The 72089-nt window shown below is 34.1% G+C and overlaps 2 protein-coding genes and 1 pseudogene across 3 annotated transcripts; 2 read left to right on the top strand and 1 right to left on the bottom strand.

The window, feature by feature from the left end:
- Nucleotides 1-14313: 14313 nt before the first annotated feature.
- Nucleotides 14314-16768, bottom strand: LOC100819544 (probable WRKY transcription factor 21; annotated as a pseudogene).
- Nucleotides 16769-20158: 3390 nt separating this feature from the next.
- LOC102661461 (probable transcription factor At3g04930) lies at nucleotides 20159-25665 on the top strand. Its single transcript, XM_006584241.1, has 2 exons — nucleotides 20159-20256; nucleotides 24963-25665. Exons 1-2 carry the CDS (start codon nucleotides 20159-20161, stop codon nucleotides 25663-25665), a joined length of 801 nt encoding a protein of 266 aa, XP_006584304.1.
- Nucleotides 25666-42402: 16737 nt separating this feature from the next.
- Nucleotides 42403-49220, top strand: LOC100819004 (squamosa promoter-binding-like protein 14). 2 transcript variants are annotated; one of them, XM_006583634.4, is made up of 9 exons: nucleotides 42403-43676; nucleotides 44749-45485; nucleotides 45619-45693; nucleotides 45804-45911; nucleotides 45993-46110; nucleotides 46287-46422; nucleotides 46506-46650; nucleotides 46790-47392; nucleotides 47838-49220. In XM_006583634.4, the coding sequence occupies exons 1-9, from the start codon at nucleotides 43049-43051 to the stop codon at nucleotides 48264-48266; spliced, it is 2979 nt and encodes a 992-aa protein (XP_006583697.1). In that variant the 5' UTR covers nucleotides 42403-43048; the 3' UTR covers nucleotides 48267-49220. The 2 variants fall into 2 exon arrangements, with proteins under 2 accessions (XP_006583697.1, XP_003530322.1); XM_003530274.5 differs by having other exon boundaries at nucleotides 44668-45485.
- Nucleotides 49221-72089: the final 22869 nt, after the last annotated feature.

Raw genomic sequence — 72089 nt, 5'->3', positions numbered from 1 at the left:
AAGCAATTGCCTTACATGTATCATAATAACTTTCTAGTGAGTAAAAAAAAAACAAGGTTGATAGATGCACATAACAAAAATATAGCACAAGTTTAACACACTTAACGAGAGTTTATTATTTATTTATGATTATTGAATCACAAATTATTATTTAAATTACTTAAAATAATTATTCTAACTAAATGTTAATAAATTTATTATATATAACAAGTTTGATTAAATAATTGTGTAAAAAAATTTAAAAACATATGCATATAACTTGAACTTGTTTTTGCGTTACTGATTAATTGGCTTTTTTGTGTAATTTAATATTTTTTTCATTTTCGTTCTTGTAAAAATTTTGTTTATAATAATTCTTATAAAATATGTTTTTTATTTTTTGTCGTTAAAGCACCTTAGATAAAAAAATTTTGTTCAAAGCGCTTTTTCTATTATTTAAAGTGTTATCTAGCATACTTTATGGAAGAGAAAAAAACTCATTTTATACAAAATAAAAAAGAAAATTTATAAAAACAAAAATAAAAAAACACTAAATTACATAAAATATATATATATATATATATATATATATATATATATATATATATATATATATATATATATATATATATATATATATATCTCTAAGAAGTCTTAATTAAATTCTCTATCCCGCTTTTCACGTCTCAATGTAGCGGCCTGCTGGATGTGGAAGGGGCAAGTCAAAATAATACTTTATTGGTCCCATTGTTGGTGAGTTTTTAAAATATATACAGTGTCAACTTTATTGTAAAGAATTTTTGGTAGTAGGATGATGAAATGACATTCTTTTAGAAAACTATAACATGTTTATCTCTATATAAATTTATTCCTCAAGCGTTATTTTTGAGGAAATGGTTCTAGAACAGCCTTTTGGAAGAGAAAGGGAAGAAGTTAAAAAAAAAAAAAAAAAAAAAAAAAAAAAAAAAAACAGGTTGAGTGTTGGTATTATCCGAAGTAGGTTCCATGATTGTGGCTGAGTATCTCTTACTTGCCTCATAATATTACTATCATATTAATCTTCTCTTTGAATCTTGAGAGACTCTGAAACCATATCCGAACGATGTACGCGTATGTTATACTATAAATTTGACAATTTTTTTAAAAAAAATTATATAAATGTCAAGAAATTTTCGAAATATGAAAAAAAAAACAAAGTAAAAATGTACAATAAGTTGTTACACATTAAATATTGTAGTTTAAATAATAAAAATATAAATAACTATATATATATATATATATATATATATATATATATATATATATATATATACATATTATTAAACAATATATACACGTACTTACTAAATCTTAACATCATAAATTTATAAATAAATATCATTAAAATAACATGCTATAAAATTAAAATTTTCTTAAACAAGTATAGGCTAAAATAACATACTAAGCTAGATACAAAATGCATACATACTTAATGTTTTACATAAAAAAATAAATATAATTAATAAATATAAAATTTAATGCAAGCATACATTACATAAAATATTTTAAAATGATAAATATAAAAATAATAATCATAATAAAAAGCTACTAGTACTTATAGACTTCTTGTTATAAGCTGAGTGTCGTCACTAAATCATGATTAATATTTAATATTACACTAATTAACGTTCATATAAAATAAAAAGATTATAAAAATAGAAAATAATAAGTAATATTAAAAATATAAATTACATAATTAAATTTAAAAAAAAAACTATAAGATTTAAATGCTTTACTTGACAAATTTCGAACACAGCCCACTCCAAAATTTAAAACAAAAAAACATGATATTCTAGAAAATTAAGAGAAGTTTTAAGGGATATACAAATAGTAAAAAATAGTGGCATTAAGTGTATATATAAGTCATTTTTGAAAATTAAGTCGTTGATAGTTTATATATATATATATATATATATATATATATATATATGAAAATTGTTTCCACCGGCTGAACTCTAAAATAGAAGCCCAAAAATAATTTAGTTTGGAAAATGTTGGCTCCAAAATCATCTGGCCTATTTGGCTCAATATTATTCTTATTATTTTTTCTTTTTACTTTTAAAATTCATATAAATAAATATATAAATAATAGATCAATTTGACCCTGCCTATTCAACCAACTTGTTTAGAGATTCAGGCTAACTAGACTAACTTGTTTAGAGAAACAAAACATCAAAAGAAAATAATCCTACGCTTGAGACAAAACACATATTTTACGTAAAATAATTTGATTTTGAAGTCTATTCAAGATAACTTGTCAAGAAAACACAAGCACTTTCAAGGTTACAAAACTTCTAAAAAAAATTAAAATAAAAAGAATTAAAAGGATGTGAAGTCCTTTACGACAACTAAGAATTGAATGTGATAAAACATGATGTGGAAGCAAAGCTTCATGATGAATCAACAATGATTCAAAGGTGTTTTGATGATAACAATGATGACAACAAAAGATGATGACAAAAGTGATGAACAAAAAGCTCAAGTGAATCAAAGAACATCTCAAGAGAATCAAGAACAAGTCAAGAGTTCAAGAATCAAGAAGAATTCAAGACTCAAGAAGAAAGTCTACAAACAAGAATCAAGATTCAAGATTCAAGATTTCAAGAATCAAGAAGAATTCAAGACTCAAGAAGAAAGCCTACAAACAAGAATCAAGATTCAAGATTCAAGATCTCAAGAATCAAGATCAAGATTCAAGACTCAAGATTCAAGAATAAAGAAAGGACTCAATCAAGATAAGTATTAAAAAGTTTTTCAAAACTTTGAATAGCACATGAGTTTTTGACAAAACCTTTATCAAAGAGTTTTTACACTCTGGTAATCGATTACCATATTGTTGTAATCGATTATCAGTAGCAAAATGAGTTTGAAAATGTTTTCAAACTGAATTTACAACGTTCCAAATATTTTCAAAAGGCTGTAATTGATTACAATGTTTTGGTAATCGATTACCAGTGTCCTTGAACGTTGAAATTCAAATTTAAATGTGAAGAGTCACATTGTTTTACTCAAAAGCTTTGTGTAATCGATTACACTTATTTGGTAATCGATTACCAGTGACTGTTTCTGAAAAATCAAAAGATGTAACTCTTCAAAAAGGTTTTGACTTTTTCAAATGGGTTTTAAGTTTTTCTAAAAGTTATAATTCTTCTGAATGGCCTTCTTGACCAGACATGAAGAGTCTATAAAAGCAAGGCTTTGTTTTGCATTTTCAATTAATCTCTTACAATCCTTTACAAGCCTTGAATCTCTTTGAACTTCTTCTTCTTCTTTGTACCAAAAGTTTTGTGAAGTTTTCTGGTTTTCTAAACCTTGAAAACTTGTGTTATTCATCCTTTTTCATTCTCTTCTCCCTTTGCCAAAAAGAATTCGCCAAGGACTAACCGCCTGAATTCTTTTTGTGTCTCTCTTCTCTCTTTTCCAAAAGAACAAGGGACTAACCGCCTGAATTCTTTTGTATCTCCCTTCTCCCTTTTCAAAGAATTCAAAACGACACAGTCTGAGAATTCTTTTGATTCTTCCCATTCCCTAATACAAAAGCGTTCAAAGGTTTAACCGCCTGAGAATTCTTTTGTATCCCCATTCACAATGTATCAAAGGTGTAACAGCCTGAGATCTTTGTCTTAACACATTGGAGGGTACATCCTTTGTGGCACAAGTAGAGGGTACATCTACTTGGGTTTGACTGAGAACAAGAGAGGGTACATCTCTTGTGGATCAGTTCTAGTGGAGGGTACATCCACTAGGTTCAAAGAGAACAAGGGAGGGTACATCCCTTGCGGATCTTTGCTTGTAAAAGGTTTTTTACAAGGTTGAAAGAAATCTCAAGGACCGCAGGTCGCTTGGGGACTGGAGGTAGGCATGGGTTGTTGCCGAACCAGTATAAAAACTCTTGTGTGTTTGTTTCCTTCTTCCCTACTCTTTTACTTTCCACTGTGCATTTAATTTTCGCTTTTACTTTCTGTTAAGTTTCTCTTCTACTCCATATTCTCTTAACAACAAAAGTAAAAGCCTTAAAAAAGTAATTTTTAATTGGTAAAGTTTTAGGAATAATTAATTCAACCCCCCCCCCCCCTTCTTAATTATTCTGAGGCCACTCGATCCAACACATGATAAGTTGATTTAACTTAAAGATGACGGTTGAGAAATGGAGGGGGACAAAATGGAGAGATTTTTTACCAATGAATTATAAACATATTACAGAAGTGAACTTAACACTATTTTTAATCCAAAATCCAAAACCTTATATGTTGTTGAACTTATTTATTTTTATTTCATCTTTACATTTGAATTCCCATAAAGCCAAAAGATTTCTCCAATTACCAAATCTGCCAACAACCTCTCTTCCCACCCAAAAGACCCCTCCACCTGCCAAAAGATTTCTCCAATTATTATCAGACGGCCATTCTCTCATTTCTGCCGCATAGACATCATCCTTATCGTGATATTTGAAATAACCAAGGAAAAGAATATTTTAGATTATCATTTTCAATCCAAACATCATGCAAAAAGCAAACTTGTTCTCCGTTACTAATTAACCTTTCTTATACACTTTGAGAAAACAAAAGACACGACACTTTGTTTTGTTATAGTACTCTTTATCTAGCATATATAGATTCCTACACCATATAGAAGTAGAGGAAGTTGATCAATAAAAATTCAAAACCCTCAATCCAATTGCATTTCCTACTCCATTGTCCCCTTGCATCAACGAGCATAGTAGTCAATCTTCTGCATATCAATCTTCCTGAATTTTGCATAATTATCAAAGAACATATCGTGCAGCCATTGTCGCAACTTCAGCTTAATAAGATTCATCATGTTTTCAACCTTCAAAGTAGCACCATTAAACAAGATAACATTCCTTTGCATCCATATAACCCAAACAACTCTCAAGCCTACATGTTTTCCCCGTCAATCCTCTGGCGCCGATGATGTTGACAGCGAAAAAGGAGTAGAGGCTGAAGTCAACGGCGACGAAGTCAAATAATGATGAGGCCTTCATGACGGAGGATCAAAGAAGGAGGCCTCACAGTACAAGAAAATTGAATTGATCAGTGAAACCCCCACCCTCACAGTGGAACGAGACCTTCCCTCTTTATTATTTATCTCTTGAATGTGAAAACTCTAACACACACCACCAGCATTGTCGTCGCACTCATCCCCTCCAACAAACTCCCCCCACCCACCCACCCACACACACACCGCGTTCACGGCATCGGCATGAGCGATTGCAATGAGAAGTATCACGCGTTCCAAACCTTAATAATTTCATCACACAACACAACCTACGCTTCTCGTCGAGGTTTAGACTCAAAGGTTGATGACGGATCATTTTTTGGTTTTGAAGGAATCAAAGAGAGAAAAGGGGTTTGGGTTTATGGAATCGTTTGCTCGGAGGATAGAGATCCGTCGTCAGAAAAAACTTTAATTTACAGAATGATATTTTCTTAGGACACGCAAACTTGCCAGATTTGGACGCCAGTGAGAAGATTCCAAAGGCAGAGGTAGTGGGTGGTTGAAACTGTGAAAGGTGGGTAGGGTCTCCGGAAATATCCATGGATTAACGTGGCATGTACATCTGAAAATAGGTGGCATTGTTTTTTAAAATCACTTACTCACTTACAAGTTATTCTCACTGTGGACTATAAAAGGTTCGAGTCACCCATTAACAAACTCATATATCGTACCACCTAAAAAAAACTTTCGCACATTGAAAGATCTATGCAACTTTCCCACTGTAGAACTTGATCAGTTCTATTTCTGATGATTTAGATAATGCCTTTCTAAATCGATTCTATAATTGGTCCAGATAATACTTAATTTCTATATTAAGATTGGTCGATTCTACATCTCTCCTAGACTAATCTAAATGTAAAAAACAAGTAATCTTAAAAGTCTTTTTAGTTTGCACCAATGACGCATGCAGTCATAAAAGAAATTGATACACAACTTATTCGCTAGTTAATTAGGTTACTTTTTCACAAATCCCCACTATTAGAAAATACACTATCAACATCGGTTATTTATGGCATTCTACATTGGTTTTCAAACCGATGTTGAAAGTACCGATGTTGAATGTATTATTGTTAACATCGGTTTTGAAAAACCGATATTAACATAAAAATGCTAACATCAGTTTTCTAAATAACCAATGTTATATAGAAAGAACTACAGCAAAATAAATGTATGCATGATGAACGTTGATATCGATTTTCTAGAAAAATCGATGTTAATGTAATATATTAACATCGGTTTTCTATAAAAAAATAGATGTTAACTAATATATTAACATCGATTTTTCATGTATAACCGATGTGAATGTCCATCATTTATACACATATTTTGTTGTAGTTAGTTATATATAACATCGGTTATTTATAAATAACTGATGTTAACGTTTGTATATTAACATCAGTTATTTATAAATAACCGATGTTAACGTTTGTACATTAACATCGGTTATGTATATATAACTGATGTTATTAGAAATAACCAACATCAGTTTTTTGAAAAACCGATGTTAAGGTGCATGTTGACATCGATTTTTCAAAATAACCGATGTTGTTTACTATATTAACATCGGTTTTTGTTAATAACCGATGTTGTTTTCAAGTTTTTTATATATAAACTTTTTGTTTTTACAATAAACCCAAAATTGTACCTGTAAAATGCAATTTCAGACCCAATTCACAGCTAATAAACATTTTATTATGCTTTCAAGCAGTTTTAATCACAATAAACATTGACTAATTGATTTATTATGAACAACTATCAACAAATGAATTCAATGTTCAAATTACATAGGAAATGTCTAAAATGTTAAACCAAAGTAAACTAAGCTAAACTTAATGTCCTTAAATCCTAGCTCTGAGCTATAACTCAGAGATAATATTGTGCCCACTGGATCCGCAGCGCCTTTAATCTCTCTGGCTCCAATGGTCTAGGATCGTTAAAATACTGCATCATGAAATAAATGATAATAAGTTAATAATGTAATACAAATTATAAAAAAATCGAATTTGTTTGAAATAAACGTACCGCTTCCTAGTTATTCCTGAAACTTCCTAAAATAATGGTGGACATCCAGTGCATGACATAATAGCCGCACTCAGTACTTCCTTTTTGTCTATTACACTAAATACACAATGAAATTTGGATATTAATTAAACAATTAGTGTACAGACACATAAGAAGTATATATAAGTGAAAGTTTTATGTAAATGGCGTACCTTGACGACAATCCACCTAGCAGGAGCCTTTGATTTAGGCTGTGGAGCATCATCAAGACCTTTTAAAGCACTGTTCCAGGCGAGTAACAATTAAAAAGTGGTATTGTTGAGGTATTTGAATGCAAATGCTTTGAAAAGAACATTGACCTATTAATGATCCCCTTAAGGTAGTTGTATGACCTGTTATGCAATGAACAAAACCAGACAACTAGGTGTTCCTTGGGCACGATGACCACCATCTGCCAGTGTCCGCTGTAGTAGGGACGAATATGGGTTGGTATATTAGTAAACATTAATTAAATTCAGTTATTTTGTGTGACTTACCCATTCAGGTAGGCTCCAAGGTAGACATCGTGTTTTGAACTCTGCATCCAACTCTTTATGTAACTTTTAGTCTCAAACTGCGATTGTCCAGACCTCTAAATGGACTATGGCTCAAGGAATCCATAGATATCAGAATTCGCAACTCACATACTTGTTTCAGTCATATGCCTGTTTATGTTAATTCAAAGTTAAATATTTGAATAGAAAGCAACAACTTAGGTAATTAAAAGTAATCTAAAATGACTTACAGAATCCAAAACTATAACACGGATATACTGAGACATTGACCACCGTGTGCGATTTCAGAGAGGTCTTTGTGCTTTATGTAGAGCGGGAAGTCTGGATTAAAGACCCCAAACACGGTGGCATCCCATGTAACCTGGTAACGCCTCAAGAAAAGCTCTGGGACGGTCAATGTCATCAGATAAAGCGGATCATCGACCTCCAGATCCAGCTTTTGAGGTGGTTTTGCCAGAGACACAGCTGCATGTTCATGAAACAAAGTTAAATGGCCTAAATTGAGGCACGCTGGATGAATTAATTCAAAAAGAAGAAACATATAGTAAGAGTAAAGTACCTGTTGTGATAAAGATTTGACCAAATGTGTCGGCCAAGCAAGGAAGGTGTGAATTGCCTACCCCACTAAGGAAACCTCATTAGTGGGTATAGGAACTAGAGCATCTGGATTTTTAACCTCCTCCACACCCACCTTTACTTGGCCAGGCAACAAAGGAGTGTTATGAACAACAGTGGATCCCACATAAACTCTCCCCAGGGCAACCGAGAGGGCAGGATTTTCTTCGATGTACAAGCCGCACCAATCTAAGTCACCCGTCTCAGGATCGTTTCCTGAGGGATCAACACAACTCCCATTTGTGCTTACTTTAGGACCTGAGGGACCAACCAGAGGCTCCGGAGGCAGTGCAAGTCCCTGAGATTGCATCTGGGACTGAAATTGGGACTGCATCTGGCTGAACGATGCCATGAGTTGCTGAGTCACTTTTTCTGTGATCGACTCCTCTAGTTGGTCCCTGATATGTTGGGTCAGCTACTGCAATTCTTCAAGAGCCAGTGAGGAAGAGCTGCGGGACGTCCGTGGAGTCGATCCGAAGTATTGTTTGATGGTGACACCGGCTCCAGCAGCATGGACACGTCCAGGGTGCTCTGGACGTCTAATAGTAGCGGTGAGAATATCCTAACGTCCATGGGGGACAAAGGATCCCTATGTCGCCTGCTCCTCAAAGGAATCCTGCACAGAAAAGAATCATTGCATTTCGAATTGGTCTTCAAGTACACGACATGGCATTTGTGAAATTAATTTCCCAATAATCAAGTATGCACTCAGAGAACAACTTGAAATGCATTGTACCAAAATTTCATCAAATTAATCAAAATAATAATAACCTTAACGAATGAATCTAACATAAAAATACCAGTCTCCCCAAACTATCCAAACGGACAATTCAAGACTCAATACAATGACTAATGCAAACTGTCCGCAAGAATCATTGCATTCAGTCTCAAACGGGAATCTAAGGTTCACTCAGCATGAACAACAATTGTTTATATAGCAAATTACATTAATGACATACAAGAACATACACAATCTAAATTTCAATTACAAACTAAGTGTGTGTGTGTGTGTGTCATGAGGGTGTGTGATGAGGGTGTGTGTGTGTGTGTGTGTGTGATGAGGGTGATGAGGATGTGTGTGTGTGATTAGGGATTGATCACTCTCTTACTAGTAGCAAGCAAAGCATATGGGGGAGAGAAAATGAATGAGAGAAAGCTAAGGGGTATTGGTTTAATATAGGACAAAGTGAGGTTAACTAGGTCGGAAGTGAGGTTGACTAAGTGTGTGTGTGATTAGGGTTTGTGTGTATGTGTCATGAGGGTGTGTGTCTGTGTGCGTGTGTGGGGGGTCATTCGAGGGTAGCAAAGGATCATCATATTCTAAACATCATCAGCCACACCATGCACTCCTATATTGTTGGCATACAGAGATTCCCAGAGAAAGAAACAGCCGCTACAATCGCTAAAATTAGGCCTTACAATCCCTATGCACAAACAACATATTCATCCCCTAAGGTCTTCACGACAACAGCAGATTCATAAAAGGAATTCTTTTATCAACATTTCCCAAGAGGCTGATGTAGATAAAATTGTTACTGCTCATTTCATTCAGAAATTTTAATGTATTTTAGTTTTGATTGTTTTGGGCAGGGAAAACAGCTGAAGAAGGCAATTGGTAATATCGTGTACATAGAAGGCAATTGTTTTGAAGCTGTTGTTACTACTGTTGCTTCATATTTTAAATTATGAGAGTAATTTTTGTTGTTCTATAAGTTGTATTTGGTTTGGACAAACTAGTGTCTATTGTCTTTTTCTCTGCAGGATTCAAGATATGAAGCAGGTTATTAGTAGCTATTATTAAAAGCAGGCTTTAGTTTTTTATGTGCTCTCTATTAGGTTGCTGGTATAAATCATAGACTTCTACAACTATACAATTAATGCTTACAAAAACAATTTCAAAGTATTTTTCGAATCAAATATATAAATACCTGAGTTGGAGGCTTCAACACACTTGACTTTCTAGCAATGAGCGCAGAAGCACGTTTGGAAACAACAATGAGCGCAGGATCAACAATGGCTAAAATCACTCCTAGTGGAATCCAAAAATTAAATGACAATAGGACTTATAATCAATTAACATAGGTAATAAGTGAGGTTGTTATGCATACAGGCACAAGACAATGAGGTTGTTAAGCATACTTGTAATATATGTTTTTAAAATCTACTCCTAGTTGTAAGGGACCTCCTAAGAATAAGAAGAAGGATATGAGGATAATAATTTTATGCTTATCAGTTAACCAACTTCACCATTAATTAAATTTAGCTACATTCTCAAACTTTTGGTAGAGGAGAATTTTCCCACAAGTTGAGACTGGTTTGACCTTTTAAGACAAGAAGCACAAAGCTGAAACTTGCACTTGACTAGGAATAACTCACTAGCGGGTTGGAGTGATTCGAGATTCTTGCCAATGGCTGAATAGAAGCCAGCCAACGCACGATCAAAACAATTTTCGATATCTGTTTGATCTCTTGATGATTGGGATGCCATAAAAGTGGATACAAATGTCTCTCCCCTTTACAGTTCTAGCCTTTAACCTATAGTAATGATAATAGCATTTCAACACAAGCCACTTTCCCCACCATCCATCCACCTATTGGCAAGTACCAACAAATGGTACCTCCATTTTGAGTAATTCCCGGATTTAGAAAATATTGTTATGTTTTCCTGAAGAATTAGAGTAACCATAACTAACTGTGATGAAACCAAACAAAATGGAAGAAGAAAGAGGTGCACAACCCAGTCCGTAATGAGGAAATTTGCATAACCAGAATGGAGAAAATTTTTTAAAATGTTGTAGCACAGAATTAAATTAGCGAGTTTTTCTTCTTTTATAAGAAAATAGCCATGAAACTGCAACAAAATAAGCCTACTTCCTAGCATTTAAAAGGGAAAAATTCAAATGCACCTGAGCTGTTATTGGTAGCCTATGTATGTAGATATTTAAAACAAATAAGAAGGAAATGAATAATTGAATTGAGAGAACAAGAGTGATGAGATGTTCAGATGGATGTGTTAACATGAATGAAAGTTGTTGGTCTTTAGCATAATTAATCAAATTAAGTGTGATGAGGTGTTCAGATGGATGTGTTGGGGGAGTGCCCGTCTTCTACCAATAATTGGATCTTATAAGACTTAGTTTATTTCAGTTTAATTAAGGCACCAATGATGAAACTGAATCTAGTGGAAACCTATCTTTACACGTATGAAAATGAAGGGCATGGGTTCTGAGGCTTGGAAGCATGTTTGGTGTCCCCATTAAGCATCCCAATGTCTTCTGCAAAATAAGCACTTTGAGTGGATTCCAACTCCTCCTCAACCATTTATAAGATTCACAAAGTAGTGGGTTTCCCTTTCACACACCTAACCCTTTGAAAACAACCCATTTAACTAAAAATCAGATCTCTTCCATTTTATAATATATTACTATTTTGAGATTCCACTTTGATGATATTTGATTAAGGTGGGACTCTAACAAATCTGGGTGCCCAGTGGTTTAGTACACCATCTCTTTGTGAGAAAATTAAAGGTTCTATTTTAGTTCAATATCCTAATTAAACAAAGGGTGGGGCTTCCAATTGTTAATAGTAAGGGATCAATGTTGGGAATTAGAGTCTATATCAGCCCTCTGCCGTAATAAGTGCTTCTTTTAATTAGTTTATTAATGTCCCAAATCTTCACTTTATAGCTTTAGGAACTGTCTTAAACATATAATCAACATATTTGGCAATTACTTGACTAAGTTCACAGGAACGAGCTAGTATACAAGTTGGGAGGAACAGGAACGAGCTGGTTTATCTATAGTGAGAATCTGAGACTATTATTGTCATGTACTATATCTATATGACTATATCCCGTTCAATTTTAATTCCCTATATTTGGTAATTACTTGACTAAGTTCACAGCACCTGGACCATGTAGTGGAATAGGGTTGAGGGCAATAATGGAACTTTGAGGGCTTTATGACTCAATGATGGATGTACGCCAGGGTTTGTGCGTGTGTGTATGATGAGTGAGTGTGTGTGTGTGTGTGTGTGTGTGTGTGTGGCATAATACAATAGTGCAATCAGGGTAGGGATTGGCCATGGTGAGCAGCATGATGACTTGTAGCCATGTCCTATACAAAAATTCAAAAGGAAAGATATGCAGTGGCACTTGACTCAAATGGATTTGTGAGTTTCATTAAACAAAATATATTTCAAATTCCAATTTTATTTGCTATCATTGGTTTGGCCTATTTAAGGGCTTGTGGGAATTACTCTTACGATTTTGTTATTGATGATCCAAGTATATACATGGGGCAAGGGATACTGTGGTGCTTTAGGCCATCGGGATGAGATTGAGAAGACAACTCCAGAGTTGTTGACTAGTCTCAAGAATCAATTGGTTGTTCAGGTATTATTATATTATTATATATCTACATCCATAAGCTTGGTCAATCTGTGTTGAGATCAAATGGTTTACAATAAGAAAATGTATTTGGTTTTCTATACCAAGTCTTTATTGTGATGAGACTACATACATAGTCCTATCATATTCATAGTGTAAGCAAGTGCTTTTGTTTCTTACCTGTAGGTCTGTGCAAGGAAGAGGAAAACATTTGTTCTAGTTAATTATGGTTCAGTCTATGGCTTTGGCTCCATGGGATTTGGCAGCCTTGGATTCTTGGATAGAAGGGTATCTGATTAAGTATTGAAACCTAGAATCTTAGATACCTTGAGAGCTCACCATGTTTCTCAAATTAGCACTGGCTTGTACCACACTGTGGTGATCACTAGCAGGGGACAAATATTTGGCTTTGGAGACAATGAAAGAGCACAACTTGGTCATGACACATTAAGAAGCTGCCTTGAGCCCACTCAAATTTTCATTAAAGATACATCTGAAGATGTAGAAAGCACCTGAGGCTCCAAAAGCAATCACCTCTTTTTATTTGTGGTTCTGGTACACCACATTGATCAATACTGTTAAAGTTTACTGTTCTATATTATAGTACATTATAATTATATTGTAGTTATTAAGAATAATAAATAACATGCAACATTGTCACCATTTTCCAATCTCTGGAGGAATCTTCCCAGAGAAAGTGTTTTGCCCTCACAGCACTTACAATTTAAGCTTGAGATTATGATTAAAGGTAGAAGAGGCATGATGGGCAAACAAATCCAGACTGACCCAATTAGGTCCTCTAACATATAGGGTCTGGACACCAAACCAATTATGGATTTTAGTTTGAAAATTCCTTTCTTCTCATAAAAAATAATTAATCTGGTTTAGGTTAGTTCAATTTCGTCAATTGTGAAACAAGAGTTTAAATCGAATATGGACAATCACAAAAAGCATTTGAATTGTGAAAGAAGTCTTATTCCACTTCCACGGGCAATTGCCTTTAGTGGAAAACTCCACCCCACCAATTCACAAAAGTCAAATGTTTACTTAAATTGGCGTATAGTCATATAGTTAATGGAGGGGTTGTTAGGTGATATAGGGTTTAAGTTTTTTTCTCTCTCGTATGGTATTTAATTATAAACTGTATAAAATACAAATTGAATGATAAAATGAAATCAATTATATGTTATTAACAAATTTTAACATAATTAATGAATAACTATATCTCCAAAAAAGATTAATAGATTTTCGTCACGCAACAATTTTGGGTTATTTTGCATTCAACATGGGCGATTGAGATTGCTCAATGCTCATGATAGAGGTTGGAAGAAGTTGTGGCTGAAATGAGTGTCCATGTGTGTGGTGTTTATTGGCAAATCAGAAATAGATAGAAGAACGCAATGGAGTTGACCAAATCTTTAAATTTCAATGTAGGCAAAGGCAGACGGGCGTTGAAGTGTAAGAGGGTGTTAGGCCCAAAGAAAAGAATGGGTCCAGTACAAACCAAAGACTCGTTAGAGAGAAGAAAGTTCCAGAACATTTTAAGGATTTTGTGTTTAAATAATTTATTTTTACTCCTATTTAGAGTCTGACATGAGCTGCATTGTTTCTAGAATCTTCCCAGAGGAATCTTCCCAATATCTCCAAGCTCTCACACTCACTGATTTCAGCAGGTATTGGCCCTGAAAGTGCATTAAAACCTGCCCTTATAACTCTAAGCTACTTCAACTTTCCTATTGATGATGGAATTCTTCCGGTTAAGTTATTGCTATAAATGACCAACTCCTCAAGTGATACTAAATTCCCAAGCTCCTCTGGCACTTCACCAAACATGTAATTTTGACACAAGTAAAGCTTTCTAAGTGTTGTAATTTTCCAAATAGGGGTCAGAAGGGGTCCATGAAGCCTATTTGTGCAAAGGTCCAAAACCTCCAAACCAAAACAGTCAACAAAACCATTAAGAATGGGGGCAGAGATGAAATATTTTGATAAATTCAACTCAAGAAGCTTTGGAAGATTACAGATGGAAGGAGCCAAAGCACCAGACAGATTGAGTTGGTAAATTTTCACTGAATTACCACTCAACCTGTGCAGTACACACCAGTCCACTTATAAGAAGTCAAATCAGAAGAAGAATTCTTGTTAACCCTCTTCATTAACCGAATTCACAAGGACCATAATACCAAGACAAAACAACAGCACCATGTAAACCCCATTTAGGAAGTGGAAACTATTACTACACTCCAATATTTCCATCATTTCTCAGACAAACCAAAACAACATAAGTTGGCTTAATTATTTTGAAGAAGAGACAATATAAGGAAAGGTTTCACATAATCAACAATGAACACGGGACAATTGAGAGAGGAGATTCAAGACAAAGCAGAAGATGACATAATAGGACAAAAAAAAATTAATAGTACCGTGTTGTGAAAGGAAGAGCGAAAAACCAAGCTACTCTTCTCACCAAGCTACTCTTTCTCATAACCAGGAATGACCACACATTTTAGTAGTCTTACTTGGGTTCGTTGGTTTTCTCTGTCTCTCTCTCCTAAGTTTGTATCATGTTTGTTGTGAAATGCTCTTACTCACAAAAATTTAATTGTCTGTTACAAGCTTAAACTTTTTTGACCATGTATTAACAAGGAAAAAGGCTTTGAGTTCAGCAAGTCATCGTAAAATTGATGACGATGATGATAACTTAGACAAGTTTCTTGAGGGGATGTTTTCATGATCTTGGCTAATTTGATTGTGGTAACAAAAGGATTCATCAAGAGTTAAGAAAAACTCCTATTGAGTTCTTGTATTAGAGATACTCTAAAATTGAACTAAGCTAAAATAAACATGTAGTATTTAACTTAAACTTATCATATTTTTTATATTAAATTATCAAATTAAGTAATGCCACATGATATCTTTTTTACATTTACAACAACAAGTTGATATGAGATCTATTTAGAACAAGTTGCAGAATTTCAAGAAAACATTTACAAACATATATATTTGATATGAGATCTTACTAACAAGAATAAAAGCAACAAATTAAAGTAAGATTTGCAACATGAAAATATTCCTCATGAATTTTAACGATAATCTTCTTCCTAGTCGTCTTCTTTCTTGACTACCCTATTGAAGTTGCACATGAAACGTCAAAAATTATGTGAAGGCTCTTGAATTCACTTAAGAAATGCCAATAAGTCAACTATACTTGTATGCTTAGGAGTAAATTATGTGAAGGCTCTTGCGGCACCTTTACTGATCATGGGGAGGGATATTCGCAAGTTTGTTGCTTGTAACAGGCACCTTAACTGATCTTTTCACTCTATGTTTCCTGCAAAGGACGCACAAAACAATTAATTGAATGTGAAAATGAACTTTAATCTTTGAGATAACAGCCATTAATCATCAATGGTTAATAGTGTATATGAGACAGTAACACCAGAACACAGAACGAGGGTGAAGTCAAATGGAATATTCACTTTCTCTTGTGTTGTTGTGAATTCTGATAAGAAAAGTGTGCAGCTCCTAGTAAATGGAATGCACTTCCATTTCCATCCATGTTAGCCACACTTCCGTCTATGCTCAAGGAAGAAATGAAAGACCTAGTAGACGACGACATTGATGGTGTTCAACTATAGTTGTCAAAATTCAAATTTACGACACTATTGTTCCTTCGAAACATTATTTATGCTTCATGTTTCATTTGTTGTTGCTGAAAGAAGTGGTAATGTGTTCATGAAGTTTTTCGGGTAAGGTTTAGAGGGCTTCTCTCATTGGAGCTCAATTCCAAACTAGGTTTTCCCATCATATAGATTGAATTTCTAACTGTTTGACCCAATCCCTGAATTGAATTCTCAGTAAAACTTGTATGAGGAAACTCCAAACATTTTGAATGATGATCGGTTTTGCAAATTTGGTTGTCCAAGAGAATACTTTCAGAAAAAGGGATTTGAAGTTTTTTGTGCTTCCTTACTCTTGCATGACCCAAACCACTATTTAGGAGTGAAACAACTTTCTTGAACCTCACTATAGCCCTTGTAGTTTCCACCATCAAATTCCTACAATGAACTTCATTCCTTGGCTGATACATCATACTCAGAACTCAATGACAGCTCTCAATAGCTGCTCTATTAGCTTCTTCAACATCCTCCATATTACCCTCTATCTAGGGTACAAAAAAAGATAAAAGGAACTAAAAAAAAACCCAACACACAAAGGGACACAAACCTAAGATAAGAACACCAGACTTCCTTCCTGTAAAGAAAATTCTCTTCTTTTTTTTCTACAAAACACAGTGCACATTTGGACCCATGTGGCGGATTAGGATAAAGAGACCCACATAGAGACAAACCCAATTTTCAACAAACAATATCTTATTTCTGGTTCAAGTTTCAAAATTTCAGGTCATGAAAGTGTTAATTATTGAAAATATCCAAAGACCTAGTAGATGTGAGAATTATTAACTGGGTGTTGAAGTGGCCTTCTAATTCTAATACTAATATTAGATAAAAGTGAGCAAAGAAAGCAAAGATTTTTGAAACAAATGTGGCTACTCATAAGAGAAATGGCACCCAGTTTTTCCAGTGAGAAAAAGTAATAGTAAAAGCATACAGGTATAGTCAACAAACTTGTGGATAGTCAATAAACTTCCAGTGAGAAAAAGTAATAGTAAAAGTGCAATATACGTCACAAAATAGCCATAACAAAACTAGACCAACATCATTGGTGAGAAGAGTAGCTTGGGTAGTTTATTGACAATGTGGAGCATCAAAGTGTAACTGAAATCAACAGTTTTGCTAGCTTGAGCATTGGGTTTATGTGGCCTTGTGCTGGGTATGGGATGCACACAGAAAAAAAAAAAAAAAAAGTAGAGACAAATTAATAGAAATAGCAACTTAGCATAAAAAACTATAAAACAAGAACACCCACTCAAACTTAGCATACTTCTACCATCATGCAATAACCACATCACTCCTTCCAAACTTAGCATACTTCTACCATTGTGCACACAGGTACAACAACCCACAAAGTTGACCTACGTACCTCGCGGAGAAAGCTTTGAGCTTTGAGCTTTGAGCACCCACGAGTGTTTCAGCACCCTAGTACCTCGCGGAAAAGTGACAAACACGAACTGTTTCAGCACCCTAGTACCTAGCGGAGGAGTGCATGTAGGGTTTTCTTCGAGCCACAGTTCCAAGAGTAGTGTAGGGTTTTCTTCGATAGGGGGTTCTGTGGGTTCGAACGAGCGATTTTCCGACAGTATTGAAAACAATATGGGACAATGTGGGTGTCAAGCGAGCGGTTTCCGACAGATTTCAGGCGGAGGAGAAAGAGAAGAGCGAGTGCAGGGTTTTTGAGCGCGCGGGTTGTGGAATTTCAACGTTTTAACTTATAAACATAACAACATCGATTTTTTAAGGATAACCAATGTTAACTGAATATAGTTAACATCGGTTTTTATAAAACCGATGTTAACATCAACTAGGTAACATCAGTTTTATAAAAGACCGATGTTAAGATCAACTCCTTAACATCGGTTTTGACAAAACCGATGTTAACTAACATATTCATCTTAACATCATGTTAACATCGGTTATTTAAATAACTGATGTTAACATGAAGTACTTAACATCGATTTTTCTAAAACCGATGTTAAGTATCTCCATTTATTTACAAAAATGCTACCGCACTTTCGTTAACATTGATTTTCGCAATAATCGATGTTAATTGAACGATGTAGAAAGCCTTTTTTTTTTTAGTAATGTCCCTTCTGTTTAACTGTGGTATCAGATATTCTTTAAGATGTTTAGAGCACTAATCATGAGAAAATGCTCAATGGTTGGAGCCAGGCATATGCATGACTTGGTACTTAAAGTTGCTTGGATCTAGTTAGGCATGCATGGGTTAGAAAGCTAGCTGTGAGACGCATTCTTCGCAAGTTTGTCGCTAGGTTAGCGCAAAGAAGTGGACGTATAGCTTAATCTTGATGCCCATCATTAAGGATCTCACCCCATGAATATATATATATATATATATATATATATATATATATATATATAACTTCTCATTAATTCAGACTTGGAGTTTTTGTTGTCACACCATAGAATTGGCATTATCAACCCTCCTGGCATGCAGTTAGGTCTTTTGTTTTGTTCCTTTTAAGTTAATTTCTTTTTTGTTTTTCCACTAAAAAAAACCATATATATTATTTTTTTTTCGTTTGTCCTGTTATTTCCTTTTATTGTAAATGTGAAACATTGATAAATTAAGAGTACTTTTAATTACATATGGTGTGTTTGTCGGTTGACGGGAGAAGTAGAGAAGGAAATCAAGGTCATAAGTTTGAATCTCTTTCAATAATAAAAACTAGTAAATACTATTGATTCATTGATCGATAAAAAAAATATCACTTTTAACATTAAAAAACATATTATAAAATAATTTAATAAAAGAGGTACTATATAAGCATAATATTTTACAGAAAACTATTTAAATTAAAGAAATAAGATTATTAATAATTTAATTTCAGATGAACTGAATCTGGTAGATTCAAAATTAATAATGATTACAAAGTCTATATGTTCTTTTATCTTTTTTCTTTTAAACTAGTATTAAAGATGGTGAAAGAGTACAATTGCTGTGAACTTTTTTGTTTTTTGGGATGTAATAATTTGAGTAGCTTTAAATTGTGACAAGTATTATTTTTTAGTTAAGGATTAATTTTCACTTCAGTTAATTAGACAATAAAAATTAACATTAAAGAAATATTATTTATCAAAGAGAAATTTTAATTTTAATTGAACACTAATATAAAAATAATTGATTAAGGTATTACACTTATTTTTTTCCCTACACTGTTATGATGTAGATTTGAGAAGTATACTTGAGAATGATTGAATGTCGCAATATATATTAATTATTAGAAAGAAAGTGGTCTAATTAAACGTGTGTTAATTATTTAAAATACAGTCCACGTGCCAAAATAAAATCACCCATGACAAATGAAACAAAACAACTATATTATAAAGAATAATAGATTAATCCCTTAAAAAAGAATAATATATTAATTGAAAGTTTTCTTTCTTTCGAATATTTTTTTATTGATTTATCTTATAGTTTCATTATCCTAGCTAGTAGATATTTTTTGGCTTCTCCCCCTGACTGTAATTAATATATTTGATTTTGTAAAGATAATATATATATATATATATATATATATATATATATATATATATATATATATATATAATATGATAATCAAATGAATCATTGTGACAGATATCCTTATTGTTTTCAAGCTTTGTAAATTCTAACATGCTTTTATTATGCTTTTGAACATCCATGCAGGATGCTGCTTCCCATTTCACTTGTCACACACATACCAAATAATTAAGATTAGAAATTATTTAATACTCATATTCTACAAATAATTATAGTCTGTTAATTATTTAAATATGATTTAAGGACTTATAGTTTTAATTTGATACTCTCTCTCTATATCTTTTAAATTGTTCCCAACTTTTTTCTAAATTACGTAAAGACATTTGGCAGTGGTTGGCTTATGATGCATGTACGTACGGAGTCTGAGGTGGTGATCAACAACTTTGCGTTTAGGTCAAAGCTACGACGTGCTTTCAAGAAAGTAGAGCAGAGACATATTGGGTTGGTAATAATGATACGGCGAGGGTTTCATTTAGGATTTGGATAAAAAAAAAATTAAATACTTATAAAAATAAAATAAAATAATTTTTTATAGATTAAAATTAGATTATGTATAAATTAAAAATAATTTTTAAAATAGTTTAATATAAGAAAATATCTACAAATTGATTTATACATAAATTATTTACTTTTAATTGATGAAGAAACTTATTCCATAATTATTTCTTTTCTTTTATATAAGGGCTTATGAAATAATTTATCTGTATAAAGCCTAGAAAGAAGAGGTGAGATGTAAAAAACTTGGATGATAGAGGTTATTCATTTGTCCCCGTTTGGAGGATTTTTTTTTCAGGGTCTTGAAAACTCCTGCTAAAATTTCTCTTGATTTTTAGAACCTTTTCTTTTGAGTAATACGCAAAATTAATTTTTAAAAGTATGGATATCGATCAACTTAATTTTCAAAAAGAACATCATTTATTTGATAACGCCAAATACCAAAATAATCGTTGCTAGGTAGTTTCAAGAATTAAAATTATTTAGAGATTATATCCTTTTCTTTTGAGTAATACGCAAAATTAATTTTTAAAAGTATGGATATCGATCAACTTAATTTTCAAAAAGAACATCATTTATTTGATAACCCCAAATACCAAAATAATCGTTGCTAGGTAGTTTCAAGAATTAAAATTATTTAGAGATTATATCTCCTATGCTTGAACCTTAAGTAAGCATTTACATTAAATATCTAAATTGTCTCCCGGATAATAATTTTTGGTATAAACAAATCACAGAATTTTGGTAAAAGATAACTATAATCGCTAAAAAAAAGAAAAGAAAAACTTAAAGGCACAATTTTACCGACTAATTTAGTGTATTATTCTTTTTTATTTTACGGTGTTTGATTCCTTTTCCCCTATATTCACAAGTCACGAGACCTTGCATCTTTACTTGTTTTGTGTTTGCAGATATTCAAAATTGCATTGCCAGGTGAATTCATGCAGCTATTGCTTTTTAATGTGATTTTTCTTTTTCAATAGTGGGGTTTCAAAGTTTATTCTCATGAAAACCCATCTGCTATAAAACTGATAGAATATAATATACTCAAAAGCTTAAACAAATAAAATTATTTTCAAAAAGGAAATTATATGGAACTGAAATTTCTATAACAAAATTGTTGTCATTCTAAATCATTATATAACAAACTCGTTTTCCAACAGAAAATCTTTCGAATGGATACATGGTACCTTAATAGTACAACTTGAAGCTTCTTGTTCATCAAGTGGGTAACCAAATTCAAAACACCCACCAGCAGTAGTACCCTACCACATCACTTTCATACATCTTTCTTTGTTTTCGAACACTCATGCTTATAGTGGTTTCACTCCAAGTTCCATCTCATGCTATGGAATCTTTCAAAATGGTATCGTATCAATGCTTATTTGATGCAGATTGAGAAGAAAAAAAAGTAAAACAATGAGTTGGAAATCTAACACGGAAGAGCAAATACAAGTTTGGTTACACGTCTCAAAGAATTTGATTTGAATCATATAAAAAGATATACTTTGTATAGTTTCTTTTTTTTTTTTTTTTTTGTTTACCGGTTGAAAAAATGTCACCCCAAATACATGCTAATTTTTTTATTTGGATTTAATGATCTTGCACTCTAGTTAACACTCAGTACTAGAAACCGGGTTTTCAACATCGGTCAAAAACGGGATTTAACAACGGTGGCTAACCGTTTTTGTACGTAACGTTGTTGAAACTACAAATTTTTAACAACGGTCCAAAATTGACCGTTGTAAAATTACATTCATTTCTACATGAGTGCATATGCCAGCATCGATGTAGTAACCTTCACTTTTAACATCATTTCTTGTCAGCACCGATCTAGTAACCTACGCTTTCAACATCATTTCTAGCCAGCACCGATGTAGTAACCGGCGCTTTCAACATCGTTTCTTGTCAGCATCGATGTAAGAAAATTAGCAACCTGCATAGTAATTAATCAATATGCTTGATGTAAAAATTGAGAATGAGAGGTAAAAATTATTTATATTTTTAATAATCAATAAATATAATAAAATAATAATTAATTAATTAAAACCTAACAATGAGTAATAAAAATTATCTATATTACTAATAATGAATAAATATACTTATATAATATTAAATTAAGTAAAAGCTAACAATGAGTAATAAAAATTATGTATATTGATGTTAAAAGAGGGTTAATTAATTTACCATTCATAAGTAGAAAAACTACATGTAGTCTTTCTACGACTACATGTAGAAAGTACTGCTCTGAGTAATAACACATCTAGCCTTCAAGTTCCGCTACACCAAGTAGTGAAGGGAAACTGATAATAGAACAGATTGCATACTCTAATACTCATGCTAATAAAAATTAATTTCTCCTTAAATAATTCAAAATTTATTCACAACAATTTATGGGAGCAATATTAGCCTGAGTTGTAACTAGGGTAATAAATATGATTGCAACAAAATATGCAACAAAAGAATTATGATGATTGTTGAGCAGCAATTCTAGTATTGTACCTCTTGCTTTAGAGTAATGTGGACTTCATTTGTAGGGGTTCGGTTTTTCCTAGCTTTATCACATTCCGTGAGGTATCCCATTTCATGGAACCAAATCAAATCCATACTTAGGCGTAAAAGTTAATGAATTTTCTTGTGCGTGGGGATTACAGAGAATAAAATCAAAATAGTCATCAATGTTCCAACAGTATGGAATGTGATTAATGAAATCAAACTACATTGTTGGAAATCTGGATATCCAACAGCTTCATTCGATCTGAGGCCTGAATGTGATTTGAGTATTAGAAAGAAAAAAAAGGATTGATGTAGATTGATGTTTAATAAGTCCTCGATTATAAATGCATGTGTGTTCTTAGTGCTGCAATATGTGAGATAGAGATTAATGCAAAAAGAAATGGATCGTGATAGAAATAGTTGAAAATATATAACATAAAAATACATAAAAAGAATAAGATAATTATAAAGATATCAACACTCAACATGTAGAGGTCAGCAGTGTAATGACTTCCATAAATTAGTTTCCTTAACTAGAAGATTGGCACCACATTTGCCATCAATGCACCATTCCATACAATGATGCAGCATGCAGAGTCATCTAATCTAAGTGGATCAGGTAGATTCTTTTATTTAAGGGGCGAGGATCGTTCATCCTAAGTGACAAAAATGCAATGTATACGTGTAGTATAGTCCCTTGATATATTAGTAATGGGAAGCATTGAAAATACAAGATGGAAATTTTCAAGAATGAATTATATACACCATCGGAATGAATGTTTTTCATGCATGTCAATGTTACAAAATTTCTTATTGGAAAATATCAATGGTGCAAAATTTCTTATCAATCCATAACAGTTTTGTCTCTAGTATCCTAAAATTAGTTACATTATATACTACGCCTTTTTTAACACTATTTGTGTGTGCCCGTGTGTCTAAAGTCATTTAATGGCATACTTATTTTTGTTTTTGAAATTTAATATTCAAGAATCAAGATCCTATCAGTTAAATTGTGTGCAACTAATAAAGCTAAGTATATATGATATAGCAGAAAAAATAAATAACTAGAAATAATTGCACTAGTAACTTTGTCTGATTAAAAACTTATTTGTAAATTGCACACCAACATATTGTCAAAAAAACATTTAAATGAAGTGTACCTCTGCTAACTTGCTGCTTGAGTATCCTTTTTCCAGATCTGAGATTCATATCTTCAATGTCTACAAAGCCGACATGATGCATCTACAAAAAAGAGGGGAAAAGAAAAGACAAAGCACTCTAAAAAATTTCTTATGGTCAGAGTGTGAAAGATTAAAAAACAAAAAATTAGTTTTTACTGCTCTAAAATATATTTTTTATTTTCTAGGATTAATTACTTTACCATGAAAACAACATTACCCATCAACCCTTCCCTTTCATAAAAATTACTTTACCTTCTTGAATGCACTGCTTACTCCTCAGTTTCAGTCTAATACTTTGGATCTCTTGCATTACCCATCAACCCTTCCCTTTCATATTCAATATGTCTCTCACCTCAGTTTGTATTTTCTTCATGTCTTGCAAAGTAATGATCAATGAGTTTTAGCTAAGGCGATGATATCCAAAGAGATGGTTATGGATTTGGCTTTTCTAATGTGACGAGTGTATTTTAGAGTATAATAAAGTGCATTGTTGATTAGAAGGTCAACTGTTTAGATTGTGATAAATTAAGTACGCATAACACATGTATAACAAACCATGAAATTGTTAAAATATACCAACAGATTTTCCCATTAGTTATAACTTGGCACTAATCCATTGAAGGACACCTCTCATTTTGAATGCGTCAAAATCAGAAAGCATCCAAAAAGACAACACGGAAATTATCACATACTGCATAATTTTGAAGGGTATTAAATTTTTTTGTAAGTTCTATAGAAATGAGTGATATTATATTCTTACCAAGAATTTGAGGAGAAGACGTTGCTCTGCTTGACCCTGGCCTTCTTTGGCTTTTTTACTCTGGCTCTCTGTGTTCACTGATAAAGGTCTTCTAGAGCATAACTAGGAAGTCATAGTCACAGGCTTAGTTTGCAAATACTCCTCTGGTACCTACCACTGGGCACAAACCTCGAGGTGCAACAGAGATAGTGAAGTCCGACAAAATGCAAGTCTAGGAAGTCTGACGACGAGTCTCAAGAGGACGAAGAGTACGAAGAAGACGACGACAAAGAAAACGTGCCCTCTCCCTCCACCGCTCTCGTTGTCACCATCATCGTCCCTAGTTCCTCCGTCTCCAATGGCGGTGGCAACACTCCAATTTTGAAGCCCACCGCCACCATCGTCCTCACCGACTCATCTGATCCGAAGTGGCGTTGCCTGGAGCTAATCGAGGAGAAAAAGCCGCCGCCATCGCTGGATGACTCGCAGCGGCTATTACAGCGGTTGTGGACCGACGAGGACGAGATCAAGCTCTTGCAAGGGTTCCTCGACTACACATTGCAGCGAGGATCCTCGCACCACAACGACACCACTTTGTTCTACGACCAAATTAAGTCGAAGCTCCAACTCAATTTCAACAAGAATCAGCTTGTGGAAAAGATCCGAAGGCTGAAGAAGAAGTATCGGAACGTCCTCAACAAGATTTGCTCCGACAAGGAATTCTCCTTCAAGAGCACTCACGATCAAGCCACCTTCGAAATCTCGCGTAAGATCTGGAGCAACGTGACTCCAGTCGTCGACAATTCATTGGACGACGATGAAATCAACCCTAACCGTAGCCCCAACCCTAACCTTAATTTTAGCCCTGTAATTCTTAAGAATGAAACGATTTTCAAGAATTCCACGGAGAAGAAAACACCGAAACACTCTCGGAGGTGAAAATCGAGCCAAATGAATTGAGTGCAAAATGAGTGAGGTAATGCGGGCCAGGGTAGAGTGCGAGTATGCGAGGGAAAAAGATGAAAATTTAGGCGAGATTCAAAGACGGTGTTTATAAAACCCGTCTTTGGATAATGCAATTCAACAACAGTTCACTAAACTCGTTTTTGTAACGTGCAGATGACGTTGTTTTTTACAAAAACGTTGTTAAAATAAATCTCTTATTTACTAAAATGTCATCGCCTCTAAAACAACATCATTTTTGGAACCACAAATGTTGAATGCGCATCGTAGAATACTATTATTTTAGTAGTGACTGTTTTACATTATATATAAATCAATCACAAATTATTATTAACATAACTTAATTATATTTAAAAACTTTGATCATACTAGTATTATGAAATTGTTTTTTTGTCAGAGCATGTTGTATTTATCATATATGATATATATATATATATATATATATATATATATATATATATATATATATATATATATATATATATATATATATATTTAATATGGATGGGGCCGAAGACCAAAAAAGAGAAATTACACCTTGACTAAGTGAGGAGTAGAAACTCCTCTAACATCATATAGAAGCACAAAAGCAAGCTTGAGGGAGCATGATCCAAAAAAGCAAAAGTCTCATCGCTAGAACAAGCCAAATTAAGAGCATCAGCAGCTGTATTAAGCTCCCTATAAACATGCAGCATCTTGACATGCCACTCCAAAGACAAACATCTTTCTAATCTCCTGGATAATGTTGGATCAAGTGGCCTCAGAATAATTAAGAAGGGGGGTTGAATTAATTATTAATGAACATTTACTAATTAAAACTTATCATTCTCAATCTTACTAGATTTAATTAGGCTTTTACTACTAAGTTAAGAAAATAAAGAATAGGAATTGAAACTTAACAAAACTAAAAGTGAAAATTAAAGTGCACAGCTGAAATTAAAGAGTGTAGGGAAGAAGAAGACAAACACAAGAATTTTATACTGGTTCGGCAACAACCCGAGCCTACATCTAGTCCCCAAGCAACCTACGGTTCTTGAGATTTCTTTCAACCTTGTAAAAACCTTTACAAGCAAAGATCCACAAGGGATGTACCCTCCCTTGTTCTCTTTGAACAACCAAGTGGATGTACCCACCACTTGAACTAATTCACAAGAGATGTACCATCTCTTGTTCTCAGTTACAACAACCTAAGTAGATGTACCCTCTACTTGTACCACAAAGGATGTACCCTCCAATGTGTTAAGATAAAGAATTCTCAGGCGGTTAGTCCTTTGAATCTTTGTAAGGGGAAACAAAAGATATCTCAGGCGGTTAGTCCTTTGAAATATTTTGTTTAAGGGAAAGGGAAGAATCAAAAGAATTCTCAGACTGTGTCTTTTTGAATTCTCTTGAAAAGGGAGAACGAAGACCCAAAAGAATTCAGGCGGTTAGTCCTTCGTTCTTTTGGAAAAGGGAGAAGAGAGACACAAAAAGAATTCAGGCGATTAGTCCTTGTTGAATTCTTTTTGGCAAAGAGAGAAGAGAATGAAAAGATATAGCAAACTTTTGTTTTCTGTAGAAGAACAAGGTTTGAAAAACAGAAAACTTAGAAAGCTTTTTGGCAAAGGAAGAAGAAGAAGAAAGATGAGTAGGAAAGGTTTCAAGATTTCTCAAAAGTTGTTCAAATAAGTTCAAAAGGTCTCAAAAGTATCTTTGAATGCAAGTCAAGGTCTTGCTTTTATAGACTCTTCATGTCTGGTCAAGAAAACCATTGGAAGAGTTATAACCTTGAGAAAATCTTTGAGAAAACCATTGGAAGAGTTACATCTCTTGACTTTTTATTCAGAACTTGTCACTGGTAATCGATTACCATAACCATGTAATCGATTACACAATGCATTTTATGAAAGATATGACTCTTCATAATTGAATTTGAATTTCAACGTTCAGATACACTGGTAATCGATTACCAATATATTATAATTGATTACACCATTTAAAAATCATTTGAAACGTTGCAAATTCAGTTAAAAGCTTTTGAAATCAAACTTTATCATTGGTAATCGATTACAGGAAACTGGTAATCGATTACCAGAGAGTAAGTACTCTGGTAACTTAGAAAATTTGAGAAAACTCTTTTGAAAAGCAAAATTGTGCTATGTTTGGTTTTTGAAAAATCCTTTTCAATACTTCCCTTGTGAAGTCTTCTTGATTTCTTCTCTTGAATCTTGAATTCATCTTCTCTTGAATCTTAAAATCAACCTCTCTTGAATTCTTGAATCTTCTTGATTTCTTCTCATGAATCTTGAAATTAATCTTGATCTTGAACTTGTTGACTCAATCTTGAAATCATTCTTTTGGGCTTTTTGTCATCATCAAAACTACTTGATTCATACTTGAATCATCATCATGAAACTTGCTTCTACAGATAAGCCTCTGTTGGATCAAGTGGCCTCAAAATAATTAAGAAGCGGGGTTGAATTAATTATTAATGAACCTTTACTAATTAAAAATCTATCCTTCTTAATATTACCAAAAGTAAAAGCAATAATTAAAGTGCACAACGAAAATTAAAATAGTAGGGAAGAAGAAGACAAACACAAGATATTTATACTGGTTCGACAACAACCCATGCCTACATCCAGTCCCTAAGCGACCTGCGGTCCTTGAGATATCTTTTCAACCTTGTAAAAATCCTTTTACAAGCAAAGATCCACAAGGGATGTACCCTCCCTTGTTCTCTTTGAACAACCTAGTGGATGTACCATCCACTAGAACTGATCCACAAGAGATGTACCATCTCTTGTTCTCAGTCACAACAATCCAAGTAGATATACCCTCTACTTGTACCACAAAGGATGTACCCTCCAATGTGTTAAGACAAAGTTCTCAGGCGGTTAGTCCTTTGAAACTTTGTGAATGGGGAAACAAAAGAATTCTCAAGCGGTTAGTCCTTTGAAATCTTTTGTTTATGGGAAAGGGAAGAATCAAAAGAATTCTCAGACTGTGTCGTTCTGAATTCTTTGACAAGGGAGAAGAGAAACACAAAAGAATTCAGGCGGTTAGTCCTTCGTTCTTTTGGAAAAGGGAGAAGAGAGACACAAAAAGAATTCAGACGGTTAGTCCTTGGCGAATTCATTTTGGCAAAGGGAGAAGGGAATGAAAAAGATGAATATCACAAGTTTTTGAACAAAGAACTTTTCTTGGAAGAGAAAGTTTTGAACAAAAACTTTTAGAAAGATGAAGAAAAGATGAAACCAGAAAGTTCTGAAAGTAATGAAAGAAGATGTTGAAAGATAGAATGATTGAAAGAGATGATTGATCTGATTTAATTGTTTCATGCCAAGGTCACATATTTATAGTTTCTTGATGACTCAAGTCAAAACTTGTAACTCTTGGCAATTCCTTTAAAACTAATTACTTAAAAAGTTATGACTTTTGAAAGAATCTTCAGAAACAAGTCACTTGAAGAAATGTGACTTTTGGAAATGAATTTTTTGAAAACAGTCACTAGTAATCGATTACCATAAAGGTGTAATCGATTACACATCAATAGATGTGACTCTTCTTTTTGAATTTTAAAAATCTTAACGTTTTAAAGCACTAGTAATCGATTACTACAATCTCGTAATTGATTACCAGAGAGTAAAACTCTTTGGTAATGATTTTGTGAAAACTTCTTGTGCTACTCAATGTTTTGAAAAACTTTTTAATACTTATCTCGATTAAGTCTTCTTTTGATTCTTGAATCTTTGAGTCTTGAATCTTGATCTTGATTATTCTTGAATCTTGAATCTTGAATCTTCTTGATGAAACTTTCTCTTGAATCTTTCTCTTGATTCTTGAATTGTTCTTGACTCAATCTTGAAATCATTCTCTTGGGTTTTTTGTCATCATCTTTGTTATCATCAAAACACCTTGAATCAATCTTGATTCATCATCATGAATCAATGAAGTTTGCTTCTACAGCCTCTAGCCAATGGCACCACCTTCAGACTACTCCTTAGAAATGTTGTTGACAACAACTTTTGAGTCAACCTGTAATTCCAGATATCTGATATGCTTGGAAGCAACCACCTTTAAGCTCTCCAAAACTCCCCAAAGCTCTGCTATAAACGCATAAGAATTTTCCAACTTCTTGGTGTACTCCCGCATAATCACCTTTCCCTATGATCACGTAACAAACCCCCACATCCAGCTAATTGGATATCACTTTTCATGGCTTCATCAGTATTAAGACAAGCCTTCCATAGGAAACATCAAATCTATATTCTTCATAGTAGAAGAGGAAGAAACCATATACTCATAAATATTCTTGCCAAGGGGAGAAGGATAACTTGCAAAATTACCTTTAATAACATCCCAGCAAAAAGTAAATCTTGCTCGGCCTTATTTCTCCAAAACCAAAGGAAATAGCAAGTGGTAGCCCACAAATCAGGCTAAGGGATACCATGAGAGGAGTGATTATTGGAGTTCAAATTCCAACTAATCCACTGAGAGAGATCATGCCCAAAGAAATCAGATATGCGCTTAAACTTCACTAGGTGAATCCAAATGGATCTGGCCAGGGAACAATCTCTTATAACATGGGAAATTGTCTCCTCAATATGAGAACATTGAGAACAATTAGGAGATCCCAACCCCCATGAAGCAATACACTTATGGTTGAAAGCCGACCATGAGACATTTGCCAAATAAAAACACAAATTCTCTAAGGAGTATTAAACTTCCAAATTACCTTTCCAGTCCCCATTATGAGGAAGGTTTTGAAAACCATTTATCCTCTTGTAGGCACTCGAAATAGAGAATTACCCCAAGTGATCACCCGACCACAATCTCTTATCAACTTCATCTAAACGTGAAGGGGGAACAATTGGCATAATTCTTTTAATCACATCCTCGGTAAGGAACTGTCTCAACCTACTCAAGTCCCATGACCACTAATAATGACCATATCCCCAACCTTAAGGTTATGCAGATGATCTGGAATAACATTAATAGTGTGTTTGGATGGAGCAATTTAGCAGGAGAATTCATTTTTTCAAGGAATTTAAAATGATTCATGATAAAATAGCTTGTTTGGATACAATATTTGAAATGAGATTTAAGTTTTGGTATTTTTATGAATCATTTTGATTGACTAAAATAGTGGGATTTCAAATTCTCTCAAAAAATAAAGAATTTGAAATTCTTTTTTCAAAGATGCTCACTCTAACTCATGTTCTTGCTTGCGACTCTTTCTCGCTCAACACTCGCAACTACGGGTGACCCAAGTTTTTACGGCTGACATCGACATAAGTTATTTTTTACTGACCTTGGCCGAGGTTTTTTCGGTCATAATTTTTTTGTATGATGTCAACCAAAGCTATTTTTTGCCAATATCAGCTAAAAAAAATTTTAGATGATGTTGGTTAGGGTTATTTTCTCACTAGCGTCAATCATGAGAATTTTTTGCTGATGTCCGCCAAGGATTTTTTTGGCTGTTGTAATCCAGGTTTTCTTAGTTGATGTTGACCAATGGTTTTTTTGGCCAACGTTGGCTAGATTTTTTCTACTGACATCAGTTATGACTAACTTTTGAGTAGGCACCTGCTAAGGTTTTTCAGCCGATGTCAACTAGGATTTTCCAGCCAACATCAATCAAAGCTATTTTTTATCCAATATCGGCTAGGGTTATTTTTCAGCCAATGTTAGCTTGGGTGTTTTGGCTGATGTCAACTAGATTTTCTTAGTCGACATCAGTTAGGAATTTTTTGGCTGACATCGACTAAGGTTTTTTGGCTGACATCAGCCAGAACTATTTCTTAACCACATTAGCTAGGCTTTTTGGTTGATGTTGGCTAGGGTTTCTTCTACTAACACTAGCTAGGTATTTTTGACCGACATCGGGTATGACTCTTTTTAGTCGACATCCCCTAGAGTTTTTTCGGTCGACATTGGTCAGAGCTATTTTTTAGCCAACATCAGTCAAGCCTATTTTATAGCCGATGTTGGGTAGGGTTTTCTGTCCGACATTCGTCAAGGCTATTTTTTAGCCAACTTTGACTAGGGATTTTTTTGTCAACGTTGACCAATGATGTTTTTCAGCTGACATCGGACAGGTTCTATTAGTCGGCATCGACCAAGCTATTTTTTAGCCGATATTGGTAGATTTTTTTGTCAATGCCTGCTAGGATTTTTTAGGCCAACATTGGCTAAAAATAACCTTGGTCAATATCGTTCGAAAAGACCATAGTCGGTGTCGTTCAAACAAACCCTAGCCGACGTTGGTAAAAAAACCTATCCAACATCGATTGAAAAATAGACTCAACCAACGTTAGCCGAAAAATAGCCTTGGCTGACGTCAGCTGACAAATATTTCCGGCATACTTTGACAAAAAAAACCCTATTTGATGTCGACCGAAAAATAGTCATGGTTGATGTCAGTTTAAAAACATCACTGGTTGTGGTCAGGCAAAACAACCTAGTTAAAATTATCAATATTTTGTATTTTTAAATTATTAAAAATTGAAAAAAAATTTAATTAATATTTCAAAATTAGATTGTGTTTGTTTTCTATAAAGTTTAGTATTAAAATTTCATCTATTTAAAATATAAAATTGAAATTTTGCATATGGAGGAAATTGAATTATCCTATCCAAACAAAAAAATTAAAATTGAAGAAATTTGAATTGATTTATCCAAACAAAGCAATTAAAAAATAAAAGCAATTCAAATCAAAGCAATTCAAACCGTAGGCATTTCAAATTTTCAGAAATTTTGAAATTCCTAATCCAAACACAAGGTAAAGGAATTCTTTAACCTAGTATTATCATCTATCCACTTGTCAGACCAAAGGTTAACTGACTGGCCATTACCAATAGCCCACCATTCCTCCTTAGACAAAAAGGGCCACACCTTAGCAACTCCTTTCCAAAGAGGGGAATCATTAACTTTGAATTCAAAGACCAATTGATTTGGATCTCTTATGGCATTTTTTTCCCTTAACACCTACTTCCAAATACTAGATTCCCCAGATCTTAGAGCCCATCCAAGTTTCATAATACAAGCCGTATTCATGTCAATCAAACGGGTCATGGCTACACCTTCATTAACTTTGGGAAGAGTTAAAACATTCCAATTAACATCATGGACTTTTCTCTTATCAAGTGCGTCCCCCTAAATAAAAGTTCTCTGCATTTTCTGAATTTCCTGAATAATATTTCTAGGAATGAACATGGACATCATAAGATAGATGGGAACAACTTCAATAACATATTCAGTCCGAGTCATTCGCCCACTTGAGTGAGCTGAGAAGTTTTCCACCCAGATAACTTAGAAGTCACTTTCTCCAGCAGATAATTGAAGTCCCCTTAGGTGATTTACCTAATAAAGGTGCCCCTGTATATCTACCCAAGGCTCCTACCTCTTTAAACCCAGACTGATTAGCAAGGTCTGCCCAAAGCTGAGAAAAAACATTTTTTGAGAAATAAATACTCGTTTTCTCTGCACTTATCACTTGGCCAGACATTTTACATAAAGTATCTAAAACTCCCAGCACCTGTTGTATGTTAGAATTTGAAGCTTGGCCAAAAAGGAGCAAATCATCATCAAACATCAAATATCATAGGCCCGTGTCTTCCAGCACACATAGGATTCGAAAGACCAACATCAACGTGATGTGATATCAAATGAGATATTTTATCCATACGCAAGAAAAAAAATTGTAACATCCCTAATTTTTACATTAGCGTTTTACTTATTATTTCAAAAATATGCAATGTAACACCTTAAAATAATGGTTACTTATACTCTTTAAAACCACCTTTCTAAACATCTTTAAAAGCAAAAGAAAAGCATAGAACAAAAACTTTTTATAACCTTGTAACCAAAACACTCCAAAGTAGGGTAAATTTTTTGCGGAATTAAAGCTTAAATATACTCCTTCACAACTTTCCGTTTAACAAATATGTCAAAGTTTAAAAAGAAGTAACTCATACATTCAAATTCGTATTCAACATAAATACGTACAAAACATGGTTCCATTTTAAACCACACTCAATATAAAAAAATAACATTGAAATTTAAGATATATATATATATATATATATATATATATATATATATATATATATATATATATATATATATATATATATATATATAAAGGTCCAAGATGAGCCTCCATGGTCACTTATAAGCAAATAAGTATCCAAGGTAACTAGTAAATAAATAAGATGACTGAACACAAGTTACTAAAACCTAGGTTTACTCATATCAATACACAAAAGTGGAAAAACCTAAGTCTTAGAGAAGTCATTTATCCAAGCTTTGTGGAATAATTGTGCTATCAAGAAGGTATATGTTAGACAAAAGTGAACCCACCAACAAGAACCTTGTCAATAACTCTCGGAGGGATCCTCCTACACTCAAAGATGTTAACCTACAATCAGAGATATGCCCTAATGCTCATCATTCGAACTTGAAAATGTTGGTTTAAGGGGTGAGTCATTTGCTCTCTTAGAAGCCATAAACAAAGAAATATCAAGCATCAACCCACACAACCACTACATGTGGTTTATTAACAAACAACTCTCGCGGTAGCCTAACCGTATATCTATCACACATTTTATATATCTTGGGCCTAGCCTGCCATTAAGCATCTCTCGCTTTAATGGTCTTACAAACTACTTTAGATGACAGTTGGAGTTCACATTTTGCCCAGTACAAGTGATACTCTTCTCTCAAGCATGGATATGACTCTATTTTAGTCAGGAATGTCAAATAAGGCCCGTGAGTCCCTCACGCTAATTGGATCTATTATCCTTACTCGGGTTATCACCGTTCTTCATTAGCCCAGGTTCCTTTGAACCATTAGGACCATCTCCCAATATAAATTGTGTTTGCATCTTTTTTGTAACCATTTAACTCTTATATTTTTCTTACTTAAGTTTTTTAACATTTTTGTGTCTATATTTTGTTTTGTATCATTGTGTAATTTTTTTAATTGTGATTAAAAAATAAAAGGGTATTTGCAACACACCTAAATCTCTTGTTTGAATTGGACTAAATGAATCTATTTGTGAAAAGTTTTAATTTGTGTCTAAAATCAATTTGAAACCAATCCCCCCTCTTCTTGGTTTGTATTTCCATACACCATTATTTCTAACATGTTGTAACCCTTCATCTCACAATTATTCCTTAATTATTCTATTTCTTTATTTTATAAAGAGTTTTAATCAATTTAATTTTCGTAATCATGTAAAGTTGAGAAAACCTTAATTAAAATTTTAGTGATTTTTTTTAAAAATTTTCATTAGTTATTTTCTAAATTAAAGTCAATACCGCTTAGAAGATAAAACCTTTTATATGTATTTTTGTAAAGAAAATGTAATGCAATTTTGATTAGAAGAATACTTCTTTTAAAAAATAAAAGCAGAATAAAATAAGTGAACTATATCATATTACAATATATATAAATATGCATAAGTGCGTATGCACATAAGGTACTAAGTTTTGGAAACGAAGAAATAAATCAGAGTACATATACAACCAAGTCACTAGAATACATGTGATAAAAATCTGATGACTGAAATGTACATGTAAAAGTCTGAAACCTAGGCCTACCTATACAAGTACATAAAAAGGGAAACACCTAGTCTTAGAGCAATCATCACTAAACCCAACCCTAGAAAGGCCATGTCGGATAAAGATGATGAGTATGCTGACTGAGGGACATACTTTGACACATCGGATGAAGATGATAAGTATGTCTACAGAGGAACATACTCCGGCTCTACCATCTGATCCTAAACAAAAGCATAAGAAGGAGTCTTCCCAGTTCATCAAACAAACATAGAAATACTTTAACAAGCCAAACACAAACTATTACCCACGGTGATCTATCGGATGTGGTTATCTATCGGATTTCATTTGAATCCTAGCGTTTCCTTTACTATCTTTACATATATTTCTCACTAGCCAGTTGTCATTGGAACTCCCAAAACTCAGTGGTTTTTTATGCGTAAAAATAGTACTCGCATAAGGACAAGTGTACCCTATGCAATAATAACAGTAGATTAAAAGTCCGAATATTGAATCCTAGACACCAGTTGTATTCCAAAAATAGTCAAAATTATTAAACTAAACAGTCAATATAATTGAAAGAAAATTGAAGTATTTTTATGGTTTTTATTGTAAGAAAACAAATTAACTATTACAAAAGAGAGATTTAAGTGATATTAAAAGCGATCATGGATTATGATTCGCTAGTACCAATTTTCCCTTAATTATCTATACCTAAAGTCAACCAAAGCCTATGATCAAGGTCTAAGGATGCTCTTTGTCTTAAATCAATACTCCAATGATTGTAGACATTAATTTAATTCAAAGGATATAATCAAAATCAAGGATGATCAATTATGGATTCATTAATTTATCGGAGATTACCCAAACAGTTTGATTATACAATTTGGTGTAAAACATTCTCTACTTAGGTTTACTAAACATACGCAGATAATCACCATAGTATATTCAATTAAGCATAAGAATGATCAATTCCTAAATAAACAATAAAAATAAGGAAGAGAGTTAATTAACATAAAATACTAAGGAATTCCATTAAGAACAGAGAAAGAAGTCCAATTGAATAATTACATCATAAACCCTGAACTAGGGTGACTAGTCGCTCATGATCAAAATACAATTAGAAAGCCTATATGAAATTAGCATAGACATACCAACAAGGGAAGAATGATGATCATAATTCATCCTTACAGTGTTGTCTACGCTTCACAACCCTCAAAACCCTCAAAAGTGCTCTATAATTCATAAAATAGGCAAAAAGATTCCCAAAATTCATAGATTTGGCCCTCTTTATAGGTTTCTAAGGATGATTACTCGAACTAGGCGTAGTATAGTTGTACTAAAATCCACTACAACCGTGATCAGAAATTGTGACCTTGAAGCTCTAGGATGTTGTGGAATGACTATTGTCATCATGGTGCGGACTACGAATGTAGTGAATTCACCACGGTTATTGTCGGAAGGTTGACATTGTTCAGAAAAGGAGTCATCATATTACCATGGTCGTATTGCTTACCACGGTCATGTTGAATGTACTATGGCTGTGGCTAAGTGACAAAATTTTCAAATCTTCATATAAAAATGCAAATTTCAATTCTTTTCACTCAATTGAGCAACTATGCTTTTGCAAGACAAAACTAGCATCCAAATGTGAGTTCTGACAAGAAAATGCATGAAAATGACACAAAATATTCCTTTAAAAGTGGTTTGTCAGTTTTACACATTTAAGTTAGGATGACTGTTGGGAGTACACATTTTCAACATGGTACAATGATAAGCTCTCGCCAATGAACGATTTCTCATATTTTTGTCAAGGTTGCCAAGACAGCTATGTGATCTACCATCACAACGCTAAGTCGTACCCTCCAAGGTCAAACAACCTTACGATCATCTCCCAAGTACCAATTATGGTCATCCACTACTCTAAGAATTGACTCCTCAACAACTCTCTTTACTAAAAAAAAGTGTATTTTCTTGGTCATGGTGGGGTTCTACTGTCTTTAGTACTGGACAACAACAAACTAGCATATGAGGTTAAGACATCGCTCGTAGCTCCATAATCACGTCTTTTTAAGGACCCACGTCCTCTTTAGCACTCTAGGTGAGCATTGTCATTCGACCTTCACTTCACAATCTCCGTTGTTTTCATAGCTAGAATGCCCCACATGATTTTCTTCGTCTTGCACTTTCCATGTCTCATCATGCACTTGCATTTTCATACATGTATCTCAAAATTATGCTAACATTACTAGACAAATTTTGTCGTCACAAGTACTTGAAAATCAATCGTATCACACAAACAATCACATGCATACACAAATTTTTTAGTGCTCGAGGTTCACACTCCCCTCGGTCTCCAATTTAGTTAAATTAAATTAAAGACATCATACACACAAACTAGCATTTTCCCATAATTCACACTTTCTGGGTTTTCCAATTTAACTTAAGACAGTAAACAACCATTTCATGATAATCCATACAACAATTTACACACCTAGCACAAAATAACAAGTCAATTTCATTAATAAATAATAAAGCTCAAAACCCAAGTCTATTAGAAAATATGACATAAACATGCTCCAATTAGAATTAGCAAATTATTTTTAACACAATTTTTTATACATAGAAATTAAGTATCCTTTGTATTTGGAGTTTTTCTAAAGAATTACAGAGCCAAAAATGTAAGGAAAAGGGTAAATGCATTCTCCAACTCAAATTCTACACAACCAAAATTTCATCAACACAAATTCCATACATCAAAATTAACTTCTAAAGAAACAAGCTATCAATAGAGGCAACAAGAATTGCTATGGTTTTCTCCTCCCAAAGACAATTGTGGGTTTGAGTTCACAAGGAAGAACTCCCCTTACCTAGGTTCCAAAGCACAAGAGAGAGAGAGCGAGAGGAGAGAGGGGGGGGGGGGAGTGAAGATGACCAAATGTGTGACTTGGGTGGCCTCCAAGCTTGCATGCAATGGAGAATTTCCAATTTCCATTCTTCCTCCTCAAGCATTCTTGTCTAGCACAAGGGAAGAGAGAAAATGGTGACTTCTCTTTGTGTGCGTGTTACGTTTGTCTAAGAGAATGAATGAGAAATGGTGAGATGGGGTGTGGTGGCGGTGAAAGAGATGTGGGTAGGGTAGTGGAAAACAATTGTCAACTTGGTTTAAGGAAATGAGACATGTGCCTAGCTAGGTGTTAAGCTTAGGAGACTTTAGGGTTTAGGTGTCATGTAGTTAGGGTTTAAGGTTTTAGGTACCTCGAGTTTAATTTACATAGTGTAATTTTACATTGTGATTATAGTACAATGCAATTAATTTTATAAACTTGTATAATAAAATATATACTTAATTGATCAATTAAAATTTCATCTGCAAAGAATTATTTATTGGCAAAATTTTATGAGAACCAAATTAATATGCAACTTTAGAATTTAAATAAATTCAACCAACATACAAAGAATTTAATTAGTTTAGAACATTGTAATAAATATTTAAATACAAAAGTACAAACAATTCAATTACAAACTAATTTAATTACAACCAAATAGTTCAAGAAATAATCATAGAGAAATTAACTACAGAGATATGTGTGTGTGTGTGTGTGATTTTGTAAACTTTTCAACTTAACCATTATTAAAAAATACCCATTCTATTTATTTTCCTTAATTACTTTGTGATTACTAACTATAATTAATTATTCAACCCACATCATTTTTCATTAAAAACAAATAAAGTTTAAATAAATCCTAACCAAATCACATATGTGTGTACTTATTGGGTTGTTACAAGTGTCATCTAACATCCTCTCGTACGTACCAAGAAAATTGTATGTTCTATGATCTTGAAAGGATGACCCTTAGTGAGGAGTTGTCTTAAGATGATTGGATGGCTATAGGCAGTAACAATGAGAAAGTTTGTCGGATTAAAGGCCTTGGGGAAATGGTGTGAAGTTGTGACAACTTGACTGAGGTTGTAAGTCTAGTTATGATTGATGGACTCATGTAAAACAACTTGGCATTCCTGACAAAAATGGGGCTTTATCTATGGTTGGTGAGAGCGTCATGTCAATTATACCAAACTAGGATGTGTACTCTGAATTGTTATCCCACTAATTTGCATAAAATCATTAGGACCTGAGAGGGGTAGTGGAAGTAGAGGCCCAAAATGTGTAAAATGTTGTGAGATAGATGTTCAGACTATGGTTAACTTGAGTGTTGTCCACTAGTATACCACACGTGGTGACTGTGTAGGTTGTATGGGAGTAATGAGTCCATTTTGTTTGTGGCTATCGAGAGGGACAGAAGATTCACTCCTATGTTTTCCATTTTTTAGAGAAAGAAGAATAATCTTGTGTGAGTGACGAAGATGGTGTGGATGAGCTACATTAAGTGTCTTAGGTGTAATGGACATGATAGAGAAAGAGAAGGATTTTCCTTAGGATGCCTCATGTTTTCAGTTGGGATGGGTTTTATATTGTTCTTATTGATTGAGTCACTACTTTGAGTTTTAACCTTTTCTTGTAATGAAAAAATGACCAATTAATTAGGGTTTCATTATCATGATGTATATTATTTTTATTATAAGTGACTCAAATGTATAATGTGTTAAATTTCAAGGAGGTAAATGCATAAGTAATTATGAGTATGAGATTTGTGTAATGATGGATAATATGATATTTTTAGTTAATGAAGTTCTATTAAGTTCTAATGGTGTGTCAGGGATATGATGTTTTGACAATTCAAGTTTAATTTATTAAGAGATCTATTTCACCAATGGGGGCTTTAAAATGGATGATAAGTTAATAAGGATGATTCCTTCTTGAAGTAAAGAATAATAATGCTTTAAAGTAAAAAGGAAACAATGAAAATAAAACCAGTGTAATGGAGGGTATTATAGAAACCGATTAAGAGTCAAACCAAAATTGATGAAAATGATATAAAATTGGTGTAGAGAATCGGTTTGAACTAATACTTTTTTTAAAATATATTTTTTAGTTTTCATATTTAAGCTAAAATATTTTGAAGATAGGTAAAATCACAATTAGTAAGGTTGGTATAAATTATTTTATCCATTATTATTAATTTTTTTTCTTATAAAACATATAATTTAGTCATTTATATTAATTTACATTTTACATATCTTAATTTCTTATAATTTTATATTATACTCATTTGCAATTTTGTTTTTTTATTCGATATGTAATATTATTATTGTTGATTGACATTGTTGTATTTTATTAAAATTTAAACCTAAGTATTAAGATATTGATGTACATTTTTATTTTTACTTTGAATGTTAAGAACCTACAAATTGATATTTTTATTTTTTGTTTTAGTGTTATCAAGGTATTATTATTATTATCATTATTATTATGATTATTATTATGATTATTATTATTCATACCAATTCGATTATGGTTGAACCATTAAACCTTAAATTAAGGCTTTGGCCGGTCCAGTTTTGAAAATATTATCCTATACTCCCTAATTATTGAGATAAATCCTAAATCTCTTGTGACGTGAAATCTTTTGATGAGATTCATTTTAATGAAGCGAGGAAACATAAAGTTATCACGTTTTCTTTGTTTTTGGTCTTTCTTTCAATTTTTTTGACACAAAGAATGTATACATATTGAGAGTTACTATTTTTTTTTATTAAATAGAGCTTAATATCTAGAATTATAAGGTCTAATAATTATTTATGATATAAAATTATATATTCATTTTTTTTACAACACTTTCTTTAGTTAGTTAAGAAGGCCAAGATGGTTATCTAGTATTTTTTTTCTATCCTCCTTCAAATGCAATTCAAATTGAAGTATTTTTGAACACTGAATAAGAACATGTGTTGTGTGCATTTGAGGGGATAAATACCTGAGAGATTTACATCAATGAATCATAAGCAATCATACAAGTGAACTTAACACCACACTTTAACTCAAAATATTAAGACTTAGTTTATAAGTCTTTCTTTCACTTATATGTTGCTCAACTTTTTTATTTTTATCCAATATAGAACTTCACCTTCATACTTGTACTCTAACAATAATATTTCTCTCAAGTGTGAGTTTCTTTCACATGACAGTTTTCCCCTCAAGTGGAAGTCATTTTCAATCTACGAGAACTCAATGACAGTCCTTAGAACTCAACCGTGGTTATCTCACTCTGTCTAACCATTGCTGTCAACATGCTCTAGTGGCTTGTGTAGCTACTTTCTCCCATTTCATGACTTCAAGACATGTCGTCTGATTTTTCATGCATGAACTCACCCGCTAAAAAGACTTTTGATATAAAAGATTTTCATGTTCAATGATCCACTATCAATTCCATTTTACTCATTTGAGCTAATCACCAAGTCAAGTCGTTAATTTTGATAGCAATTATTATACATTTGAAAGGATAAACACCAAAAAGATATACACCAATAGATCATAAACAACCACATAAATAAACTTGACACCACACTTTAAATCAAAACCTTAAAACTCAATATTTACGAGTCTTTCATTCACTTATATTTTTCTTAACTTTTTTATTTTTACTTAATATGAAACTTCATCCTTACAACATTACTCCAACAAAACATCTTTCCCGGTAGTGCAACTTTTTTTTTTTTGACCCAACCGCCTTTTTCTATATACAAACAAAATAAAGTTGAGCTAACGAAAGGATTAGATCCAAACCCATACTAATCCAGTCTATATACAATTTTATCTGTAAGCAGTGAGAATGTATTTAATTACCCAAAGAAATACAACAATTAAAAAAGGGATTTCCGTACCAAAGCCACAATTCTTCAACCATTAAACGCGTTAATTTCAATATTTTCAATCATACACACTAGCCACTTTACATGTACGGCGCCCATGCCTCAAGATAATTTGTTTTCCACGATAATTTTGATATATAATCGCTGGCCTACCCAAATCAAACCAAAGACAATACGCTACAACGAAAAAGGCTCAAGAGCGAACCGAACCCGTGAGCAGCGAGTATGGTATTATTATTATGGATGACATGACATGATGGGATAGCGATACGACAAAATAAAGCAATCAATAATCCAAAGACTAAATACATTGCTGTGAGGTTTCACTACATTATATATATATATATATATATATATATATATATATATATATATATATATATATATATATATTTGTATGTAATTTTTTAACATAATAAACATGTTTAATTTTTAAAGTATACAAAATTTCTTGAATTAATTACAATCATACATTAAATTAAATCTCTAATTCGGTAAATTACAAATAATGATCTTTAAGAAAAAAGAAAAAGCAAAGAAAACAATAAGAGCAGTGGAATTCCCATCACATCCCTCCATCTTAAAAGTGGTGCCACTGTTACGTTACAGACCCCTTTACCTGAAAAGCAAAACCCAAAGCACTCGTACGGAACCCTCTAGTGGGGACTGCCAAAACGAAACCTCTTGGATTCTTCTATAGTCGGCTCCTTCTATAATCCCAAACCCCCCTCAAAACTCACTCTATCTACCACTTCTGCCACTCCCACCCTCCAACAACAAAGACTTGACACGATTACACAAAGTTAACAAAGCACAACACATCCCTTGCAAGAAAGAAACCTAAAAGCCAAAAAAAAAAGGAAAAGAAAAGAAAAAAAACCTGAATCCTCTTGGACTCTCTCAGCTCTCAGATCTGAGTTCCAGAAATTAAGGATTCCCTTTACTTTCCCTTCTCCTCATGGATCTTTTTCTTTCAATTTTAGATAAATAAATCACAAAAAAAAATCAAAGATCCTTTTTTCCTATTTTTTTTTGCCGTTGAAAAAAATGGAAAAGGTGGCTCCGCCTCCGATTCTGATGCACCGGAAGCGCGATCTATCGTACGACATCGTTTCGGCGGGTCCGAACGAGAGCTGGAGGTGGGAGTGGGACAGCGTGCGTTTCGCAGGAAAACCACCGCCGCCGCCACCACTGTCCCCAAACAACGACGTCGTTTTCGAGGCGGAAAGTGTCGTTCCTCCTCTACAGTTAAAGCTCGGAGGAACAACAAGAGTGAATAACAATAACATCAATATCAACGTTAGCAACAAGAGAGTTAGGTCGGGGTCCCCCGGAACGGCGTCGTATCCGATGTGCCAGGTGGACAACTGCAGGGAGGATCTGTCGAAGGCGAAGGACTATCACCGGAGGCACAAGGTGTGCGAGGCTCATAGCAAAGCCTCGAAAGCGCTTCTCGCGAATCAAATGCAAAGATTCTGCCAGCAGTGTAGTAGGTTTCACCCGCTCTCGGAGTTCGATGAGGGGAAGCGGAGCTGCCGCCGGAGACTCGCCGGACACAACCGGCGCCGGCGGAAGACGCAGCCGGAGGATGTTACCTCGGCGACTCCCGCGCCTGCTGCCGCCGCGAATTTGGAAATCTTCAACTTGTTGACTGCTATAGCTGGAGCTTCGCAGGGTAAGACCAAGTCTTGTTCATTTGTTTTTTAGTTTAATAGAGTTCTATTATAGAAATATTTTTCTATTGTGAAATACAAGAAAATTGGATTCTAAATAATTGTTTTTTTATAATGTTTTTTTTTTTTGCTTTAAATAAGTTAATTCTAGTTCAATTCAATTGGAATAATAATGATAACATCACGTATTAAAGGAGTATTTATTTCATGAATAGTTAGATTTTTATCTTGAAGCTGTGAGAAGTAATTAGGGTAAACTGCTTAATTTTCAGTCAAAACTAATCTTTGTTTCTCTAATTTAAAAACACTGATTTTGGTCTTATTTACTATGATGGGTGGATTTCTGCCCTCACCCTACGATGTTTTTTTCTTTTGTTTGGTTGGATAGAAAATGAAAAAAAAAATGATTTTATAAGACAAAAATTTAAACTTTTTTTCCCTTTAATTTTCTCTTCAATTTAAATTTCAAAATTTTCTTTCCTCCCTACCAAACATAGGGGAAGTTTCATAAAGAGGATCTGAATTTAATCAAATTGATGATACGAAAACCAAATGATTGTTTGAGGCATATGGACTAAAGTCAATTTTGATTGAAAATTGAGGGACTTAAAACACAGTTTACTCAAATAAATAATTAATTTTTCGAATTAAAACCTGATTAATCTAAAACGTGCTGAATAGTTGTTTCATAGGGTTTTGGAGTGTTAATTATGAATAAAACAGTTGTTGTTTTTTTTTCTTTTTATGTTAGTTAAGAAAACATGTTTTTTTTTCCAGAATAAACTGATGTGAAAAATTAGATTAAATAATTAATTTTAAGTTTTTGAAAGAACTTGTGCAAAAAAGAAGCAATTAATTGTAGAAATAATGACTTGTTTATCAGGAAAATAAGCCAAAACCATCATACCCTTGTTAATTATGGTTTTTCCTTTCTAGTGTAAAACAAGCATGCACTAAGTTTGTTTGTGTTGGGATGATTATTGTCACGTGTAGGAAAATTTGAGGAAAAAAGGTCACAAGTTTCGGATAGAGAGCAGCTTGTTCAGATTCTCAATAAGATACCTTTGCCTGCAGATCTTGCAACCAAGTTGCTGGATGCTGGGAGTGGTAATGTTAATGGGAAAAAGGATCATGTGCAATTGCAGACACCATCATCCTCCTATCAATGTCACGAGTCTCATGACCTACTGAACCACACCCCGGCTGCCCCGTTAACTATGGACTTGCTTGCTGTTCTTTCCACCACTCTTTCTGGGGGTTCTGCCCCTGATTCCAGTGCGTCACCCTCTCAAAACCGCAGCTGCAGCAGTGATGGTGGCAGTGCTGACCAGACGAGACAACAGCAATTCTTTTCGGTTGGTGGAGAAAGAAGCAGTAGCAGTTCCCAGTCTCCAGTTGAAGATTCAGATTGTCAAGAAGTTCGAGTTAATTTACCACTGCAACTCTTTAGCTCCTCTCCGGAAGATGACAGCCTGCCTAAACTAGCATCTTCTAGAAAGTATTTCTCGTCTGACAGTAGTAACCCTGCTGAAGAGAGATCGCCATCGTCTTCTCCTCCTATTGTGGAGATGCAGTTTGATTTGCAGGATGGGGCTAGAGGTCTCAAGCCAGAGAGTATATCCTCTGGAAGAGGAGTTAATGCAAATAAGGAAGCCAGCCAAAGTCATAGTTCTAATATCTCTCTTGATCTATTTAAAGGGTCAAATAACTGGATCCAACAACCTAGTTCACTTCAGAGTGTTCCATTCCAAGCTGGGTATACATCTTCGGGCTCTGATCATTCACCTCCCAGTTTGAATTCAGATGCTCAGGTAGTTAGTTTGCGATTTACAGTCCCATGTTTTTTTTACTTAATTTGTATGTTGCTTTATCTGTATTGTATTTAAGCTTAGCTTAGGGTAATTAATCTTCTGAGATTGAATCTATTTTGTGCTTTTCCAACAGGATCGCACTGGGAGAATAATGTTTAAACTATTTGACAAGCATCCCAGCCATTTCCCAGGAACACTGCGAGCACAGGTGTTTGCACTTTCCTTTAAAATTTGATCTGGCAAAGTTATTTTTATTAATGAAATGTCCTTTTGTCAAATGTGAATATATCATGTGTTAATAACTTTTTATTTTTCTAGATTTACAATTGGCTATCCAATAGGCCATCAGACATGGAGAGCTACATACGGCCTGGTTGTGTGGTCCTATCAATTTATGCTTCAATGTCTTCTGCTGACTGGGAGAGAGTAAGTGAACTGCCGTGATGTATATTTTGCAGCTTTTACAATTCTATCTTGCTGATTGCTTGCACATTGTGTTTTGTGCAGTTAGAAGAAAACTTCCTTCAACATGTTCATTCTTTAATTCAAAATTCAGATTCTGATTTTTGGAGAAATGGAAGGTTTCTGGTTCATTCTGGCAGTCGGTTAGTTTCACACAAAGATGGTGAGTACCATAACTAGTCCTGATCTGTGACTGTGGTCTATCTCTTTTTATTTTAAATTGAATATTATTATGTTGAAAGCTTTGCTCTTTGGACTATTTTTCTTCTTCCATAAATTGGATATAGCTGGATTTCTCATATCAAGGGGTTGAATGATCCATTTCATCTGAAATTCCAGGGAAGATTCGCATATGCAAACCATGGAGAACATGGAAGTCTCCAGAGTTGATATCTGTGTCCCCTTTGGCAATTGTTAGTGGACAGGAAACCTCTATTTCATTGAAGGGTAGAAACTTGTCAACTCTTGGCACAAAGTCAGTATCGATTTCCCATTTTGGATGTTGTGACATGCTTATTTCTGGTCTGTTTTCCTAATATTTGTCCCTCATTTTTGCAGGATTCACTGTACAGGTACTGGCTCTTATGCATCAGCAGAAGTCATAGGTTCTGCACATTCTGGTGTGATGTATGATAAGATAAAGTTGAGTGGTTTTAAAGTTCAGGATGTATCGCCTGGTGTTCTGGGTCGCTGTTTTATTGAGGTAGATTTCTATATTGTATAATCTTGCATTTTATAACCATAGCTAACTGTGTGCTTGCAGACACATGTATGTCTAGAACAATTTTAATGTGTTAATGTGACATATGCTAATAAGATGTGTGACTTATTTTTATGATCAGGTTGAAAATGGTTTCAAGGGTAACAGTTTTCCAGTGATAATAGCTGATGAGACCATTTGCAAGGAATTGAGACCACTTGAGTCTGAATTTGATGAGGAGGAAAAAATATGTGATGCCATTTCAGAGGAGCATGAACATCATTTTGGAAGGCCGAGATCAAGGGAGGAGGCTTTGCACTTCTTGAATGAGCTTGGCTGGCTGTTCCAAAGAGAAAGATTCTCTTATGTGCATGAGGTTCCATGTTATTCACTTGACAGGTTCAAATTTGTACTCATATTTGCTGTGGAAAGAAACTGTTGCATGCTAATCAAAACCCTTCTGGATGTGCTGGTTGGTAAACACTTGCAAGGGGAATGGTTGTCAACGGGGTCAGTGGAGATGTTGAATGCAATCCAACTCTTAAATAGAGCAGTGAAAGGAAAATACGTAGGCATGGTTGATTTGCTCATCCACTATTCTATACCAAGCAAAAATGGTACATCCAGGAAATATGTATTTCCACCAAATCTTGAGGGTCCTGGTGGTATTACACCCTTGCACTTGGCGGCATGCACATCTGGTTCTGAGAGTGTAGTTGACTCTTTAACAAGTGACCCACAGGAGGTAAGTTTTTTCTCCCTATTCTAGTACTATATGCCTTATGGAAGAAATGACACGTCAGTTGTTGTCCTAAGTAACAGAAGGAAAAAAAAAAATTGGGTTACACAGACACAGGTTCCTGTGGTAGTTATTGTGGGTAAATATCACTTGTTCTTTTCCTTGATGGCAGTGGTACTGGGGATTTTCTATTTTGGACCTCAAGTAAATGCATATTTCTCTAGCTGTGATGTGTCTCTACTAGTCCTGGCCATGTATTTGTGTTGTTTTCTTGTTTTTAAGGAAAGGGGGCAAGGGGAGATGGCATATTGAAAACTAAAATATATAATAGTTGAATTACTGTGTTGTTTGCACTTTAGCATACTTTTTACCCTCAACTGTATGGTTATATTTCTCAACCTTCATTCCTTGTATTCAATTTTAACTTGTGTGTTCTTTGTGCTTGCTATAGATTGGTTTGAAGTGCTGGGAATCCCTTGTGGATGCAAACGGACAAAGTCCACATGCCTATGCCATGATGAGGAATAATGACTCTTATAATGCGCTGGTCGCCCGTAAACTTGCTGACAGACAAAGGGGTGAAATTTCGGTAACAATTGCAAATGCAATAGAGCAACAGTCACTGAGAGTGGAGCTTAAGCAAAAGCAAAGTTACTTAGTCAAACGAGGTCAGAGTTCTTGTGCCAAGTGTGCGAATGCAGAAATTCGCTACAACAGAAGAGTTCCAGGTTCACATGGTTTGCTTCACCGCCCCTTTATTTATTCAATGCTAGCTGTTGCAGCTGTTTGTGTATGTGTTTGTGTGTTCTTCCGTGGTCGCCCTTTCGTAGGCTCAGTTGCTCCCTTCAGTTGGGAAAATCTGGATTATGGCACAATGTAATGCTGCTGGTGGGATACCCAATTGTTCGTTTTTTTCCCCTCATATGGAAAAACTGCTTCTGTGGGAAAATGGGGAATTTTGTGTCAAGAGCCCAATGTAAACATATCATGTGGTGATGTAGAGTTGTGGAGAGATGTTAGGCAGATCCGGGAGAAACAACAAAGTATGGCTGCCTTGTGTATAGAGATTCTGACTTGAATGCTGCATATTTTCTTTAATGCCTGAGTTTAAGGATATAACAAGCTATGACCTGAATGTTTATCGATTGGTGTTGGAAGTTCTGAGTAGGGGAAATCTTCAGCTTTTTTGGCCTGATTAAACTTGACATTCCAAATTTAAGTTGGAATGGAATGTGGAATTGTGGCCACAAAGCACAAACAATTATGAAAGCAGTAAGCATTGGGAATAAAGAGAATTGTGGTGAGTAAATGTTGGTTATTGCTGGTGAAGGTCAATACCTGGGTTCGTTGCCTCCTTCCCAACACGATAAACCAATAAAAGTTCCATGCTTTATTTTTCCGGTTAATTGTTCTGTTATTTTAAGTCAAAGTTACAAGTCCAAGGTGTTCTGATGCATTAGTTTTCGACACTGTAAAGTTTGATTTGAGGTTACTGATCATAGGGTAGACCATATTATTATATGATTAAAAAGTGTAATATATTTCAAGTTATATCTGATTTAATTAACGTTTCAGATTCGTTTTCTGTTTGTTCCGAGATTCAGATTGTTATCCCGTCAGCCTACTACATCCTTCCAATGCAAGACGTTCAAGTTAGTGGGACACTAGGGGTGTGCAATGAGAAATGATGAATGCTTGACTAGTCAAGAGTTTTTTTTTTATTTCTATCAGTGTTTATTTTCTGTGACTCGTAGTTTGGTGTAACTGATAACAGAGTCCGAGGGAGTAACTGATGCATTTATGTATGTATAATAGATAATGAGATCTTCCGTTAGATTTCAGAAACTGTTAGAAGCAGGATTGAGGGTTTGCTACTAACAGGTCCAGCACATTTTGTAGATGGTTGAGAAGATTTTGTTGGAAAAGATAAAATAAACTTTTGTTATTTTTATATTTTGAGGGTTAGTCCTATAGCTTCTGACTGGAGGGATATTTTGCTTTAAAAAAAAAAAGAAGATTTAGGGTTTGCTTGAATAGTTATGCACCGTAGATTGCCAATGTCCCTTGACCATGAGAGTGAAATTGGCGAGATTTACGTTCTAACGTGTCTTGGAAAGTGAGAAACGCGTAAAACCATCGAACTATTGATATCTTGGATGGACATGGTCCATGTGATGGGTTCGGAACACTTTCTCCTCTTTACACTTCATCCTTTTTTAAATTGGGAGTGTCTTCGTTTGACTTGTTTTTAGAAAAAAAACGTGGCACATGGTGTGAGATTAAGGGCCGAATCGTTTATTACCAAAATTAATTTCAATTGACAAAAAAAAGTAAGAGACGTGATTTAAAGTAAAACTTATTATTGAGATTAATTTAAATATATAAATTAGTTTTCTTAAATCTAGAACCAACAGGCAATGAAATGGGCACACATTCCTAACTAATATGGTGAAAATGGGCTGTGACGGCAACTGCTTCCTGCACTCCATAAGGACTTTTCTTCCTATACGGTGGTTTTTTCTTCTACATATTTTTTTTTGAATTTTTCAAAATTATCCTGTTAATAAACATACAAATTGACAATATGTATCTCCTAATTTTTTTTAAAAAGATTAAAAAAATATTTTTAATATTTTTTAATAAATTTAATTATAATTTTTTATAATTATTACATTAAGGAGATTTCTGATTTTGGTCTTATCACTATTAATTTTTATCTAATAATATCTTTATATATATATATATATATAAATTTTAAATAAAAATCATAGGTTTAATAAAAATTTATGTCAAAAAATTAATTATTAGATCAATATTAATTGTCACAAAATTTATTATGTAAATTTATATGTGCATTAAATATACATTAAAAATTTTAGTTATATATAACAACATTAATTATTTTATAATATAATTGGTGTATTAGCTCAGTTGGTTACAGCGTCGTGCAATGATTTACTTCACAGGCGAGGTCTCTAGTTCAAAGAATAGAAAATTAACTTGACTCCTTCATGCATGCTTTACTCGGCTCGGGGGATATAGCTCAGTTGGTATCTCCCTTCAACAACCTTGCTAATAACATGAAAGTTGGTTAGAGGTATGGGCCCGGATTGCCATTACTGGATTGCCCGTAAGTTTATTAGCAGGGGTAATTTTGAAAAATTCAAAAAAGTGTTGGGTATAGAAGAAAAAGCCACGGTGCAGGAAAAAAAGTTCACTCAATAATTGTTTTCTACACCTTTTTAACATTTTGAAAAGTCTAATCTTAAATGTAATTTTATATTTTGGATTAACCTTTTCGGAATGAAATCAATTTAAATAGGTTTGGTAGTTTTCAGACTTGTATTTCACATGTTTGGTTTAGCCCGTCTATCACATTAGGTTCGACCAAATTTGACCCAATTCTTTATAGGCTTAAATGTATTTTTGGTTTTTATAAGTTAGTGTTTCTTTTTTCATTTTTGATCCCTACAAGTTCATTTTTCTAATTTTAGTCCCTATAAGTTGGCGCTATTTTAGTTTTGGTTCCTATAAGTGTTTTTGTTCTTTTTTAGTCCTTAAAATTTTGTGCTTTTTTTAATTTTAGTCCCTTTAATATTTGGATTTTTTTCATTCATAGTCCCCTAAGTTCGTGCTTATAGTGATCAAAATTGAAAAAAAAAATACAAACTTATAGGATTAAAAAAAAAGCAAAATATCTTACAAGAACAAAAATTGCAAAAGCGTCAACTTATAGGAACTAAAATTATAAGAATGAAAATACAGAGACAAAAAAAAAACACTAACTTACATGGACTAAAATCATATTTAAACCTTTCTAGGTCTCAAATTAAACAAGCTAGCCGATCTAGTCTATCAAGTTGAGCTTACTTTGACAACACTAAACCTCAACTTTATCTAACCCCCATTTTCATGCATTAGGGTCATAGGGTGAATGTAAAATGGAGGTTGCTATTGGTTCCAACAAAAATAAAAGTTCCTGAGAAAAGACCTTCTTACTCCTTACTAATTAAAAATTTACTCTTCTAAGGCTTTTACTATGTTGTTAAGAGAATAAGGAGTAGAATAAAAACTTAACCAAAAGTAAAAGCGAAAATTAAAATGCACAGCGGAAAGTAAAAGAGTAGGAAAGAAGGAGACAAACACACAAGAGTTTTTATACTGGTTCGGCAACAACCCGTACCTACATCCAGTCCCCAAGCGACCTGCGGTCCTTGAGATTTCTTTCAACCTTGTAAAAATCCTTTTACAAGCAAAGATCCACAAGGGATGTACCCTCCCTTGTTCTCTTTGAACCTAGTGGATGTACCCTCCACTAGAACTGATCCACAAGAGATGTACCCTCTCTTGTTCTCAGTCAACAACCCAAGTAGATGTACCCTCTACTTGTACCATAAAGAATGTACCCTCCAATGTGTTAAGACAAAGATCTCAGGCGGTTAAACCTTTGATACTTTGTGAATGGGGATACAAAAGATTTCTCAGGCGGTTAGTTCTTTGAAAACTTTTGTATAAGGGAAAGGGAAGAATCAAAAGAATTCTCAGACTGTGTCGTTTTGAATTCTTTGACAAGGGAGAAGGGAGACACAAAAGAATTCAGGCGGTTAGTCATTTGTTCTTTTGGAAAAGAGAGAAGAGAGACACAAAAAGAATTCAGGTGGTTAGTCCTTGGCGAATTCTCTTTGGCAAAGGGAGATGAGAATGAAAAAGATGAATAGCACAAGTTTTCAAGGTTTAGAAAAACCAGAAAACTTTGGAAAGCTTTTGGCAAAAGGAAGAAGAAGAAGAAGTTCAAAGAGACTCAGAAATCAATGTGGAAACTTGCTTGTGTAAAGAATGAATTGGACAAGATTGATTGATAGAATGAATTTAAAAGATGCAAAGATGTATTGAAAAGAAAATCAAAGCCTTGCTTTTATAGACTCTTCATATTTGGTCAAGAGAACCATTTAGAAGAGTTATAACCTTTAGAAAAACTTGAAAACCTTTGGAAGAGTTACAACTTTTGATTTTGTTCAGAAACTATCAGTGGTAATCGATTACCAAATCAGTGTAATCGATTACACAAAGCTTTTATGTGAAAGGATGTGACTCTTCACATTTGAATTTGAATTTCAACGTTCAAAGGCACTAGTAATCGATTACCAAAACATTGTAATCGATTACAACTTTTTTGAAATCAATTGGAACGTTGTAAATTCATTTGAAAACTTTTTCAAATTCATTTTGCTACTGGTAATCGATTACAACAATCTAGTAATCGATTACCAGAGAGTAAAAACTCTTTGGTAAATATGTTTTGAGAAAAATTCATGTGCTACTCAATTTTTGAAAAAAACCTTTTCATACTTATCTTGATTAAGCCTTCTCTTGATTCTTGAATCTTGATCTTGATTCTTGGAAGCTTGATCCTTGAAATCAACTTTCCTCTTGAATCTTGAAGTATTCTTGATTCTATCTTGAACATCTTGAACTCATTCTTTGATTGACCTTTGAGCTTTTTATCATCACCTTTGTCATCATCTTTGTTATCATCAAAACATCTTTGAATCAATATTGATTCATCATGAAGCTTTGCTTCTACACAAACCCACCACCCTTCCTCTTCCACTTCACCTTCCCTGCATCCCCAAACCTTCTTCTCACCCCCACAATGAAATCGTGTTTCCGTTGCGAAATTTTTCTAGGTTTGAAAAGCGCGCAACGAAAATACGATTTATTGTGCATCTAAAAAAAGATTACAACGAAATTGTGTTTTCATTGTGTGATGTCATACAACGAAAACACGATTTTATTGTGATCTTTCTTTAGATGCACAACAAAATCGTATTTCTGTTATTCTTTTTTCATATTTATTTTTAAAATAGTTAAAAATAATTAATATTTATTTTTTAAGTTAATAGTTATTTTTTTGTTAGTTTAGTTTATTAATAACACAAATTATTTACTTTAATTTTTTGATAAGTTAATGTTTATTGTTATGATAATTTAATTATTTTAAGATTTTAATTAATTTTATTTTGTTAATGTGGATTTTTTTTGTTGATGAATTTATTTTGAATGCATATTGTTAATTTATATTTTTGTAAAAGGGTTATTGAAAAACATCCTCTTCATATTATTTTGGTTTTTAAGTTTCATACAATTATATTCAATACAATTATCACCTACATATGCAAGTTGATAGTAAAAATCACTACACTAATATGATTGCCAATGTTTCTTTATCGTCAAGATTGCATCGAGATTTAAGAGGGTATTGTTTGCTTGTCAGTTCCCCATTAATATGGTTGGTCTACGTATCAAAACAAATAGTGTGATCAATCAATAATTATAATATAAAACACTAAATTTATTTATTTTTTAATTAAAATGCTTTTAAAATAAAAAAACAACAGAAAGATATTTCCATTTGCTATAACACAACAAAATCATGCTTTTGTTATATTGTTTGGGGTGAAAAAACCATATACAATAAAATTGTGTTTCCATTACATGTGTTGTGCATCTCAATAATGATCTCATGTGAAGGGTATTTTTAAAATAAATAAAAAATTATCCACATTATATGGACTAATAACAATGTCCATATAAAGATCACTCTAATTGCACGTGACTTTTCTAACCCCATTATAAATTTTCTTTCGCACCACTACAAATAGGTTGTTATGAATAAATGCTTAGATGCTACATTTTTTCTACATAGGTGATTTCAGAATTGTTCCATAATTTGTAAATTTTAATTGAATGGATCGTGACTGATTGCCCATAACTTGGACTTTATTTATGCAAAGATGTCAAATAGCGTGTTTGGATTTGCCTTTGGAGCCTATATATGGGGGTTAAGTCTTAAGTAACAGCCAATTGCGTTAAATTCTACATATATTCCATTTTCCAAACACGCTATGAGAGGGAACTAGTTTTCAATTTGGAGACTTGAACTATGCATGTTCATTAGTGGACAGCCACCACCATATGTTCCTCAACATAGTTGCGTCTTTAGACCGAAAAGCAGTGAATAAAATGATTAAAGACATTTGAAGTGTTTAAAAAAGGCAACCTGATAATTTTAGAAAGGGGCCAAATAAATGAATAAATATGTAAAACTCTTTAAAATATGTATTTTTTTTATTGTTATACTCTCACCTTTAAATAAAAAATATATACAAGGATTTATTTACAAAAGTAAACTAAAGATATTGTAATATCCTCACCTTTCTCTCGAATAATGTTGCTTTACTCAAAGATACTAGGTCCAGCGCTGTATTAGATACATCATGAATATTTATGATCATAATGGGTTCAATTTTCTGGTTAGAGAATGCTAAGACTTACTTTTAATACAAAAGATTTAGACATTATTATTGATAGAGACTTGGCATAAGCCTTTAAGTTAGGGTGCCAACAAATTGTGTCTAGTGTATACGCAAATAAATTATACTAGAGAGACAAAGTAGATTTATCATAGTCAGTTATTTATGCTAAGAAATTTTCTGATTTATGAGAAAACTTATTAAGCAAGCACGCCTGTTGTTAGAGCTTGAAAATCGTTAAGCATACATTCCATAATTATTAAGTATATATTTTTCTTATCTTTTTAAGGAAAAGTATATTTTTAGTTTCAATACTTTCATAAGTAATTTTATATCATACAACTTATTTCGTGTATTAAAAAAAACTTATTTTTAGTCATTTCTTGAAAATGGGGTTGACGTTGTTATATTCAAGAAACAAACAAAATCAGAACTAAATCTGCAGCAACTATCTAAGAATGACAATGAAAATTAAGATAAAAATAAAACCCCGAAAGTTTCACTGATGTATTTGGAGAGACATATTAATAATTTTTTTAAGTAAATAATTTTCACATCATTTTAATCAATTTTTCAAAAAAAAAACAAAATACATTATATTTACTATGTCAGATAAAAGTTAATGTTGTTTATGAGAATTCTTCAGCAAAATATATGAATTAAGTTAAATGATACGAAACTTTGAGCACTTAAAATAGATTTCACAATATTACAAAAACTAAAATCATAATTCTTTTCTTTTTGTTGTTAAACTTACTCAACTATTCTCATCCCTTGCACATGCCAAGAAGTTAAAACAATTACTTGAAACTAAAACACAACTGACATTGTCACTGTCAAAAGATTTTCGTTTATATATAACACAATTACTTGAAACTAAAACACAACTGACATTGTCACTGTCAAAAGATTTTCGTTTATATATAACAGTGTCAGAATCGAAACTTAGTTAATACCCATCCTACATTCAAATTCTATGTACAAGGAAAAAGAGATGTACAGTAATTTAACTGAATAGATAATGTCTAGGTACCGATGCATATAATTAATAAATATAATAAGTCTTCTCAAGGTTTTGTAATTAAAGCATAATAACAAAGAAGAACATTATGATCCTTTTTGGTTGAAAGGAAGAAAAATAAAGGAAGAAAGAACATTTTAAAATTTGAATTAAAAAGAAATTAAAAAAAAATTAAATTTTATTTCTATATGTCTATTTTTGTTTCTTATTTTCTTTTATTTTTTCTCCAATCAAACAAAAAAATGCTTTATTATTTTTGTTTTTTTCCTCCTTTCTATTTTCTTTTCTTAAGAACAAGGAGAAAAAAAATGTACACATGAGTAACTTTTTATTCAATGTACATTTACTCAAGCTTTTTGACGCTGAAGTAAGTATTTTTTTTGTGAGTTATGACTTTTCTTATTCAATGTACGATAGTGTAAGAATTAAGACTGATCAATAGTGATTATTTTTGTAAATCTGCATACGAAGGCTCCTTATTTGGGATGAATTTTTCACTGCGTTTATGAGAGAGAGGGGATAACCTTTTCAGCTTTTCTGACAACTGACATGATTTATTGACTTTCATTGGCTATTCTATTCTATCTCTTCTTCTTTTTTTTCTCTTTATTTCTCTACTAGAAAAGACTATTCTACGTCGGTTAAAAGACACTTTTTATGATGATTATTTACTTTCTACGACGGTTCTATAAAAATTGACCTAGAAAAAGATATCTTTCTAAGACGATTATTAGCTAAAAATCATTTTAAAAATGTGTCTTTCTAAAACCGTCTTAGAAGGGTAGACTTTCTAAGATGGTTTTTCAGAGAACCGTCTAAGAATATATTTTTTTTTAAAAAAATATTTGAGCATTCTAAGACGGTGTTTTGAGAACCGTCTTAGAATATATTTTTTCATAAAAAAAATTTAAATATATTTAAAGATTGCAAAAGCTGTCTTTCTCCTCACAAGGCAAAGAAGGGTGAGAGCCATGCATATTAAGTTTTGGAATTACCGAATTACTAATATAACATCGTTCTAGCTATCACTGCCTGAAAGGTAATTAGAATGTAAATGCTATAACCTTTTTTTCTTTTGAGGGAAAATGAATCGGAGTTATAGTAATTATATTCATCCATCTACTTCCTCTCCTATATCACTTCTAGGTTCCACCTTATTTTTTTTCATCTCTCTCATTTCTCATCACATATCTATCTTTCTTTATGTTCTCTCTCTATCTCCCTTTTCCTTCCACCCATATAATTCATCATTTTTCTATAAAATAATGGATTATTTATATGATGTCATGATATAATAACAGATGGATTTTAAAAGCATGTGGTGTGGTTGATACCCACAATTTCAATATCCCTATGCCTATCTTTTCTCTCCCCCAAAATTGGTATAAGTGCAAACACAAGAAGTGGTACAACTTAGTAGTATCATGCATATAGTTGATCAAGAACTAACCTAATGAGTATAAGAAGGCTGGTCATATATAGAAATGTAGCTTCCCAGAGATTGTTGTAAATCTTAAAGGTAAGCCAGACCATGAGATAAGATTCCAACAACAGCCCCAATGCCTTGAAAAGAAGCTATTACATGATACTGCCTAAAACAAACAAAGAGCAGACAAGAAAAATCTATCTTATATTTTGTAACATTAGTATTGTAACATTAAACAAAATGATTGATCAACTTCAAACAATTTGAAGTAAAATTTGAAATATATTGTATTTAGGGTCAGAAACATTACCTCATGCCTTAAAACTTGATTTGGTGCAAGTATTATTACCACCAATAAAACAAAAGGGTTGAAAATATTATTACAAAATAGAAAAGAATGAGTTGAACAATATTAAAGTAAGAAAATTTAAAAAAAGAAAAAAATTCTGAAAATACAATATTTTGATCACTTTAGTTCAAAATTCAAAAAAGTAGTATAACCTAACATGTGGGAGAAGAGAATTTTGGTGTATCCACAATGTGTAACACAAGTAGCAAGTAGTTTAATCCTTTTAAGTATATCTCAGAACTTCAATCTATGGTATGTGAATAAAGCAACATGTGGGAGAAGAGAAATGTATCATGATATTCTAGTTTTTCGAGAAATTAATCTCATAGTTTTTTATTGTGAAAATACCTTTTAAAAAAATATGATGCATGTAGTATCATTCATGGACCACAACCCAAAGCCTTCATCATGGCCAAGTTACTTTGAAGTTGTAACTGGGCCAGAATTGCTAAAGGTTATGCATCAAATTTGGGCCTGACCTATATTTAGTTTAGATTTCTTTTTATTTGGTCCAGAAATTTAGTTCATTTCTAAACTATATATTTATCTCTTTTTAATTTTCCTACAATGGTACGTAACAATTTCAAGTAGGGGTGGTCATAGTTTAGTTATTCTAATAACCATAGTCATAATTAATTAGTAACTAGATTATAAATAATTATTATAGCCATATGACCAATTTTGCATAACCAGTTATAATTTGGTATAGCTAGTTATTAATTTTAAAAATAAGTTATATAACCAGGTTATATAACCGGCTATGAATGTATGATTAGTTATATAACCAGTTACATCTTTAACTAGTTATATAACCAATTACATCTACAACTTAGAAGAGGGGATAAAAAGAGTGAGAAAAAAAAAACAAAATTAACATTTTAAATTGTAGAGGTTACTGTGATCTGTTAGAAGTTATAACTCAAGTTATAAAAACTAAATAACCAAATTTTAAATAACTAATAAAATGTTATAATTTTATAACTAGTTTTAACTATGAAAAACAACATTGGACGACAAGGAATTTATTTCCTTAAATTGTGATGTCCTCTGTAGTTCTTTATTATTTTCTTTTTGTTTCCACTAACTTTTTTGGCCCTCATCAAATTCAAAACATAGAGAGTTGGACTTTCCAAAATACTATAAACAAGATCTCTGAATTAATTTTATTTAGTGCCATCCATTTGCTAATAAATAAATTAGCAATATTCGCCCGTATGATACTATATCTATATATATATATATATATATATACATGGAGTAATATAGTTTAATTTAGTAGACAAGTCACAAGGTTAGATACATAGGATTGGATTTATTTATTTGTCGTATTTTCTTAAAAGAAGTTCTAGAGCCCCTATAATTAATGCATGAGATCGAGATTAATGGAAATCTAAAAATATTTCATGATATGCTTAAGTTAGCTAATTGTTACCCGTTTCCTGCTAGGCATAATTGGTCTTCCAACAAGCATCTCAGCCAACAGGCACTGATAGAAATGTGATTAATGAAGTGGGGCCTAGGCCAAGGGTGTGGAGAGTTTATACTAGGAAAAAGACAAAAGGAATGAAAGATGATGACGTGCCTGTGAACGCATGAGAGTGGCTATAGATAGCTATTGCTGGAAAGGAATAATTAGGAAGGAATTCAATTAGGATTTGGTGGGGTCGCCTCTGGGTGATTTGGGAGCACTGCGTGCTTGGGAATTGGTTGCTATTACCAGTTTGTTATTTTTCTTTTTTTCTGCTCTTTTCTTCCTGTAATTGTGGATCTCACAGCAATACCATTGCAATTTCATTACTCATATTACACTATTATATCCATTTTATCATTATTTTTGTGCATTAAGACCCATCAATTGGTCCGACCTGCGGGATCAATCTCACACAATGAAGAAGATTGTAGATGTCAAGGAAGCCTAAGATGGGTGACCGAGTTGACGCTTTGGAGACACAGATGGGGAATGTGACAACAACACTGCAAGAGCTCGCTCTCCAAGTGTAGCAACAAAGCTTGATTCTCGCAGAATTAAGCAAACAGATCGGAAAGAGAAGTGAGCCTTAAGAGGAGGAAGCCTCTGCTGGTGACTCTGCATAGAGTGAATCTCGCCTCGCCGGGAGGAAGGTGAAGTTGCCTCTGTTTGATGGTGATGATCCTGTGGCTTGGATTACATGGGCCGAAATTTATTTCGATGTTCAGAATACATTGGATGATATGCGTGTGAAGTTGGCTTGCTTGAGCATGGAAGGTTCAACTATTCACTGGTTCAACCTGTTGATGGAGACTGAAGATGAGTTGTCATGGGAGAAGCTAAAGCGAGCGTTAATTGCTCGTTATGGAGGACATCGTCTGGAGAATCCGTTCGAGGAACTTTTGACGTTGAGGCAGAAAGGAAGTATGGAGGAATTCGTCGAAGCTTTTCAGCTATTGTCATCACAAGTTGGAAGGCTTCCTGAAGAACAATACCTGGGATATTTTATGAGTGGACTGAAACCTCAAATTCGGAGGAGGGTGCATACTCTGAATCCTCGAAATAGGATGGAGATTATGAGAATTGCGAAAGATGTTGAAGAGGAATTGAAGGAGGAAGATGACGATGGTGAGCGTCGTGAGGTGAAAAAAGGGGGGTACGAGCGTGTGGACCAGAAGGATTGGGCCGGGTTATTAATGAGGAAAGGGGGGTCTCAACCCAGGGATGCAACTCGTTCGTTTCAGTCGGGTGGGTCAAACTCGAGTTAGAAAATGGGTTCGAGTGGATCCAACACAAATTCAACTTCGTCTTTGGTTTCCTCAGCTCGCAAAAATGATGGGGGTCTGCGTTCCGGCACGATGGAGAGGTGGAAGGGAATACGAAGTATCCACAATGATGAATTTGAAGAGAGGAGAGCGAAGGGTCTTTGTTTCAAATGTGGGGGAAAATACCACCCTACGTTGCATAAATGTCCAGAACGAGCTCTTAGGGTTCTAATCCTAGGAGAAGGTGAAACCATGACAGAGGAAGGGGAGATTCTAAGTATGGAGGATGTGACGGTGGAAAGTGAAGAAGAAGTGGAGGTGGAATGTAAATTGATGGGGGTATTGGGAAGCATGGGCGAGTCTCACACCATGAAGGTTGAAGGTAAGATACAGAATGTGGATTTATTGGTGTTGATTGATAGTGGTGCGAGCCACTATTTCATTTCTCCCAAAGTGACTACTGCTTTGGGTCTTGTCATCACACCTACAGCAGCTAAGAGTATCAAGCTTGGTGATGGTCATAAGGTGATAACAAATGGAGTGTGTAAAGGGGTCAATATGAAGATGGGGGGATTGAAGTGATTGTGGATGCGTTGGTGTTGGAGCTAGGGGGAATGGATATGGTGTTAGGAGTTGCCTGGTTAAGCACTCTTGGGAAGGTGATTATGGATTGGAAGGCCATGACTATGCAATTTTCTTATGAAAATGAGTTGGTGAAATTGCAAGGTCAAGGCAGTAAAGTGGTCAGACAATGTTATTTGAACTCCTATCTTGAGGATACTCATAGCAGAACTAAGCTGGGCTGGGGGTGGGTTCATCTACAGTCAATGGAAGCAACCAAGTCAATGGTTCCCAAAGGCTTAAAACCTATACTAGAAGAATTCCAGGAAGTGTTTGGAAACAACATTCAGCTACCTCCTGAGAGGAGTCAGGTGCATCGGATTAAGCTTTATCCTGATCATGGTGCCATTAATGTTAGACCCTACAGGTACCCTCATAACCAAAAAGAAGAAATTGAAAAGCAAGTGTCAGAACTATTGAAAGTTGGAGTCATACGGCCGAGTATGAGTTCATTTTCAAGTCCTGTGTTATTAGTCAAGAAGAAAGACAAGAGCTGGAGAATGTGTGTAGACTACAGGGCCTTAAATAAAGCTACAATACCGGATAAGTACCCAATCCCTATAGTTGATGAGTTGTTAGATGAATTATATGGAGCTACTGTGTTCTCTAAAATTAATCTAAAATCTGGATATCATCAAATTAGAGTGCATGAGGATGACATCCCTAAAACGACGGTTAGAACACATAACGACCACTATGAATATTTAGTAATGCCTTTTGGACTAATGAATGCCCCAGCTACCTTCCAAGCCACCATGAATAACATTTTTCGGCCTTATTTGAGAAAGTTTGTCTTGGTATTCTTTGATGATATTCTGATTTACAGTAGAGATATCGAGGAACACCAAATGCATTTGAGGATGATTTTGTCTGTTTTAGTTGAGCATTGTTTTGTGGCAAATCAAGCAAAGTGTAGGTTTGGGTGTGCTCAAATTGATTATCTTGGCCATATCATTTCTGGAGAAGGTGTGGCAATGGACCCTGAAAAGGTGAACTGTATTCTTGCATGGCCCACACCAAAGAATGTGAAGGGGGTACGTGGTTTTTTGGGCCTCACAGGGTATTATAGAAATTTTATCCAAGATTATGGTAAAATAGCAAAACCTCTCACCGAATTGACTAAGAAAGACAATTTTTCTTGGGGAATAGAAGCTGTCAAGGCCTTTGAGGAGATGAAGAGGATCATGACTTCTCCCCCTGTGCTAATTATTCCAAATTTTGATTTACCTTTTGAAGTTGAGTGTGATGCGGCTGGTAGAGGTATAGGTGCTGTTCTAATGCAGCAGAGACGACCTATTGCTTTCTTCAGTAAAGCTTTATCTGATGGGAATCTGGAAAAATCTGTCCATGAGAAGGAATTGATGGCCCTTGTGCTTTGTATTCAGCACTGGAGACATTATTTATTGGGCAGAGAATTTATTGTGCACACAGATCATAAAAGCTTGAAGCATTTTTTACAACAGAGAGTTTCATCTCCAGATCAGTAGTGTTGGTTGGCCAAACTGCTAGGCTATCAATTTGAAGTTAAGTACAAGCCTGGCTTAGAGAATAGAGCCACTGATGCTCTGTCCAGATGTCATGGTGAGGTAGAAATGAATTCTATTATTTCTTTTCCCTTGTGGGCTGATAGACAAAAACTTTTGGATGAAATAACTAATGACCTGTACATTCGAAAGTTACTGAAAGAAGTGCAGGAGTCTCCTGATGTTAGACCTGGGTTTCAGGTGAAACATGGAGTTTTACTTTATCATGGCAGGCTAGTGATTTCCCCCGAATCACCCTCTATTCCTTGGCTATTGGAAGAATTTCATAGTACTCCTGCTGGAGGGCACTCAGGTTTTCTGAGAGCATACCGAAGACTGGCAGATTCCTTATATTGGGTGGGGATGCACAGGAGTGTAAGGGATTATGTTAGATCTTGTGATGTTTGTCAGAGACAAAAATATAGTGCTACTACTCTTGGTGGTTTGTTACAGCCTCTACCTATTCCTAATGGTGTGTGGGAGGACTTGTCCTTAGACTTTATCATTGGGTTGCCTAAGTCTAAGGGTTATGCGGCTGTGTTAGTGGTTGTGGATAGACTATCTAAGTATAGTCATTTTGTTTTACTCAAACATCCATATACTGCTAAGTCAATTGCTGAGCTCTTTGTTAAAGAAGTGGTGAGACTTCATGGAATTCCAAGTTCTATAATCAGTGATAGAGATCCTTTATTTGTGAGTCATTTCTGGATGGAGCTGTTCAAGTTACAGGGTACTAAGTTGAAAATGAGTTCAGCATATCATCTAGAAACAGATGGTCAAACGGAGGTGGTTAACAGGTGTCTGGAAAGTTATCTACGGTGCTTTGCTTCTGATCATCCAAAGACTTGGTCATTGTGGGTCCCTTGGGATGAGTTTTGGTACAACACTACCTTTCATGTGTCTATTGGGAAGACTCCGTTCGAAGTGGTACATGGGAGGCAACCTCCTGCATTGTTGAGATTTTTGTCTAATGAGACTAAGGTGGCTGCTGTGGCATTAGAGTTGAGTGAAAGAGATGAGGCTTTGAATCAACTCAAACTCCAATGGCTCAAAGCTCAGGAACAAATGACAAGGTATGCTAACAAGAAGAGGAGGGACTTGTGTTTTGAAGTTGGAGAATGGGTCTTTATGAAACTTAGACCCCATAGACAACAATCAGTGGTAAAAAGAATTCATCAGAAACTCGCTGCAAGATTCTATGGACCTTTCCAGGTGGCAGAGAAGATGGGCGAAGTAGCTTACAGGTTGAAACTTCCATCAGCATCTAGAATTCATCCAGTTTTTCATGTGTCATTACTTAAGCGAGCTATTGGGAACTATCAGGTACAGGGAGAGTTACCTAAAGATTTGGAAGTGACTGAGGACACTGATGTGTACCCAGACAAGGTGTTTGGTTCAAGAGTCATAATACAGGGGGGTAATGAGGTTCAGCAGACCTTGATACAATGGAAAAATAAAGCTTTAGAGGATGTGACACGGGAGGATAATGAAGTCTTGCGTTGCCAGTTTCCAGAATTTTGCCTTGAGGACAAGGCATTGTCTAAAGAGGTGGGAGTTGATAGAAATGTGATTAGTGAAGTGGGGCCTAGGCCAAGGGTGTGGAGAGTTTATACTAGGAAAAAGACAAAAGGAATGAAAGATGATGACGTGCCTGTGAACGCATGAGAGTGGCTATAGATAGCTATTGCTGGAAGGGAATAATTAGGAAGGAATTCAGTTAGGATTTGGTGGGGTCGCCTCTGGGTGATTTGGGAGCACTGCGTGCTTGGGAATTGGTTGCTATTACCAGTTTGTTATTTTTCTTTTTTTCCTGCTCTTTTCTTCTTGTAATTGTGGATCTCACAGCAATACCATTGCAGTTTCATTACTCATATTACACTGTTATATCCATTTTATCACTATTTTTGTGCATTAAGACCCATCAGGCACCCTGCACTCCAGAGATCAATGATGAATCCATGATCGGTTGAACCCAAAAGAAGTTCTGGAGCCCTATACCAAAGTGTCACCACTCTATTTGTCAGTGGCCTTTCAACTTCGATGGAAGTTGCAAGTCCAAAATCTACAATTTTCAGCACCCCTCTTTTGTCTATTAATAAGTTACAAGCCTTGATATCTTAGTGCATGATTCCCATCTCATGACAATGCTGCAGACCAGTAAGGAGTTGTTGCATATAACACTTGATCTGGTACAAAATAAAATAAAATAAAATAAAAAATTGCATTATGTCACCATCACCATCACAAGAACATATGAGGTCATCTTTATTTGGATGAAAATCTACTAACATAACAGGTGTTGAATGTCCCGTGAAGGTGCCAAGTGAATAACCAGGCTGCATAGTATTTATATATTTAATTAAATCAGAATATTAAAACCATAAATGCACACAATTCATCAATTTCTAGACAATGGCAAACAAACTTACAGACCACCAAGACATCGATCATTAACATCCAAGAAAATAAATAGTCACAATGTTCAAGTCAAAATACATTAGGAGGAAAAAAAACCCATAGCCATATATAGCTCCATAGTAGAAATGTTAATCTAGGAGCCAAAAAAACTAAGCATAGATAACATGATCTTTAAAGTTAGAAGATTTAAATGATTAGAAATCATGGTGGCATTCAACATCCATATTGAACACAATACAAAATAAAGACAGAGCATGACAACATAAGAAGCCATAGATTTACTAAATTGTGTCCAATAACCTCACATTCAATTTTGAAAAGATATCCCACAACAACTAGAATCTCATTAGCAAACAAACTAAATATTTGCATCTTGTTAGTTGTATCATAGTTGGACAAGTGGAGTACACTAGTACAACAAGTTATCAAAGTATAATAAGTTTTCTTCAGGAAATCAAGACAAGCACCTCCAAATGTGTCCTTTGTTCTCACATAAACTTTATTTTTCATAAAACTAGCAAGCAAATTACCAATAGAATTGAGTAAACCACGAAGATCCAACAATAGGGCATTGGCATCTACTTCAACTTGAATGAAATTCTGATACTGGGGACAGATGTCGTACAGGATGTCACGACATCACGCTTCAGAACATGCAGATTATATGTGTCCGTATGAACAGATTAAACAAGTAAATAACACAAGAGAATTGTTAACCCAGTTCGGTGCAACCTCACCTACATCTGGGGGCTACCAAGCCAGGGAGGAAATCCACTAAAATAGTGTTAGTTCAAGGTCTAACAGCCACTGTTTACAACCTTCTCACCTAACCACTACCCGTGCGATCTCTACCTAAGAGCCACTCTTAGATATGAGAAACCCCGCTCACTCCCTCTCAATCACACTCCCGTGTTTACAAATAAATCAAAGACACACCAGAGATCAACTCTGAACAAAAAGGGATCAACCCTACACACTAGAGATCAACTCTACACAAAAGGGATCAACCCTACACACTAGAGATCAACTCTACACACAAGAGATCAACTCTACACACTCAGGTCCAACACTTGATGTTAGGGTACCATCAAGGTGGCTCACAAAAGACTCAAGTCCCAAAACTCACAAAATAACTCTTCAATCCCGGACTTGGTACAGAACTCGTGCAGCCTCCATGTTTTTATAGCAGTGTGCGTTTCTGGGCTGCAACTACTTGTGCTGGATGAGATCTATCTTCTTCCTGAAAATCTGCACTTAAAGATCTAAAAGATAACGTTTGATCTTTTAGTTTGAATCTTTAATCTTTAATCTTTAATCCCTGAACGAACTCTTCTACTTTGAAATTCGAACTTTAATTATCTTTCAATTCGTTCCTAAAGATAGATCATCTAATCTCTTGCCAACTGCACAATAATCTGTTAAAGATATAACAGATTTATGTGTCCAGTATTTTCGGGCAAGATGTCAGGACATCGTATCCGACATCGTGGATCCTGCAGCTTCAATGCTTCATTTGACATTTTATCTTGACTTATGCATTGTGCAGCAACTCCAGTATTTTCGGGCAGGATGTCAGGACATTGTATCCGACATCGTGGATCCTGCAACTTCAATTCTTCATTTGACATTTTATCTTGCCTTGTGCATTGTGCAGCCCGATCTTATTCCTTGGCATAACGTTGGACATCATGTGCAGCAACTCCAGCTTTCCTTCATTGTCTAAGTGCTTATGTTTTAACAAAATCTTAGCCAATCTTTTAAAACTCAGTAGAGCTAAGCACTAACATTGAATATAGGCATTAATCTTCAGCAAAAGCGGTTTCATAATCAGTACAAAAAAATTAAAAAGTGATTTTTGAATGTCTGCAGGAATATTATTTGAGCTATAGTGATCTTTTGCCACTAGTTTCCTTGAATCATCCATTTTCTCTGTTGTCTTGCTCTCTTCATACGTCACCAAAGTTTCCTTAATTTTTCTTCTTGAATCAACATACAAGTGAAATAGCTAACCTAAGCTACCCATTGCCATAGCATTCTTTCTGGCTATAATTTTGTTCAGTACATCAAATAAATGTCTAGGATAACTCCTAATAGTTGCTTCTGAACCATGAAAGCTTGTAAAATCACGAAGTTACAATGAACGAAAAAGTCCATAAGAAAGCACTTCTTCCAGTGCCTTTATTAGTCTCTGTGTCCAAATTGGATTAATTCCATTAACTCGAAGATGCACTTCACTTGACAAATGCAGCAACGGCTCAAGAAGTTTAACCACAAAGTTATGAAATCATTTCCTAACCGAATTAACCTTCAAGAACGTAGACAATGGATGAAGCACCAACAACAAAAAGTGTAGTGCAAAAGCACCCACCTTGCTACCATCAATGTTATTGCTATACATTTTCAGCACTAGTTGAAGCACCACCCTGGCTGTTTCAACCCACAAGTTGAAGTGTTTTTCATTTAAATAATTAACATTTTCATTGTAACTCACCATATGAGCCACATAGTAATAGTAATATAGAATAGTGAAACCACATCTACGAACTTCTACAACAGACATACAACTGCAAAACAAAATTATACCTTGAACAAAATGCATGTCAAACTCAATTCTTGAAAGTTGTATACAATTAAAGTAAAATAATAAATAAATCAACTAACATTGTCAACATCCCAAACCTTGACAGTTTTGTCGAATCAAGATGTTGCAAGACGAGGCATTCTTGGACTGAAACAGATATTAGTAATCAAAGATGAATGTTCTTCAAGAGTAGCTTTTTGTTTTAGAGAATCTGTGTACCATAAAACAACTTGTAGTACAAAACAATCAGAAGGAAAAGACCATAATATTACAATCTAAATCGAATAAAAGGAAAAAGAATGTTCATGATTTTGTTTTTCAATCTAAGCCAATCATCAAGGCATTCAACATAAAAATTGTGAGCACAAGGCAGGCCATGAACTTGCATTAGAGTAAGTGTGAAACCCTTAGGAACATCACCACTCAAACAGTTCTCTTGAAGTGCCACAACCTAAAGACTTGGTAACTCGACAGGTTCTACTTGCTCAAATCCAACATCGTTAGTCTCATCAAACTCCCTAACGAACTAGGAACCCTACTTGAAAACCCACATAGACTTAAATTAAGAACCTGTAAACCCATGCTGAACGGCCTCTACGCACGTCAGGAGAGTATGGACGAGACGCACGCCAGCTTTGTGATGGTCAAGGAGGATGACATGGCGCGTGGGCTCAGATGCGATGAATTCTGCTGATTCAACTAGAGATGGCTTGAGTTGCTTGTTGATGTTGTTGTTAGTTGTTTTGATTCAACTCCTGAAGAATGGAATTGGAATTGGGTCATAGGAAAAGAAAATTGGGTTGTGGAGTTTCAAGTGAGACGAGAGAGAGAAAGAAGGGTGGAAATGGTGGAGACGGAGGGAGGGAGAAATAAGGTTTCAGAGTTTGTTTAGGGCTAGGGTTTCGTCTTTGGAGAGTGAGAATAAGTATTTCCCCGGGAAAGCACTAGACAGTACATTCAAATATTATAAATAGCGAAAAATCTACTAAGACGGTTTTTACAAAATCGTCTTAGAATGGCAGCCTTCTAAAACGATTTTCGAAAAACCATCTTAGTACATCTCATGTTATTTACAAAAATGCCACCGCCTAACATTCTAAGACAGTTTTCTGGGAACCGCCTTAGAAGGTGTGTCGTAAACAATCATTTTTTTAGTAGTGCTTCTCCCGGCCTCCACTATAGTATTTTGCACTTGGAATCTCAAAGTCTCTCTCCGATGCTGCCTAGTTCCCAAAGTAGTTCTTCTACCGCTCAATATTTGCAGAATACCATACAATTATGAACCTTCTTCTTCTTCTTCTTCTTCTTCTTCTTCTTCTTCTTCTTCTTCTTTATTTTACCAAAATAGGTTTTTTCATGAAATAAATTACCAAAGTGTTTTACAGAACTAATTACATGTCATGAGTGATTTTTGCTGACTAGGATTTAGGAGGCATCACTCTAAGTGGCGCCTTGTATTGATGCTTTTGTCGTTTGTAAGAGGTGCTTGCCAACTTTGACACCACTTCAGTTGTGGTGCCGCTTAAGGAGGAATCACCCAATGCCTAGCTTCAAGAGGTGCCATCTAGAGGGTCATCACCCTTGCCTGCTGATTTACATTGCGACATGATGTTTGCTGCAAGTTTGACTACATGTTCCCCAAGGTGACAATATGAGGCACTAGGCTAGAGTATGCTTACTAGTGGCACCACTCAGCAAGCCATTTCCAAGGCGGGGTGATGTTGCATGCAGGGTTGCAATTTGAATTCATGTTCCCAAAAAGGGAACACTTGATAGAGGACTATCCAAGGAGGAAGAGTTTGACTTGAGTGGGCTCAACATGGATGGACCAACTGTTGACTGATTGGCAAGTGCACTGATTTGTACAAGTAGTAAAGTAAAACGAAAGTCCGAGTGTCGAGTCTCAGGGACTTTGCTTGTACGGAGGTAAGTGTATATCCAATTTTCAAGCAATTAATAAATTAGTTCAAATAGTTGTGAAAAGAAATATAACTTGGCACAAATGAATTAATTAAAATAAACAGGAAAAAAACATAAATTTAAATTAATTAATTAAAACAAACAAGAGAAGAAAAACAAACACTAGGAGTAGTGAAGCGGAAGTTGATTCAGAATGCGAATATGTTGGGGGCCTACCTTACCAGAACTACTCTTGATATAATGTTAAGGATTTTTCTCTATTTAATATTATTTTAATTATCACCTGTATCTACTCTTATACTCTAACCATTATGAAACAACCTAATTTATCTATTTTCTTTCCCAAATCCCTTTAAGAGGTGAAACAATTAAATTGCATTAATAACAAAGATGTATAACAAACTAAATAAAATTATTCTATCCCTATATATGAATTATTTAAATGTCCTTTCCCAGTTCTTTTAGAGATAAACATTTCCCAACGCTACCCCTAAAACTTACCATGAATATGGGTGATCAAGCCACAATCAATAAAATTAAGCACAGAAGAGAGACAATGAAATTGAAATAAAATTAAATAGATAAGAAGAATAGTTACATCAAAAGTAGTTGGCTGCTAAGCTCCCAACAAAAGAAGTTTTAGCCTCTCATTGTCATTAGAGACTTTACAATTGTAAGAGGGTAATGAGTAATGAAAAGAGTAAATAAGAAAGGGAATGAAGGGAAGGGATGACTCCTAATGGTTGATTTTCTTGCTTCCAACCTTTGCCTTTTGTAAGGAATTGTATTCTCTTGAATATTTTGTGTGTTTTCTCCTTCTCCTCTTCCTCTTTTTATAGGTGTAGTTCAGCTTGGATTTCACGCAACATTCGCGCTAAGTGCGACTGCCGCTCTTAGCGAGTATGGTGGTAACCCCACGCTCAATGTGTGACTTGCACTGAGTGCGCCTTCACAATCAAATTTCTCTATGTGACTCTTTGTGCTAAGCGTGTTCTGCCCGTTGAGCGACTGTATCACACTAAGCGACTGCATCATGCTGAGCGCCTAAGACGCCCTGAGCGAGTATCTTTAGATCTTCAATTTGCTTTCTTGGGCTTTACTTTGTTTTTCTGCTGCAATTATTCACCAAGCACTATAAATTTACAAAACTTGAACACTTTCTGCACAAAAACTTAAATAATGTTAAAATCCCAATTATTTTCATAAAAAGAAAGAAATAAGAGAGGAAAATTAACAATTTCTATATGATTTAGTCTCAAAATATACCTATACATAGCAGTTATCACCAATCACTTGAGCAATGAGTAAGAGATTTCAGGAAGAGCTTGGCAAGAGACTAAATTCTCTCATGGAAGAAAGAGAAGAAGAAATGAAGTTCATTTATTTTAGCCAACTTTTAGAATAAGATTTATTTTCGTTTTTAATTATATTTTTGGACCTATCTTTGGACTTGTAATGGCCTGCGACCTTTTATTGTTATTTGTAAGATTTTTAATTATTTGATTAGTTATTGGGCCTTAGGCCTAATTTAGGCTTATTGGTAGGAGTTATAAATAGACTCCTTAAATACTTTGTTGGCCGTTTTTTATGAGATTATACTTTGTTGACAGTTTTTGATGAGATTTCATATTAGACATAGTTAAGAGAATGTCTTTCTTGGTACTTGTGTGAAACCTTAGGTTTTTTTTCAAAGAATTCTATTCTTTGTGGGGAATCATCCTCAACTTATCAATCTTCCAAGATTGTGGCGTTTTTCATTTCATCTCCTTTTCTAATTCCATTTTTTTCTTTTTATTTTCCCCAATTTCAGAGAGTCTCAAATAGGTTCTCCAGTTTGTTGATGCTAAAAATTAGATCTACAAATTAGGGCTCCATCAACTAGTATCAAAGTTCTGGTTCTTGAAATCAGTGTTATTTATCCTTTCTGTTTTCTTTCTTCTTGTGTGTTTTTTCCTTTGTTTATTTTCCCCCTTTTGTTTAACTCTATTATTATTTCATCTTCCTTTATTTTATTTCTTTGAGTCTATCTTTCTTTTCTGAACTCTGTTTAATATCAATATCTTTTTATATTCTTTTTTTTATATATAGTATCAAAATTCATGAAAAAAAGGAAATAAAGAAGTAAAAAAAGAAATAAATCTAGTTTTTAAATTTGGAGCCAAAATTCTATTACAGTATAGATTTGGAACTGCCAAATCACATATTTGCATTCAAATTTGAATTTTGTTAAAAAAAGCCGAAAAAAAAGTTTTGCATTCAGAGTCCTTCTAGTTTTTTACTACATATATTTAAAAAAAATTTTGTCTTGTTGGTTATTTACATCTAGCATAGTTCAATTCTTTTTCTTGATTCTGGACTCTTCTAGTTTGTTGTCTTCCTTGGCATTCCTTTTGAGTATTCCTTTCATTATTTTTGCTTGTCTTTAAATTCCTTAGTTTTGTCTTAGAGTATTTATATTCTTGGCTTCTTGAGTTGAGTTTTGATTTGTGACATATTTCACATTAAATACTTCTTGATTTTGAGCTTGAAGGTTCTGCTTAAGAACTGAAGAGGAGCAAGAGTGACAAAAGGCAAGAGTGCATATTATAAAAGAAAAATCCTTAAAAGAGTCATACACGAGTGAAACACTAAGTTGAGTGGTGAGGTCCTATTTTGTTTATTACTTGTGCACTAACTTTACTTGTAGGTATGGCTTCTACAAGTGGAGATGCTACTCCACCATCTCCAAAAACTGCAAGGCTCATGGCGGACATGATTAAACTTGGTGATCAAATGAGAAAAATGAGTTATAAGGATGG

The sequence above is a fragment of the Glycine max genome, chromosome 7 (assembly GCF_000004515.6).
Source record: "Glycine max cultivar Williams 82 chromosome 7, Glycine_max_v4.0, whole genome shotgun sequence".
NCBI lineage: Eukaryota > Viridiplantae > Streptophyta > Magnoliopsida > Fabales > Fabaceae > Glycine > Glycine max.
Note: the sequence above shows the minus strand (reverse complement) of the source record. Positions and strands in the feature narration are given on the sequence as shown.

Bases quoted from the DNA above. Each gene is read 5' to 3' on its own strand.
- LOC100819004 (XM_003530274.5), top strand. From the start codon at position 43,049: ATGGAAAAGGTGGCTCCGCCTCCGATTCTGATGCACCGGAAGCGCGAT. The intron at 45,486-45,618 runs GTAGTTAGTTTG...CTTTTCCAACAG, and splicing joins GTTTGAATTCAGATGCTCAG to GATCGCACTGGGAGAATAAT. The intron at 45,912-45,992 runs GTAAGTGAACTG...TGTTTTGTGCAG, and splicing joins CTTCTGCTGACTGGGAGAGA to TTAGAAGAAAACTTCCTTCA.
- LOC102661461 (XM_006584241.1), top strand. From the start codon at position 20,159: ATGCATGTACGTACGGAGTCTGAGGTGGTGATCAACAACTTTGCGTTT. The intron at 20,257-24,962 runs GTTGGTAATAAT...ATGCAAGTCTAG, and splicing joins GTAGAGCAGAGACATATTGG to GAAGTCTGACGACGAGTCTC.